The 60,948-nt window shown below is 39.1% G+C and overlaps 6 protein-coding genes across 13 annotated transcripts; 2 read left to right on the top strand and 4 right to left on the bottom strand.

Moving 5' to 3' along the window:
• The first annotated feature begins 497 nt into the window (after window positions 1–497).
• Window positions 498–22,551, top strand: LOC145213562 (serine/threonine-protein kinase D1-like). Its single transcript, XM_080081890.1, has 20 exons — window positions 498–879; window positions 1,001–1,142; window positions 1,209–1,340; window positions 1,498–1,634; window positions 1,732–1,842; window positions 1,956–2,040; window positions 2,106–2,180; window positions 3,011–3,119; window positions 3,617–3,737; window positions 4,385–4,462; window positions 6,468–6,589; window positions 7,589–7,686; window positions 8,342–8,406; window positions 9,391–9,558; window positions 10,443–10,604; window positions 12,737–12,835; window positions 13,318–13,425; window positions 15,662–15,821; window positions 16,215–16,300; window positions 21,999–22,551. Exons 1-20 carry the CDS (start codon window positions 649–651, stop codon window positions 22,143–22,145), a joined length of 2,436 nt encoding a protein of 811 aa, XP_079938016.1. The 5' UTR covers window positions 498–648; the 3' UTR covers window positions 22,146–22,551.
• A 734-nt stretch (window positions 22,552–23,285) lies between these two features.
• On the top strand, window positions 23,286–25,684 carry LOC145213567 (DNA replication complex GINS protein PSF1-like). Its single transcript, XM_080081900.1, has 6 exons — window positions 23,286–23,431; window positions 24,620–24,684; window positions 24,777–24,878; window positions 24,999–25,089; window positions 25,147–25,227; window positions 25,353–25,684. Exons 1-6 carry the CDS (start codon window positions 23,357–23,359, stop codon window positions 25,524–25,526), a joined length of 588 nt encoding a protein of 195 aa, XP_079938026.1. The 5' UTR covers window positions 23,286–23,356; the 3' UTR covers window positions 25,527–25,684.
• On the bottom strand, window positions 25,616–33,562 carry LOC145213564 (HHIP-like protein 2). 2 transcript variants are annotated; one of them, XM_080081893.1, is made up of 13 exons: window positions 33,420–33,505; window positions 33,071–33,227; window positions 32,776–33,010; window positions 32,283–32,370; window positions 31,180–31,287; window positions 30,605–30,731; window positions 30,009–30,181; window positions 29,494–29,672; window positions 28,906–29,049; window positions 28,112–28,241; window positions 27,686–27,825; window positions 27,185–27,358; window positions 25,616–26,196 (listed from the first exon to the last, which is right to left on the bottom strand). In XM_080081893.1, the coding sequence occupies exons 1-13, from the start codon at window positions 33,503–33,505 to the stop codon at window positions 25,874–25,876; spliced, it is 2,064 nt and encodes a 687-aa protein (XP_079938019.1). In that variant the 3' UTR covers window positions 25,616–25,873. The 2 variants fall into 2 exon arrangements, with proteins under 2 accessions (XP_079938019.1, XP_079938020.1); XM_080081894.1 differs by lacking the exon at window positions 25,616–26,196 and adding an exon at window positions 26,534–26,658 and having other exon boundaries at window positions 33,420–33,562.
• Window positions 33,539–36,172, bottom strand: LOC145213563 (uncharacterized). The gene has a single exon (XM_080081892.1). The coding sequence runs from the start codon at window positions 35,908–35,910 to the stop codon at window positions 33,769–33,771; it is 2,142 nt and encodes a 713-aa protein (XP_079938018.1). The 5' UTR covers window positions 35,911–36,172; the 3' UTR covers window positions 33,539–33,768.
• Window positions 36,173–36,750: 578 nt separating this feature from the next.
• On the bottom strand, window positions 36,751–41,797 carry LOC145214159 (uncharacterized). Its single transcript, XM_080082632.1, has 7 exons — window positions 41,593–41,797; window positions 39,925–39,990; window positions 39,423–39,514; window positions 38,838–38,903; window positions 38,368–38,497; window positions 38,181–38,293; window positions 36,751–38,115 (listed from the first exon to the last, which is right to left on the bottom strand). The coding sequence occupies exons 1-7, from the start codon at window positions 41,744–41,746 to the stop codon at window positions 36,943–36,945; spliced, it is 1,794 nt and encodes a 597-aa protein (XP_079938758.1). The 5' UTR covers window positions 41,747–41,797; the 3' UTR covers window positions 36,751–36,942.
• A 6,005-nt stretch (window positions 41,798–47,802) lies between these two features.
• On the bottom strand, window positions 47,803–55,704 carry LOC145212256 (uncharacterized). Of its 7 annotated transcripts, none has more exons than XR_013856663.1 (3): window positions 55,124–55,704; window positions 48,206–54,632; window positions 47,803–48,143 (listed from the first exon to the last, which is right to left on the bottom strand). XR_013856663.1 is itself a non-coding variant. In XM_080080313.1 (3 exons), the coding sequence occupies exon 3, from the start codon at window positions 54,620–54,622 to the stop codon at window positions 48,746–48,748; it is 5,877 nt and encodes a 1,958-aa protein (XP_079936439.1). In that variant the 5' UTR covers window positions 54,623–54,632; window positions 55,124–55,192; window positions 55,255–55,704; the 3' UTR covers window positions 48,194–48,745. The 7 variants fall into 7 exon arrangements, 3 of the variants coding, with proteins under 3 accessions (XP_079936439.1, XP_079936438.1, XP_079936440.1); XR_013856664.1 differs by having other exon boundaries at window positions 48,433–54,632; XR_013856662.1 differs by lacking the exon at window positions 47,803–48,143 and having other exon boundaries at window positions 48,194–48,267; window positions 48,433–54,632.
• Window positions 55,705–60,948: the final 5,244 nt, after the last annotated feature.

The following is a 60,948-nucleotide window of genomic DNA, read 5'->3' as shown; positions in this document are numbered from 1 at the left end:
AGTGGTGTTTAAAGAGTTACCACAGCAATTGTAAAACAAGGTTTAACGGTTTGTTGCAGACAACTGTGCCTTCTTTCAATGCTCTCATTTATTCACAGTCGACTTCAGCCATTGTTTACATTAAGGGGTTAAGTCACCATATAATTCAGCTTCCTTTGTGTGCAATGACACAATGCGGTGATATAGGCTTATGTCGATCTCTTTGCGGTGTAGTTAAATTGCATAGGATTGTTTCAATTTGGCTTTTTGCATAGCTGATGCAAGTTGCGTGTTGAAGGCACATATTTTAAAATGTATATTTGTGTGTTTACATTTAATACTCATACCCCTGCTATTTTACATTTTGCACAGTTTAAAATTAATGCCAAAGTTTCAATTCTGTGTTGTGTTGTTTGCATGGATTGGTTAGATACCTTGTGACATTTACTCAGAATTTGCCTGGAGGCTATTCAAGGCATTAAAAGGTGTGTTGCAGTAGACATAAGAGGTTCAATGTATTTTGTAAGAATGCTAAAGATTTGCAGCCTTGCCTTTGTCATGGATAGTCTGCTGCAAGGAATGAATAGTTTTACCAATGTGATACAGTAATGAGTTGTGTCCAATGTATACAGAAACATAGACATAGCTGATTTTTTCACTTCACTGAACATGAAAGGCCGTTATGGCTCATTGGGATCTCACTCCCAAGGTGGTTCTTCATCGCCACTCATTCCATCCAGGACCAGCCTCAATAGCGAAAGTGATACAATACCTGATCCAATACTGGATGTACAATTCCACTTCCAAATTGGCTTTCACCGGGAACAGGTGGTTGTAAGTCGAAGTGAACTTACACTGTCATCTGTCAAAGATCTTGCTTGTCAAGTACTTGTAAGCCAGGTAAGAAAACATACCACACAGATTTTACTTTTTATTGCATATTCAAGGGTGAATACTTAATTTTAAAACATTATGAATTGTTATGGATTTATGTATATATATATGAATCTATTTTTTTCAGTTTCCACAAGCACAAATATGCATGACTCTCTCCGAAAAAATATTTCTGTTTATTCACGATTTAAATTCACCAAATATTTTGAATGTTGTTCGTGATGCTGATGATATCAAAAACGGGTGTATTATTGAGGTGGTTTTGTCATGTAAGTAGCACCAAGTAGACCTATTTAAAATGCTTGAAGTTGTTATAATATGTTACCACATTTTAGCGGATTACGGTGATGAAAACCTTAAAATTCGCCCCCATGCACTTTTTGTACATTCCTACCATTCACCTGCGTTTTGTGATCACTGCGGAGAAATGCTTTGGGGCATTGTAAGACAAGGACTTCGCTGTGAAGGTATCTTTAAAACTATTTAATTGCTGGTCTTTGGGTAGTGTTGTTTGTTTTACTGCCTTTTATGACCCTAATGTTCTTGTTATGTGGGGGATTTTGCCTGCCTGTAAATTGCCTTTGACCCAGTTTAACAGGCTTTATTCCCTGTGTTTTTATTTAGGCTGTGGCCAAAACTACCACAAACGATGTGCTTACCGAATACCAAACGATTGTACATTGGCCAGGAAGAGAAAGGCTTCAGCGTCAACATCTTTACAAACAAGCAATGGCCCTATCACCAGTCAAAATTCAATTGGAGTAAGCATTATCACTTCATTTTGGCTTGACATCTGATAGGGAACTTTTTTCCCTAAAGTATTGTTATGTGTTTTAAACGACCTTTCATTTTTTGCAGTCAATACACTCCACAACCTCCTCAAACAATAAAAGATCTGAGAGAACCTACTCATGTCGCCCAATATGGAAAGAAACTTTTCAAAAAATCAAAGTGCCCCACAGTTTTCAGGTTTGTGTTTTGACCAAGTGTTGATTATTTCATCCACTGTGTCATAGATTTAGGGCATCAGATACCCCAGATATATGTATTACTCATGCTAAACATACTGGATTGTTCTTTAGGTACACACATATACCAGGCCAACACAATGCATGCAATGTAAGCGTTTGCTCAGAGGCATATTCAAACAAGGCTTGCAGTGCAAGGGTAAACAATTTTGTGGCTGTCAAAACGTACAATTTGTCTCATGTCCTATGTTTTGCTGCACACAGATTGCAAGTTTAATTGTCACAAACGATGCAAACAAGATGTGCCCCTTACTTGCCCAGGAGAAGACTGTGGAAAAAGTATGTTAAATATTTTTGTGTACTGTTACAATTTCATCCTTTAACACGTAACATTTTGACATAACATTTGCCCTAGTGCTTTGGATTAACCTTTTATTGAATGTTACATAACATGCTGTTTTACATCAGTTGTTTTTGAGGTTAACTGTTTTACGGTTGTTCCATGATATTTACAACAAATTATTTGGCAAACAGATAAGTAAATGTTGTCAAAAAATTTCTGAAATGTGGTCGTGGCCTTTTTGTGTGTGAAAAGTTTGTAAATCATTTACAAACTGTGTGAGCTTTCATACATTTGCTTTTGTAAAATTTTGAACACAATATCTATTTTGAGAAAAGTCATTTTGTGGCAAACTACATTCCTTAACTACTGCAGATATTAATCAGCAGCACAAAAAACCTCAAAAAAACAAAATTCCACAATATATTCTATGCGACTTTTCTTTGAAGGCTTTGTGCCCTTTTAGATCATGTTGTAGGAAGCCACTTTATGCATCAAACCTGTTCAAAGGATGTTTGTTTTTAGTGCCAACCTTATGCAAACATTGTGCTGTGATATATTACCTTGTGATTACCAATATCCTGTTAACTGCTGACAAGAAGTTGCATTACATACAAACTGATTAACATAAAAAAAAGTTAATGGAACAAAATGTATAAATTGTCTTTGACCACAGTTTTTGAAAAATCCTCGATTTTTTGTTACGTCTCTTACAGTCCAGTTTTAGGTCATACAGTTCACATAAAGTTTGTCATGTGCATCATGTCCTGGTGTCCTTATAATCGTGTTGGTAAAATCCTGAATGTTATTTATTATACTTTAATTACAGGCTCTCAAGATGATTCAGCATCTGAATCAGGGATGGAAATTCCTAATGAAGATGAAGAAGACCCATTTACTCCAAATGAAGTGGAACCTACTGATATGGAAATTGATAAGTAAGCTTAACTTGATATTGATGAGCCAATTTGCAATTATGTAAAAATGAATCAGCCTTTAATTGTTCAAATTTTTACGTTTACATTTTTTTATACCCTTTATTAGACCTCTAAAAAATTGTTTGTTTTTGGTGAAAATGGATTATCTTAAATTTGCTTTTATCACATTGTCGGTTAAGTGTGAGCTATCAATCATACCCTTGACATTAATGAGCTATATCGCATGTCAGTGCTGTAGTGCCATTATTGCATCAAATTCGCGGAATTAATGGTAGCTTGCCCTCACGACCAACCAATTAACAAGCCACCTCATTTAGTCAGTTAAAAACCCAATGTGCCCTAACTTCCTTTTTATCAAAATCAGCCATAATCTACAGAAAGACTTTCAATTTTGTCATAGTTTCAACTGTTCTAACCATCACAAAGTGTACTGTATGTTGTTGCCTGGTTGTAGTGTTGTCTTTGACTTGTTTTTGACCATTGGCCCCTTTTTTCAGCCCTGACATTCCAAACATTCCACTAATGAGGGTTGTGCAGTCAGTAAAGCACACGAAAAAGCGCTCAACCACTGTCATGAAGGATGGATGGCTGTGGCATTTTACAAATCGAGATTCCATGGTAACCTGCATACTGTTTGTTGAATTTTTTCAATAATGATGAATATAACAGCCCAAATATACATGAAAATGGACATTCTTTGTTATTTGAACATTTTGGCAAATGCTCATGCCATCATCAGTGATATCTTTGATTAATAAAACATGTTGATTTTTACATCTATTTGGGCTGTTATATTTATCATCAAAATTATGAACAGATCTGTGTGTAGTGTTCCAATGTAAAACTTGTGCACACAATTTGGCAGCATTTGTTGGTAATGTTTCATTGTCCTGTTGTCAGCATCAAACAACAGGTGACAGATTTTCCCAATGATAACACTAGGTTGACTTTGTGGTCACTTAGTGAGTTAAATAAATTTGCTTACCTTGTGCATACATGTGGAAAACAGGTTGATTTTTGGGTCACTGTATATGCTGGGTGTTAGTGATATATATATTTATATGCTACTGTATATGCTTCTAAATTTATATGCTACCACAAACTACTGTATATTTATTTGCTATTTATATGCTACATTTGTCCCTTGTCTCTGCCATTATATATGTCTAAATATATATGTTAAGATGATACTAGAAAACCCTTGACATTTTGCAAATTCTGTTTTTATGAACAGATATTAAATTATCGTTGGTGTTTTACCACAGAAAAAGAGGCACTTCTGGAGACTTGACACCAAATCTATAACCATGTACAGGGGAGAAACTGGTGCCAATTATTACAAGGTATTTCTGTGCATATAAACTCACTATGTTTAAATTTGCAGTTTTCCAGGTCTGTCAGTTTACATGTTTGAACTCAGAACAGCAAAAATGTAATGTATGTTGCTGTGTTTGTCACTGCATAAAAATGTGTTTTTGAGGCCTGTGGTGTAATGCTTTGTTTTAAAATGTTTTAAGAAATTAAAAAATGTAAGACCTAAAGGTGATATGTTACACTGTGTCAAAAAATAATAAGTTGCTGAGACCCAAACACACTTTTGCTCAACCTTTCACTATCTTAACAAAGGGCAAGGTCTGCTGCTAGCTTTTCTGCAGTTATGTTGCACGATTTGCATCCAGTACTGATTTCAGTGGAAACAGGATATAACAGAGCTCCTCTTTCACCTCAGGCCCAGTGCCTGTACAGTTACATACCATGCATTGTTCATTACAACAACATTGTTATCATGCCTGTGTTAGACATAATAGACTTTACAGTCTGCTAAAATACCCAATACAAACTGTTGTTGGATAACCAAGTTCCATAATTTTGCATTTGGATAATTGTGATGCGTAATTTTGCAAAACTAGATAAAGTTTGGCCTATTGTTGGGGGAAATGGGAAATTGACTTCTGTTTAGTAACTCAAGCCTTTGGTTTGCTCAAATATCCATTCAGCTTTATGGATAGACAGTCCTTTGATAATGACAAAAAGACCAGTATAAAATAATAAAGTTAGGATAGAGGCCTATTGAAGACTGTATACCACTTCAATAGGCCTGGCGTACTACGAAAAGTTATAAAGTGTTTGAGGAACACTGCTTTAGTGTAAGCTGTTCAGGAAAAAAAATTAGGGTCTTGTGATTGTACATTATGTGTTTAACCTCAGTTACTTAATTAGTGCAATGATGCAAAGATGTCTAAAACATTTTGACATGCCAACCATTGGGTTAACATTGTAGTGTTGCTTGTATACCAATAGAACATTGAGACTATGGAACGTGACCAGGTATGTAGCTTTATGTTCAATTCTGCTCAAATATCTCCTAATCGGCAACATACGCAATTATTACTGATTATTAAATGTAGTTGCTTGGTGTGAAACATGGTTTGTGGGCCTGCTTACTTACATGTTGAAGTGTATTTTTGTTGATAAAACCTGTGTGTTTTCAAACTTTCTTGTATTTGGACTTAATCTGCTTAAAATGCTAAACCATCTGCATAAAAATCCTTGAACTTTACTAAAGTCAAATTCCTTAAGAATGGCTGAACTCAAAATTGCTTTAAAAAACAAATTTTTCATGTTAGAATCATTAGAACTTTGTTTTGTTATTGGTGAGCTTGATGGTGGACAATTTTCACAAGGACTATAGTGTAATTATTTAGTTTTAAAGAAAAAAATGTTTGTCCAGCTGTGAGGTTCTGCCCAAAGCCTAGGAAGCACTATTTATTATATTTTCAACCTATAAACAAGTTTTGTTAATGTGTAAAAAAATGTCTGTGTGCACACGCTTTTGTCTTTAATTGTTGATTCTGTTGCAGTTCGAAATCAATATTTTGTTTCTTCTATACCTAGTTTTATGAAGACCTCAGTTGGCAATCCAAATGTTTGTAACTAATGCCAGCCAGGTTAAATTTACAAACTAACATGCAACATTGTTGTTGGGTTTATATTTTGGAATGCACAATTCCCTTTTATAAGTTTAAATATTTAAACAAAACAGCAACTTTTGAGTTTTTACTAATACACTTTCTATTTCTGAAGCAAAAATGCTATAATTGTACAAAATCTTTCTTTTTTGTACAAATTTTACACTTGTAAAACAGTCAAACCTGTGTGAAATAAACATACATAACTGTAAAGTGGTTGAATCTCTCCAGCTCATTTGGTGCTTTCAAACCATTTACATATTGAATTAATGTATAATAAAGTTCAACTCTCCACTTTAATTTTCTTAACTTAATGTTTCATAATGTAATCCGGATTGTCAGTTAGAATGTAAAAGTCTATGTTGTTATTTTTGTGTAGGAAATTCCACTGAGTGAAATTCTGACAATTGTTCATATGCATGCTGATGCTCAAATGCCAACACATTTCAAGATTTTGACCTCAGGGTTGGAATTCGTGGTCTGTGATGATGCAGATACAGAGTAAGTTTCTATGTAATTAATAAGTGTGAAAATGCATTTCCTAGGCTTCTTACTGGGCGGGGCATGTCAAAAGTATATGCCAGTGATTTTTAACCTTTAAAAACTTTCCCGGTAATAGCATCAAACGACTTAAAATAGTTTTTAAATTCATTGAAGTGTAGGAAAGATGAACCAATGAAACACATCATAAGTTCTATGTACAGTGTCTATTTTTAATGTGCAACTAGATGTAGGCTTTGACAATAAGCGATTTTCCTAAGACAGTTCAATAATAACATAAATCATTCTGAACTACTAGTGCTCCCGTCTGAAAATTCCAGTTTCAAATTTTCTACAAAACTGTAAGTTTTTAGCATATTTTAATTATTACATTTTTGTCTCTTACTGTCAGTAAAAGTGATGGTGTTTTGTCCATTGAATTTTTTGTCCAATTAGCTTCTTGTGTCCTGTAAGAACTTTGGTTTAGAACAGTTTAGAGTTATGTTTTGTTAGCCAGCGATATAAAAATGTATGCATTAATATGGAGTAGAACACAAAGTCTGTGACTTGACCATGAAGACACCACATACCACTTTCATTATTTCACTCAATAGAGCTTAAACACAAATCAGCTTATGCTGGAATGTCTGCATGCTCATGAAAGGATTTAATAACTTGATGTTAAGTCCCATAAGAGGCTGTTATTAAAATACCAAGTCCTTTAACTGGATGTGATGTTCAACCCCTATTGTCTGGTTGTCAAGTAACTAGCAATTTATATGTGATGAATGGTGGCTTTACTTTTTTCAGGCATAATCATATTAAGATTATAAAATGTGTATAAGCAATAAACAACTTTATTAAGGTGCTTATGGCATACACATAGCAAAGTGTGTAGGTGATAAAACACACAGCACTGTTGAATAGGAGGCCATTGCAAAAAATATGTAAACTCATATAGTTCAGTATCATATTACAAGTTCATGGCACACATTTGACCTTGAACTGGCTACTTTTCAGCCCAAGCAACATCAAGGAATGGCATGACATGATATTCCATGCGCTCACTCCTGTGGAGGTACAAACACAACAAGCACATGGTACTGGAATCAAACGAAGTAAGTTTCCTACACATACATATATTTAAGGGTTATTGAACCTGTGAGGGCAACTGATAACCAACTTTACAAGGTCAATGAAGTCTTGGTGTTATTTTCTTGTGCATACCTTATAAGCAATGTTGCCATACCGTTCATATTTTTAAGAAATGTCCTTGTTTTTTACTTGAGTCCCTATTTTGTTTATTTTCAACAATTACAAGTCAAAACCCTGCTACAAGTAAAAGTAAACCTAGACTGAAGCTGTCTTGAAACAAAATACTTTCTATGAACAAGGAGTTGCTGGAAAAGATTGTTTTTAGCAAAAAATGTGGCATGTGATATTTCATTGCTCGCATGAGATTTGTTCAAAAACGTTTGTTAAATTTGCATAAAAATGTAAATCTTTAGTTGTCCTTATTTTGGGGTCCATGTCAAATTGCAACCTCTTTTAGCATTTGTTGATTTGCATTAGGTCGGCCTTAACTTTTTTTTCACAAAAATTCTGAGAATTTCAATTACTTGGTACTAAAATTTGTGTCTTCTCAAAACGTCAAATTCTATTAAAACTGACTTTAAGAGCAGTTTTTAGGAATTCCGAGCACCGCCCACACTCAGTCACACATGAGCGATTGCTTTCTAGCCCTTGACGAGCGATTTGTGTTTTGCTTTGCAGAGGTCTCCGTGATGATTTCACTCACGCGTGATGCCGAGGACGGCCAGGCGACCGACATAAGCCAGGTGAGCACTTATTCGCCCGGAACGCTTGTTCCTCGATAGGCTGGCATATGGCGACCCCGCCCTATAACCACTGTACGTGGTAACCGTTAAGGTTCACCTTGATACCACGAAAGCGTGTTTAGGAAAAGTATATTGTATAAGGTGTTGGCGTCAATCATCGTATATTTTTTGCGTTTTTATGATTTCAACCGTATGACGGATCTTATACAAGTATTCATGCCTTAATAGCGTGAAAATAGGGTGCGGTATCTCGGTGCATGCACGGTATTTGGTTTATATTCATAACGCAAAAATTATCAAGCGGCCTTGACAGAGAACGACTTTTCTAATCTTCATAATACATACAGAAACACCGTAGACACATAACACACGTTTTTGGGTAACCAAAGCCGCGAAATTTGACCTAAGTTCGATTTTGCTTTATCGACCGCTGTCAATTCCTCTATGATGTATCATTGTTGGCGCCTGTTGTTAAGCCGCAATCAAGATTGGTAGCAAAAGCAGCTCAATGGCATAGCAGCTGGCAAAGATTATAGCTTTGCGTTTTTGCATTGTATGGGTTAAACCCGTTCGCGCATTTTAATCAAGTGTAATATTTATGCACGGCGGGTGTTTTTTACCGCTCAATTTGATATCGAACAATTTGAATTAAAACATACATGTATTGATACGCATGCAAATGCTGATACAAGTATGCACTCAGCTTTATAACCAGTTGCATTTATCATAATCACGCATTGTGATGGACACTAAAGATGGCCTTTTGGCAAAGTATTCCTGTTCTTTATAAGATGACCAACTGATTTTAACTGGGAAATAAACGTTTCCCAATTTGTTATGTATATATGTATAATGTATATATGAAAGGTGGAAATCATTGCAAGAATGGTAATAGAACAGGGAATTATTCTCAGAATCAATTTACCCGGATTTATAATCATTTGTGGACATACTTACTTTGTTAATCACATAATAAATTTACAGATTTACCAAGTGTTTCCAGACGAAGTTCTGGGTTCCGGGCAGTTCGGTATTGTGTACGGCGGAAAACACCGTAAAAAGGGTTTCGACGTCGCCATTAAAGTTGTCGAAAAGATGCGATTCCAGCATAAAGAGGAAAGCCAACTGCGACACGAAGTTCAAATTCTCGAGGTCGGTAGTATTTGCTCTACTAGTGCCAACTGGCATGGTGCGTTAGACGTGTTGAGTCTGGACTGTCGGGGAGCGTCGTTAGCCTAGTGATTAACTCACAGTGCGTCTCTATGCAAAGGATTTCCGCCGCTTGCGGCTACTGGGCCTCGACGGCCGTGAAACGTACCGCGAAACCGCGCATTCTTGCGATTGCCCTTATCAAATCTGAGCCGTCGTTTTCTCACGCCTAATTGATCCGTAAAGTGTATTGTGACACGCCAGACCGGGTTGGGTAAAAACTCAAATGCGCAATCAATGCGCGTATCTATTTGTACGGTAACATTATTTTTTAAAGTTGAATTTTGATTTTATTGATCGTTATTTTTGAGTTGTTTGTTTGTTTCTTATTACTAGATGGTATTTGCGCCAAGTTGTATTGACACTAGGGATGGGTCGAGCCGAGCCAGAACCCGAGTACTCGGTACCGAGCATCGCTGTTTTTGATGCTCGGTGCTCGGCCGAGCAGTTGCACAAACTGACCCGAGCGTTAAATTTGCATATTCATACCCTGCTAACATATGTAACTAGTGTTCTAAAGGCATGTCTATGGACAAAAACGAATGATTTTTCAAATGTATTAGATGGTGGAAAACGCGCACTTCATGGGCATGTACAGCTTAATAAAACACCGCCGGTGACGTAAGAGACCTTATAGAGCTAAAACGTAGAAAGGGGATTTTTTTATGACGTCATAATGCACCGAGCGTGCTCGGCCGAGCACCGAGCATCAAAGTGAGATGCTCGGTACTCGACCAATCAGAACATTTGCAGTTTTGGCCCATCCCTAATTGACACGTCCGTGATAGTTTGCATTTTGCTAATAAAAAAAAGTTTACGTGATGCAGTGCTTGGACCAGCCCGGCATCGTCAAGCTGTACAACATGTTCGAGACTCCCGAGCAAGTGTTCGTTGTCATGGAGAAGTTGCGTGGCGACATGCTTGAGATGATTCTGTCCAGTGAAAACGGACGACTGCCAGAAAGAATCACCAAGTTTCTGATCACACAAGTAAGTCTATCGTGGGTTCGAATCCCACGTCGACTGGTTTTTGTAAAATATTTACGTGTTTTTGGTATTCTTTTCCAACTAGCAAAACATATAACCCAACCAATTGCAATATAAATACTGAATAATTACTGAAAAAATGCAATCACTTTAAAAATCGTTTTTATTATTTCTTTATCAATATCAACCTAAACCACAAAGTCAAAATCCGTAAATATGTAATGTCTCAAAAAATAGTAAAAAAGGCACAATAGAGCAGAAAAGGTAATAAATTGGTGCTAAAAAAGACTATCACTAATATATATAGCTATATATATGTGTGTGTGGCATACATTACAACATGTGCATTTAAAAGCACAACTTTAAAAGGGAGAGTAATTTTAAACACTCGTGGCGGAATGCTGTTTACAAAGGTATCACTAGCGCAGTTGTACTGCTTGGTATGCAGCTTATTATGGGTCCCCTTCCCTGAAGGGGACACATATTGTTTTTGTCCGTATTTTTTTCTTTTTTCTGTCTAACGCTGGTTTGTAACGCTCGTTTGGTAAAGAAAGAGTGCTTCAAATTTATTCAAATTTGGTCATATGTTAGTTATTAATCTAACCTTGATCCTCCAGAAGTTTGACCCCGAATTACCCAGCAGCTCACCCACAGGCCCCCGAAACGTAAAATTTTTAACGCTGGTTTGTAACGCTCGTTTGGTAAAGAAAGAGTGCTTCAAATTTATTCAAATTCGGACATATGTTAGTTATTAATCCAACCTTGATCCTCCAGAAGTTTGACCCCGAATTACCCAGTGGTTCACCCACAGGCCCCCGAAACGTAAAATTTTTAACGCTGGTTTGTAACGCTCGTTTGGTGAAGAAAAAGTGCTTCAAATTTATTCAAATTTGTACATATGTTAGTTATTAATCCAAACTTGATCCTCCTGAAGTTTAACCCCGAATTACCCAGCGGCTTACCCACAGGCCTCCGAAACGTAAAATTTTTAACGCTGGGTTTTATCGCTGGTGCGGTAAAGAAGAAGTGCTTCAAATTTATTCAAATTTGGACATATATTAGTTATCGATCTGAACTTGATCCTCTAGAAGTTTGACCCCGAATAACCCAGCAGTTCACCCACAGGCCCCCGAAACGTAAATGTGTCTAACGCTCGTTTGGTCAAGAAAGACACTGTAGGCAGAAGTACCAAGAGAGTAACTCACCGGTTTACGATAGCGGGAGGGCTCAGCTTGACGTCGGACAGACGTTTTACGAGACGTCGTTTCGGTGATTAGAAATCAGCTGTTTTGCACAGCAATGCTATGTCGTTTTATTAAGTTATCACTCACATTTTTAGTTTTGGCGAAGGTTTTACACCTATGACATGATATAAACCTAATAAGCGTGCTTCGGTTTTGTATATGTCAAGCAAAACTTTGTTAATCAAAGTAAAGATGAAAAAAATAAACTTGACTTTTTTGCAAAATAAATGTTTTTTTAAATGCTCGTTGTCAGGTTGGCCGCCGCATGATCACGGGTTACTTAAGGTCAACTAGTAGGTATTACAAACACAGTTCAGAACTTTCTTTCGTCATAACGTAGCGTTTTTTTTGACAATCAATTTAGGAATCAATACTCAAGGCATGTATAAATTAGGCTTAACGGTATTGTTGAACTTCAAGGACGGCGTGCTATTGAAAACGGTGTCAAAAGGTCAAACAGTCGTTTGGCGTGTGCACCCTGAGAGGTTACTACAGGTCAATGGTACTCGTTTTGCGAAACAAAGTTAAATGAAAAACAATTTGTTATGACAATATCTGGGTCAAAGCAAGAGATTAAATTAAAGTATTTGTTACGTTTTTTTTAATGTTTTTGTAATTACATAGTGCAAAAAGAATACGAACAAATTTTTTTTACTGTTGGGTTGATGCTTTCTAAAGATTTGTCCTTAACAATCTAAAAATCACCGCAACATTTGTTTACTGTAAATCCGCACAAACACGCGTGTGGGGACCCATTAGTTTTTGTTTACAAAAACAATCATATGTGTAGATCAAATGATGTGTATAGTAAATTGGTAAATATCGTATAGAATATCTAAAATGGAAGTATATCAGAAAGCCACTCTTCTAGTTGTCGTATTACTTTCTCAGATTCTCGTCGCACTTCGCTATCTCCATCGGCAAAACATCGTGCATTGTGACTTAAAACCTGAGAACGTTCTGCTTTCCAGCAACGACCCATTCCCACAGGTAAACCATACCATGTGCAATATATGCATTCAAATTTTTTTTAAAACTGCTGTAGATGACGTCAGCGACCGTATAACGTAGGTAACGCTCAGTCACGACATCCGGTTTCGATAATAAACCTCAGACTATTAAACCAATCCCCTAAGAATTAAAGTGAAATGCAAGTTAAAAAAACCTCCCATTTGCTTTTGCAATTTTAACCGGTTATTGGCTACTATTATGAAAACTTTGACAAGTCTGAAGTCGTCCACCGTTTTATTCAGACATATGTATTTCACCAAGTAATAGGCATCGTCAGTATCTTTTTCAAATATAATGTTCTACATGAAAATTATAAATTATATCATACATGAAATTTTAATTTGACTAGTTTATTAGCTTAAGCAGAGTTAATGGACCACATGTATAGTGAAATTAATGTTTTGTTTTTTTAGCGAGAAAAAAATGTGTGTGTATGGAAATAAGTTGCTTTTTTCTTGCAGCTAAAACTGTGTGATTTTGGATTTGCAAGAATTATCGGACAAAAGTCTTTCCGCCGTTCTGTGGTGGGAACGCCTGCTTATCTTGCGCCGGAAGTGCTGAAAAAAGAGGTTTGTTGTTGCTTAGCAAGCCAACTGAGAAATGTTATTCGACCGTGTGACCACTGAGGGGTAAAGAGTCGAACGCTACAAGGGTTTGTGCCCTGAAAAATTCGAGTAGTCAGATTTTCTTCCCAGCCGCGGCATTGTAATATACCGCATGAGAAAATGAATTGGGTTTAAAGGTCTTCAGGGGTACATGCATTTTGTCTACAGTACATCATATTGGTTTAGCCAACATGCATCGCTTTACACCAGTGGTTCTCAAACTGTGGTACGCGTACCACTAGTGGTACATCGGAACTTTTTAGTAGGTACGCGAGTAGCTTTCTGCGAAACCAAATTTAAGTCAAATCTAAAATTGTAACTCAACTGACCCAACCGATCAGCCCTGGTTTGGGCGAAATTCGTATTTTTTACATTCTTTTGCTAGCGCTAGCCAGATTAAGAAAATGGGCTTATTTCTTGGCATATCTATTAAAGCAGGATTTAGGACATTATGTGGTACGCAGCGATACAAAAAATTGTCAGGTGGTACGCGACCCGGAAAGGATTGAGAAACACTGCTTAACACATTTTAACAACCACATATGTCGCCTTCGGCCATGTACAAGATGTGAGTCAATAACTTGAATTACTATCACTTGATATGCCAATTGAAGCAATGCAACGTATTTCTTTACATCAGCACCCTTTGACCCAACGACCGTTCAGAATCCCTCCGTAATAAATTTTACAACGTATTATGAACGTAACCTATCAGTTTGACGTAAGTGGCCCCTGTTAAACTCTAGCATTATCATACATCTGCCGTTGCTTCTACTCAGAGGCTGAAGCCTAAGACCATCAGTATAAGCCACAATGACTAAAGTAGTCTTCCGCTTAACGCATCGTGGTAATGCGATCAAACATGCTCGGCGTGTCGCGACGTTATGTAACAGTTGATAATTGGCCCGATTTGACCTCTTGATAATACGTTGTGCCTCGTGTGCAGTTTACATCCGTCAGCAAAAATCCCAAACACTTTGGTCCTTTTCGTTTTATGTCTTGGTCAGTTCGCATGTGTTCTATGCATTTTAGCGCGGAACACTACCGTAAAATAACATCTTTTGGCGTGATGTGTCACTTTCAATCGGTATGCATTTAGCAGAAACTGACCGGGAGTGATGATCCACACTGCTAATTAACAAGCAAATGGGTTCACAACGTACCTGTGACATTCTAACCCCGTGTAAAGGAATTTGGCGTCGCTTTTTTCCTATTGTTTTGAAATAAGCAAGAAGCAAAAACCCATACAAAAAGGGCCCAGTGAATACATCACAGTATATTAGTGGGTTTTGGGCTTGATTTTGTATAACTGTGCGTTATTCCTTTTCTCGCTGTCTTCGTCACTCAAGGGACCTTCTGATATTTCTATCTATTTTTTTTCCAATTAAAATTTAACAGAAAGTCAGGAATCGGTTCTGATGTGATTTTGTCATGCGCTGTCGATACTACAGTGAAGCCCATTTTTTGATTTTTTTTGATAAAATAATTCTGCGCATCCTCACTAAATTCTTGCTGCCTGACAACAGCTTTCAGGTGAATGGCTGTGCTTTAGCCCCTCCTGAATTTTAAACAGGTCTTTGTAACGTGTACTGGCCCATGTAAAACGTGGCTGTGCTGTCGGAATTCTTAGAAACGAGCGTGAATTCATGTTGATAGCTAATTAGATGGCTTAGCTACACACAGAATTGCGCACGAAACAGGTGGCTGAATGTGCACACGTGATTGTTCGTAACGAACTGCGGTGAATCAGATTACAGCAGAAAATTTGATCAAATTGGGAAAGTCGTGGTGTGTCGAAATAAAAAAAAGTTGTTTTGTTTCTTTCTTATGTAGAGTGCCACTCTGTTTTTTGAAATTAACACCGCGCAGAGTACAACTTAACACGAGGCGGTTTCTTGCAATCTGTACAGCAAAATCGACCTTGGTAGCAATACTAAGGCTCAATCCAGGGCCGTTGAAATTTGTCTTGGATTGTAGTGTCTTGACAATATTAAAATATCCGTAATGTGCACACAGTTTGACAAATGGCAGGAGAGATTTGACACTGTAATCACAACAGTAAAAAACGAAAGAGAACAGAGTAAAACCCTTCATACCATCATCTGTCAAGTACTCTAGTACGACAACCTGTGTGTATTTTGCGCGATTTGATGTAAATGATGTATATTCTATATCAATAAATCTTGGCTTTATATTGTAGTGCTACAACCGATCGTTAGACATGTGGTCGGTGGGGGTGATCGTGTACGTCAGCCTGTCGGGCACTTTTCCCTTCAACGAAGACGAGGACATCAACCAGCAAATACAAAACGCTGCATTCATGTACCCAGCCAATCCATGGAGGGACTTGGGACGCGAATGTAAGTACACAAATAAATACAACTGTTTTATTTCGTACTGGTGCATTTTCTCTAACGCACTAAACGTGACATTCAAACATCACATGAACCCAATTCTGTACAAAAAACTACACTTCAGTATTGTGAATATTTTAAAAATTCTGTAAAGGATGGGTGTTATAAAAACGTAACTTTACTTAAAGCCTTGTTAATTATCCTCTATATAAAAGCATTTATCAGTTTCTACTTTAAATTTACCCACCATGGGTGCCATCCCTTAGGAACCTTTATCAATAGCACAACACCTACTTCCCCTAGTAAAGAACCCCAGGTGTATACCATGTAAATGGGGTGCTTGAGCAAGCATAAGTGTATTCTGGTAATGATCAACCATGCGGTTTGTCTGTTGCGCAGCTATCGATTTGATCAGCACTTTGTTGCAAGTGAAGAAGGGAAAGAGACCGAGTGTCGACAAGACGCTGTTCCATCCGTGGCTCCAGGTTTGTGCTTTAAGTGGAATTTGAATTCCTATTGGTAGGGTAAACGAAAAAACTACATATTCGTACAGTCAACATCAGCAACCATAAGCCAAGGGAGAGTATTAGTGCAACAGCATTGTATTGACTATGGGTACTTTTTGTAAATTCAAAAGTTTTTTTTGCAAAGAACAATTATTATGTGCACCAGTGGCGGCTCGTGCCTAAAATTTGTGGGGGTGCTGCCCCTACAAATTTTAGCCTTTACTGAACATATATAAGTTGGCAATATATTTAAAAGCTAATACAAATCTTAATTAGCAACTCCATTGTGACGTAATTTTTGTTACGCAATAATGTACACGAGTGTAAAGAGCAGACGGCATCATTTGTGTATTTTGTTTACTTGCACAGCGACGGGCCAAACACAATAACGTTCAGTAATAATGTGAAAAACAAAAACACACGTGGCACAGCTTCGAAACGAAGCGGTTGTAAATACGGTTAAACACAACAGGAATATAGAAAAAAAGTAATAGAAAAAATAGATATAAATGAGTATTTCAGTTCGACAACAAAAATTGTCATGTTTTATTTAAGTAAATTTAGTCACAGTCAGCGTTTTTCACATATTTTTTGACACTTCACAGATTATTGTCACACAAAAAAAAACTAGCCATACAGCTTTTTATTGGTATCATAACTAACAAATTTAACAACCGCATTACATTGGTTTCAGAACTTATTCATTTAAACATCTTTCTTGAATTTTTGTGTACAGACTATTAATTGTATTTTAGTTTCTTAACTGCTATAATTGCTGCTTGCTGGCAAATAGCTTATAATTCCTTTTTTAAGTGCAAAACGCCTTCAAGCTTTAAAATTTGCAACACTCTCACTTAAATTTAAACCATATTATTAAATCTTGTGCTTCCTTTTTCCAACCAAAATGAATCATGAAGTTATAGTTTGGACATGTTAATTGATAGCTTCTTCCTTAATCCCAAATAATAACTAAGAAACTGTTTTTCTATTTAGTACTAGCACTGCAAGTGCAAGTCTTTTGGAAATATTGGTGTTCCTCAGAAAAATTGGCATCTTTTTTAGTGTTAAAAAGAAATGTTTTGCCTTTGAAGGAATCATGGAAACAGCAAAAAGGATTTTTCATCCTAGTAATTTAACTTGTCAAAACATCATCTCAAGACTAATTATTTTCAAAGTAATCATGAACATCAGATCTACAGAAACATTTTCATTTGAGTAACTAGCTTTTCTTTGTCAACAATAGGATGCGCTTGGTGTCACTACTATCTTGTCTGTAGAATGTTCATTCTTAAGAAACACTTCCTGTGAAGCAATTTAGCAGCTACTGTTTAGACAAACAGTACACTGTTTGTATACTGTATGTATACATGTCCATTATATCAATACACATGATTGCACTTGGTTGCAAATACTGTCCACATGGTGTGTTAAGAAATCCACACTTTAAATTGTCTTCACTCTTTTTTTGTCTTCATTTCAAAATTCCTGTTGCTTCTGCAGTTGTTTGTTCTGCATTTGATATTGCCTGAATTTCAGTGAGGCATTTAACTTCACAGTCACAAATTTAATTTTTCTTTGGTAGCATTAAGAACTAAAACTGAGTATTTCTTGTTGTTGCTTATTATGGGTCCCCTTCCCTGAAGGGGACACATATTGTTTTTGTCTATATTTTTTTTTTCTTTTTTTCTTTTTTTCTTTTTTCTTTTTTCTTTTTTTCTTTCTAACGCAGATTTGTTCCCACGTTTTGGTCAAGAAAGAATGGTTCAAACTTTTTCAAATTTACACATATTACAGATATTGGTCTAAAGATGGTCCATGTGAATTTTGACCCCGTTTGAACCCTCGGTTCACCCACAGCCCCCCAAAACGTGAAATTTTTAGCGCGGATTTGTTCCCACGTTTTGGTCAAGAAAGAATGGTTCAAACTTTTTCAAATTGACACACATAATAGGTATTGGTCTAAAGATGGTCCATGTGAATTTTGACCCCGTTTGATCCCTCGGTTCACCCACAGCACCCCAAAACGTGAAATTTTTAGCACAGCTATTGTTCCCACGTTTTGGTCAAGAAAGAATGGTTCAAACTTTTTCAATTTTATACACATTACAGATATTGGTCTAAAGATGGTCCATGTGAATTTTGACCCCGTATGACCCAGAGATTCACCCGCAGGCCCCCGAAACGTAAATGTGTCTAACGCTCGTTTGGTCAAGAAAGACACTGTAGGCAGAAGTACCAAGAGAGTAACTCACTGGTTTACGATAGCGGGAGGGCTCAGCTTGACGTCGGACAGACGTTTTACGATACATCGTTTCAGTGATTAGAAATCAGCTGTTTTGCACAGCAATGCTATGTCGTTTTATTAAGTTATCACTCACATTTTTAGTTTTGGCGAAGGTTTTACACCTATGACGTGATTTAAGCCTAATAACCGTGCTTCGGTTTTGTATATGTCAAGAAAAACTTTGTTAATAAAAGTTAAGATGAAAAAATTAACTTGACTTTTTTGCCAAATAAATGTTTTTTTAAATGCTCGCTGTCAGGTTGGCCGCCGCATGATCACGGGTTACTTAAGGTCAACTAGTCGGTATTACAAACACAGCTCAGAACTTTCTTCATAACGTAGCGTTTTTTTAACAATCAATTTAGGAGTCAATACTCAAGGCATGTATAAATTAGGCTTAACAGTATTGTTGCACACGAATGACGGCGTGCTATTGAAAACGGTGTCAAAAGGTCAAACAGTCGTTTGGCGTGTGCACCCTGAGAGGTTACTACAGGTCAATGGTACTCATTTTGCGAAACAAAGTTAAATGAAAAACAATTTGTTATGTATACACTTGTAGCAAATTGCTTTTTAATTTAAAGTGTCTGTAACACAACTGTTACAGCTTTCTAAAAAAAATTGCCCGACCTTGGAGGACTATATCTGGGTTAAAGCAAGAGATTAGATTTAAGTCTTTGTTACGTTTTTTTAATGTTTTTGTAATTACATGAATAGTGCAAAAAGAATACGAACAATTTTTTTTATTGTTGGGTTAATGCTTTCTAAAAATTTGTCCTTAAGAATGTAAAAATCACCGGAACATTTGTTTACCGTAAATCCGCACAAACATGCGTGTGGGGACCCATTAGTTTTTGTTTACAAAAACAATCATATGTGTAGATCAAATGATGTGTATAGTAAATTGGTAAATATCGTATAGAATATATAAAATGGAAGTATATCAGAAAGCCACTCTTCTAGTTCCTGCATGACATTGGAGTAGCAGATGCTTTGTCCCATACTTTCATAAATCTTTTTAATTCAGTTATTTATTATGAAGGTTAATTGTGACTTTTAAAGGTGTTAGATGACCTTTTTTCTTTTTCAAGGTGTTAGATACACTTATTTAATTCAATGATAACTGTAAAAACTGAAACCCACTTACAGTCATCTTAAAAAGTCACGACTAACAGTCAAACAATAAATTTAATGATAGCAAAATAATTATTTTACTGCACTCACTGTCGAACTTAAAAACACAGTACACGGGTTTGGCTTTGGAGCTCACTGACGCGAAGCAGACAACACAACTATAGCGCTACGTTACGGGAGGGGCTGCGCGAGCCACAGCCCCCTCTCGCCTATTTCGCCCGGCATGTAGCTTTTCCAAGTGCGCATGCGCACAACTGAAAACGTCATGAAACGTCACGAAACTGGAGCTGCAGCTCCGCCATAGATAACTTATTATTATTATGGGTCCCCTTCCCTGAAGGGGACACATATTGTTTTTGTCCGTATTTTTTTTTCTTTTTTCTGTCTAACGCTGGCTTGTTAGACGCGTTTGGTTAAGAAAGAGTGCTTCAAATTTATTCAAATTTGCACAGATGTTAGTTATTAGCCCGAATTTGATCCTCCTGAAGTTTGACCCCGATTGACCCAGCGGTTCACCCACAGGCCCCCAAAATGCAAAATTTTTAAAACATGGTTTGTTATATGCGTTTGGTCAAGAAAGAGTGCTTCAAATTTGTTTAAATTTTGTCAGATGTTAGTTATTAACCAAAATTTGATCCTCCTGAAGTTTGACCCTGAATGACCCAGGGGTTCACCCACAGGCCCCCGAAACGTGAAATTTTTAACGCTGGTTTGTAACGCTCGTTTGGTAAACAAAGAGTGCTTCAGATTTATTTAAATTTGTACATATGTTAGTTATTAATCCAAACTTGATCCTCCAGAAGTTTGACCCCGAATTACCCAGCGGTTCACCCACAGGCCCCCGAAACGTAAATGTGTCTAACGCTCGTTTGGTCAAGAAAGACACTGTAGGCAGAAGTCCCAAGAGAGTAACTCACTGGTTTACGATAGCAGGAGGGCTCAGCTTGACGTCGGACAGACGTTTTACGAGACGTCGTTTTGGTGATCAGAAATCAGCTGTTTTGCACAGCAATGCTATTTCGTTTTATTAAGTTATCACATTTTCAGTTTTGGCAAAGGTTTCACACCTATGACGTGATTTAAACCTAATAAGCGTGCGTCGGTTTCGTATATGTCAAGCAAAACTTGTTAATCAAAATAAAGTTGAAAAAATAAACTTGACATTTTTGCAAGATAAATGTTTTTTTTTAAATGCTCGTTGTCAGGTCGGCCGCCGCATGACCACGGGTTACTTAAGGTCAACTAGTAGGTATTACTAACACAGTTCAGAACTTTCTTTCGTCATAACGTAGCGTTTTTTTGGCAATAAATTTAGGAATCAACACTCAAGGCATGTATAAATTAGGTCAAACGGTGTTGTTGAACAGTAAGGACGGCGTGCTATTGAAAACGGTGTCAATAGGTCAAACAGTCGTTGCACCCTGAGAGGTTACTACAGGTCAATGGTTTTGCGAAACAAAGTTAAATGAAAAACGAATTGTTATGTGTACACTTGTAGCAAATTGCTTTTTAATTTAAAGTGTCTGTAACACAACTGTTACAGCTTTCTAGAAAAATATGTGTTTAAAACCCGAACTTGGACGACAATATCTGGGTCAAAGCAAGAGATTAAATTAAAGTATTTGTTTCGTTCTTTTTAATGTTTTTGTAATTAAATGACAATAATAGTGCAAAAAGAATGCGAACAAAAAATGTTTATTGTTGGGTTAATGCTTTCTAAAAAAATTTCCTTAAAAATCTAAAAATCACCGCAACATTTGTTTACCGTAAATCCGCACAAACACGTGTGTGGGGACCCATTAGTTTTTGTTTACAAAAACAATCATATGTGTAGATCAAATGATGTGTATAGTAAATTGGTAAATATCGTATAGAATATATAAAATGGAAGTATATCAGAAAGCCACCCTTCTAGTTATTATTATTATTATTTAAAATTTTTTTTTTTTAAAAGAATACAAAGTTTTTATTAATTTTATTTTAATAAAATGCCGATTAATGCCATAAAAGTTTTTCGTAGTATACACTAATCAAACATAAAAACTATATGTAAAGATTGTTTTCTAAAACAACTTGGAATAGGAATGTCAAGTAAATATACTGGGGGTGCTGCAGCTCCGCAGCCCCCTCGCACGAGCCGCCCCTGATGTCTTAGATAATGTTTAAGTTCTCTCGCCTGGTTTGGGCCCTTACTAGCTCTTTTCCCAATTGCCAATCTGCCTTAAGCATCAAATACAACTCCCTATGTTTGCTGTACAGGACTTTCAAACGTGGCTGGATCTGCGGCAACTGGAAGGCTCTGTCGGAACCCGCTACCTGACTCACGAAAGTGACGACGAACGATGGGAGAACTATCGGCGGGAGCACGAGGCCTCGATTGCCGCAAGTCAAACTTCCGCTCGCTGACCGCGGACGCTGCTACAGATGCTGCTGCTACTGTTGCTGCTGGCGCAAATCGTATTTGCTGCAAGAGGCAGGAACCAGTGCTGCAAAACAAACATTGTGGGTGTTAACGTGCGTGCTCATGGTTTCACTGTTCTGTAACTGCGTGTTTTGGGCCAATGCGGGCGAAGATAGGGGTGGAAAACAATGGTTGTTGCTCCTCCTACGTATGGTTACTGTCTTCGCCCTCATCTTATGTATCAAATATATTGCTGCCATGCAGTAACTCTGCCCCTTTCTATCGCTTTTCTGTCACATTTTCGCTCTTAACGGCCCTTGTGCAATGTACTAAATCGTGAACTAACCAACCTTCCGGCGTGCCTTTTTCTCGGTTTCATTCGGGTGGCGAATAAACCATGTAGAAAAGCTCCGCCCGAAATGATCATTTTTCTTTCGAAGACATTGAACCTGATTGAGCAATACACAAAAGGATATGGTTAGAATCCCATGAAAAACGGGAATGATAGCTTAGGTCCAGGACCAGTGCCGGATTAACCATTAGGCAAAGTAGGCACGTGCCTACAGGCCAGTCAAAAATCCAGGCCACTTTAAAATCAGTAGAATGATTTGGCAACACTGATAATTGTAATTTTTTAGTTGGCAATCCTGATTTTCGGGCCACTAATAAATTGTGCCTACAGGCCAGCAGACCCTTAACCCAGCACTGTCCAGGACTAAAAATATTTACTTCAGCAAACGAGTATTACTTGACAGAAAAGTTTACGTTTATTGTCGAAATGCGAACAGGTAGCGCAAAGTCTAAAGCAGTGGTTCCCAATCGTTTCGACGAATTCCTTCCATAAAAATTCGAAACATTTTCAATCCTTCCCAACATACTAAATAGTAGATGCTAAATTACACATACAAAAAACGCAACATACAAACAATTGCTTATAAACTGGAGGTATTGGCCTTCTTTGAATCCAAAAATAGTAACCTACATATACCAAAAGGCAACATACAAACAAGTGCTTAGATTAGAAACTGGAGGTATTACTACCTACCTATATCGTAATAATGTTTTTATGGCCATTGTTTTCTACTGCTCCGGATTTTTATAATTTGGCGGGCTTTTTGCTTTTGTCAAGGCAAAAGGACAACAGTCAACAATTCGTAGTTTATTGCCTGATTCCTTTGCGTTTTGCTTTAGATAATTAGGTTGTAAAAATAAAAAAATGTTTGGCGAAAAGGCATTGGAACTAATTCGAGAATTCAACAGAAACAAGGATGGCAACCTGGGCCCTTATAACGTAAGTTATTAATATGTTTTTACAAAATTTGTAATACAAACTAATTCACTAAAGCGTAACAAGTAAAAATCTTTGCAAATTTTGGTAATTTAATTGACATCTAATGTGTTTTAACACAAAGGCAATTGTGTATTTTGGTTGGTATTTATATGTTTATAATATTGTCATGTACCATTTCGATTTCAGCATAAGGTGTTTCCATTTTGCCAAACCAATAAATAGCTTAGATTATAAAAGGTTAATACCAAGGCAATAAGTAGGAGTGAGTGGATCAATTGGTCAATGTGTTGTGAACTTGTGATACAAGAAGGCAGCAGTGAAATAAAATTTTATAATCCTGTTTTAAACAGCACTAAGTTTTAAAGTATTGTTTATTTTGCAATATTGTAATTTTAAAAACAGTGATACAAATGAGTAAAATGACTCATTTTTGTGACTAATGCAGGCAATGTTTAGTGCCACCAATAAACTCTGTTATTTCATGCCAATTTGGGTACATCTATGCTTGTAGGGCTTGGTGCATTATTATCTCCACTTTATGCATAGTTGTAATACTTGGTTCCCTGTTAAAATCACTTGGTGCACCTTAATATCGCTTGGTGCACCTTAATATCGCTTGGTGCACCTCAATATCGCTTGGTGCACCTCAATATTGTTTTGTGCACCTTTATATTGCCACATGCACATTTATATCATTTAGTGCAACCTAATATTACTTGGTGCTCCTAACCATCACTTAATACACATTTGTATCACTTGGTGTACCCTTATATCGCCTGATGCATCTTTATGCCGCATGACACACATTTATATCACTCTGAGGTAAAGGTGTGCCTAGCATAATACAGGTGCACCAGGCAATATAACGTTAACCGACTGCTATAAAGGTGAACCAAGCAATATAAACATGTACCGACCATCGGAAAGATACACCAAAAGATATAAAGGTTCACCAAGCGATATCAAATTGATATCAAGGTGCATCAAGCGATCCAAGCAGTCTACACGATCTGTATACTTTAAGTGAATTATGCCATTTTAATTCGGAGTAGTATGTGATGCTGTGTTTGACGCACTATCTTGCTGTCAATGTGTGGTTTAGTAGTTGGTACACAATGTTGTACAACTTTTGTGCCTTTTTGAGTGATATCTGGGTTAACTTACCAGGTTTGTTTTTGTGTATTTTAGGAAGATGGTGTCAGACAGGTGCTGGAAGAAATGCAAGTTCTTTATGAAGCAAATCAAAATGATGTGTAAGTAAAATGGTCCTAGTTTTGTGTGAAAGTTATCTATGTTGTTATTTGCTTAGCAGCAACCTTTTTCCTACATTTAGTTAATATTTTAGAGCACAACTGGTCCAAGATACTTCTGATCAAACATCCTTAACTGCTGTACAAATTCGACATGACAGCCTGCAAAGAAATAAACGATGTATCCTTGCATATTTGTAAGAAATAATCTTTGTTAGTTATATAGTTTTTAGACATTTTTTTTGGTAGTCTTTTTACTTTTATTCATCTTTTGTTTTGTGTTTAAATTTACTGTACACTTTTGGCCTCTCAACAAGGTATAACAGACTGGCAAAGATCAGGTCTTTGCGATGGGAATTTGGAAGTGTGCTTCCACCTGACATTAAAAACAACATGTCAGAAAAAGAGGTAACTACTTATTCTATTTTCAATGTCAAGCAGTTTTCCATTCCATTTTGCATACAGGTTCAGTGGTTTACAAGGTACAACCGTTCTCTTGCAAATTATATGAGATCTCTTGGTCCAGGTGGATTGGATTTGACACAAGTAAGACTTTGTAAATTTTGTTTTTGAGTCAACATGTTTGTGCCATGACACCATACTTTTTATTTGTATACTGTTCGTTTTACCAAAGTTGCTAATTTTCACTGTCTTATTAATGTCTGTTGTAGGATCTTCAGCCACCACAAAATGTGTATATTGAGGTCCGTTGTGTGGAGGACCGAGGGGAACTTGAATTAAATGATGGTTCAAAAGTTTTGTTGAAAAAGAACTCACTTCACTACCTTCCACGTTCACAGTGTGAACATTTGATTCGTCAAGGAGTTTTAAAGCACATCACATGACAAAGCTTTTAATAACAGTGTTTTTTTATGTCTCAGGCTATTCTTTTTTTGCCAGTCTTGGCTGGGCAAAACTATTTGTATAAAAATGCTAAGAGCATTTTCGTTTTTGTATTAACAAATGAAACTTACAGTTACAGAATTGTAATATGGCAACAATACTGCATTGGTGGAATCAAGGTAGTGCAAACATTTATATTTGAATTGAGGAAGAAAGACAAACACTAAAAGGCAAGAATATGAATTCACGTGCAGTTTAAATTGTTTCAATTGCAACAGCAGGATATAGCAGCAAAGTTAAAACAGAAAATAATGAACCATGATTGGGAAACGAAAGGATAGCGGGATCACTAAAGACAAACGACGGATGCATCCTCAGCATGGGAACAATCGTGGTTGTCCCACCCGCGATGTGGGCACTCAAGCAGACTCTTTTCATTTCCAGTACACCTTAGGTTGTCTAAATGAATCGGGCCGAATCCGCGGCCATACGCAGCTCGACCTTTTGCAGCTACAGCCATACGATATCCTAGAGCTCTGCAAACCACTTCGGCTTCTTTTCGTCCCCACAGGTCGTCGCATATTGTGCCCCAAGGCCCGTTATCCCAACGTATCTCCACCCTTCCGGTGTTCCTCTGGATGGCGCCAACGAGTCGATAGGCAAGTGTTGTTTCTAAATAACGTAAGGCAAGAACATAAATGACTGGCAACAACGCACACTGCAACATGCAAACAACTCCTGCAAACAGCCAATTCGCAAATAGGTTGAAATTGTATTTGCAAAACGCAGGTAATGCACCACGCAAGTCAGCAGGCTCACACTGCAACATGCAAACAGCCAATTCGCAAAAAGGTTGAAACTGTATTTGCAAAACGCAGGTAATGCATTACCCAAGTCAGCAGGCTCAGTAAAACATGCGTCAATATACTAAGCATCATGCACATGCTGGATTTGTGAAAACGCCAGGCCTGGTCTATGTCATAGACACCAGTAACAACATGCGGCTCACCGGAAAAAAAGTGAACTAAGATTGTGGGTGAAGTTAGTAGAATGACCAACAGAGGAAATATGTACAAAGCACCACCCAGTGAAACCGAGGTGCTAGAGTGGCGGAACTTCCGGGCTTAGTTGATTCTGACGACAAGATTGCTTAGTTGAATTGACTTTGGAATTATGTGGGAAACAAATTAATATAGAATCTGAATTGCATGAAATTAATACAGCATGCCATATAGTTGAATGCCGTTTATTGAGTTTGACAATTGACCCATTGCTGACACTCTCAAAAGAAATCTGACAAAAATTGCACCTCCACTGAGACATGCCATTGTGATCTGTCGAATGCTGTGTATAACATACGGCCCAGCCGATTGTCTTTTGAAATGCACATTTACCAACGTATATACAAATTCGATGATCTGATTTACGTGTTTTGACCATGTATAGGTCATTGAACATTTTCTATATGATTCAATAGCACTGTTGCTACCTTTGAGCATAAACGAGCGGCAGTATGCCAATTAAACAACCACCCTATAATCCCACCGCCGTGAACAAAACGTGCAGCCCTATGCCATTACGTAAGATATGGTGCCACAGCACATTGCCCCGTAGTAACCTTTTGGGAAGCGTTACTTGGAGTCGTTTCTGTCGCACGAACCTGTTATTGGAGTGAATGGGTTCGTCTGGGTGCCCGGACTCAAAGTGGAAGCGATAACCGACTGCGTTTGACACTCCAAAGGGTTTCCTCCTCGCGATGGGTCCACTAATTTGTATATGCGACCCCCAAAGTTGCCCTCCTCAGCATAGTTCGTTGCTAAGATGTAGAGTTCACCTACAGAAAAAAAATAGCCGTCAGTATTTCTTCTTCTGTATGTAAAACGATGTTGTCATTGTTGCGACCTAAGTGCCTCACAGGCGTTACACACATTTTAAAATCTTGATTGATGGTTTAATTCTTGTAGGAAGTTTGGATTATGTCTTACAACTCTTAGTCAATAATATTCAGCAACTACGGTTTCCTTACCCAAACAAGAAAAGTATCATAGTTTCTATTGTACACAAGAACGATGTAAGAATGTCTATAGTGGCAAAACAGTTGCCATGCACCAAACTTACAAAAATTGTAGTCCGCCAAACGTGCTTTCATTACAAAACTCACCCTTCTCGTCTTCCGTGAACGAGGTGATGTACCTTACGTGGCGACCAGAGAGACCGCCATTGACGCAAACATTCTCGTCACCTACGCATATCCTTCCTCTTATCCACGAACCGTTATCTTCTTTGAGGTAAAAAAGTTTTCTACGAAAAAAGGAAAAGGTATTAAGTACTGCAAGAGGTATTGACGTTCTTTCTATTTTGCGTAGATTTTGTAAGACAGTCGTGCTTTTAGAGCTATGGCATCTTGGAAAACCGTCAAGTATTCACGCGTCAATAATATGCCTGTAATTTCCGCACGAACAGCACAAAAAAATCAGTTGGAAAGTTTAAACCACAAAGCACAGCGGTCTATATGTGCGCAGCTACATCATGTAAATGAATTGTTTCGCTATGTTTTGGAAACATGCAAGTATTTATTTTAACGTACCCGTTCGCCCAATCGGCAAATATATAAAGGCCGTTGAGGTTAGGTGAGTCACACCCGCGATATACATAACCTCCGGTGATGGATTTTCCCTCGTTGTGACCGTACACGGCAATAGGAGGTTCGTGGTTTCCTGCGCCACAAAACAGAGAGTTTGACATTTGCCAAAGAAACTTACATGATCTGACAAGGCAAAATTAAGTCAAAAAGGACGTCTTATATATTTACATAGCCTATGTAAGTTATGAAAACTAACACTAAAGTGACTGTGGAATGAGGAAAATGCGTAAAGAAGTTTTCTATTTGAATAAGGAACGATAATGCCGATAGGCGAAGTATGTATTCTTTTTGTCCAGAACTAAATGATTTTGATTTGCTGCTTTCAATTTTGTTTGTCTAGAAGTTCCTCCTGCTAACGCTTTAGCAAGAAATTGTCGGCAACAACTAGGGTAAATGCTAATTTTTCTGGCTTAGTGGCTTTTGGGTCATTTAGTTTCAATGCAGTTGTGCAAAGTTTTTTCTCAGTGTTTTTCTTTGTTTTGGTTTTTTTTACATTATAAATGAAAAATATGTTTTACAATGTATTAAACTGGACTACTTTAGTTGTCAAGATTAATGATTGCTCAGTGAAAAATAATATAAGAATTGGATTCGATATTCTAGATTCGCATCAATTAATCTAGAATACCCAATTATTCTGCTTTGAACATCCCTAGCAACAACACCTTGCTTTAAACTAAGTTATATGGGCTAATGGCCATTCTCATATGTAGGCTTACTCAACCACATGTACTCACTGATATTAGAACAGATACCAGATCGAAAGCAGGCGTTGCCTTCATAGCCGTTCCACCCGTAATTCCGTCCATTCTCGATAATGTCGATTTCTTCGTACTTATCTTGGCCCACGTCACCACAAAAGATTCGCCCGGCACCTTGTCCTGGTTGCATAAGTAAATCAACGGCATTGCGGCGTAGAAGTTTATTAATATGCATGAACTTCAATTACATTTACAATGGACAACAAAGACAGTAATGAATTAGGCCTAATAAAAAATTAAGATTGTCCTGCTTGATGCATTCAACGGTATATGATTTAAGCAACATGAATAATAAATTGTGCAGACAGCGGTTTTTAAACGATTTATCTAATGAACCTTAGAAAGCATTTTACTTAAATTTATTTTTTCACAATGACATGGACTTGGTCGTGTTTCTGCAAATACTCATTCTTGCTTCAGTCACCAACCACCATAGTTCGTACTTTGACTCGCTATTGACAAACTTATGGCTGGGGTGAACTTGTTTACAACATTGACAGCCTGTCCTCAAATTTCGCGTTTCAACAACACTACTCAAACATATCTACAATGTCATGCACTTACCAGTTACACGGTCGCCCCTGTCCACCGAACAGCGCCATGGATTTCGCAGTCCGTAAGCGTACACCTCGGGCTTTGCACCGGGTCTAAATATAAACGGGTTATCTGGCGGAATCCCGTAAGCTTGGCCATCTGGTCGATTGTCCACATCCACGCGAAGGGCCTTTCCAAGCAGCGAACCTCTGCATTTTGAAATTCCAATGGTTAGGGTTGAGATTTTGTTAAAACTTCTAAGGTTTGAACAGGAGGTTGTTCAAATCACGGAATTTTCTGGCGTGTTTTACCATTCGATTTTTGCCGTCCGTAGCCTTATGCAGGCTGCACAAAGAGTCCGTTATAAAGTCTACTGGTCAAAGCAAACAGGAAAATAAAGTTATGTTGTATAGTCACCTAAATATACGTTATGTTTTAACTTAGGAAAGTACGTAATAGTTCGTTCTACTTCGAAAAAAGAAATCGAACTTTTGTAATGTAATTTGAACAGCAAGTTTTATTACCACTGACCAAAAAGATCTCACATATTTTTGGCGTTTCCCCAAGGGTCTCCAGCCTTTCCGCCATCGCCAGTAAAAATGTACAGTAGGCCGTCCTTAAAAAGTATTTTTCCGCCGTTGTGATTGGTCGCGGGTTGTGGGATGTCAATCACGACACGCTCGGTTGATCTCAAAGCTTTGTTCATATTTCTGCTCACCTGCACGCAACGTAAAAAAATGTGAAAAATGATTTTTTTGGTTTTTTGAACCTTTTACGAATCAGAAATATCTCGTTTTGTCCTAGTGATTTGAATCGAGGATATGTAGGACTAAAACAGTATTTCTCAACCACGTTAGGTCTTTGACTGTTTTTGCCTCACAATAGGCATAAGCATTCGCAAAAAAATAAAATATAAAAGTGCGGTGTTTTATTTTTACGGTGTGAATTTGTCCCGGACGAAAATATCACGGATTTATTTGAATCCAGAAACTTTGCATTGTATTTCAGCTCTGCGCATAGGCCTAATATTGATAGGAATAAACAGCAGACACCCATAATCAAGAAAAGTGAACAATAAACTTTTTTCATGGTTAAAATATGCGTGGCATGTATAATCCTAGTTAGTGTCATAGACACCTACCTTAAATTCACTAACACGTGACACATGTTGGCCCTTGAATCTCGTTGAATAAAGAATGTAGAAGAGACCATTGAATCTGTAGTTAGGGTGAAACACGAGATCCAGCAGTCCTCGTTCGTCGTATGCCCTGAAGTTAAATGAATAATCGTGTTACATAGCCTACATGACACTTAACAAAATGTCAACGCCATTTGACGCGTGCATACGATTCAATGTTGCCTATGGTTAGCGGCTATTTTGAACACCACATTTCTCTCGTTTGTCTAGTTTAAAAAGTGAACTAAGGGCGTTTTGCAACAGTGTTAAACACACCAACCAAAATTTTACATGGATTTGAGCGTAACTATTTTTCTGCGGTCGATAAAAGTCAATGCAGCTTGATATGACAAGTTTATTGTTTGTTTTTAGTAACTTCTGCGTGAAATGTCAAAATGCGTTTACCGGTATATAGCACATACTAGCGAATAATGTATTGAGCCATTCTTGTCGTTCAAGCAACGGCATGAAATGTGACATCGTGTTGCTAAGTGCTGCTGTACATTAAGAAGACAAAGTTGCGACAAAAATTGCTCTACCTTTTACTGGAGTATGTCACATTCTGAATGTCAAGGAAAGGAGGTTCAAGCCGAGTAAAATCTGGCAGAAAAACCCAAATCACTCCTCGCTGTTCGGCAACGAATAATCTAGAAACAATTTGAATAATTTGATATTAATTGCTGAGGTGCATGTGGATATTGGAAAAGCAATGTAAATCGCAGGCACTTAGTTTTAATTAAATCTTGTAGCGTTGAAGGTCTAATGAATGCCAATTGGGTATGTAAAGAGCCAATTTGGTAGCGTGCTATCACATAACTTGATCATTAATAGTTAGTTGTACCATCGCACAACGCAACCACATCGAAATAGCACCAGGCTCCTCTAAGCACGCAATCTACTGTTCAAACCGTGCATGAATTTTGTTGTAATACAATGCGATTGAATGTAATTCTGAGGCTTCAAATGCAACTAATTCCAGTTTGCCTTTAAAACCAAACGTATGGATCTGTTCTTTTCCTTCATATTGTTCAGGGTGCTACTTACCAACATATGATACTGCTTGTTAAACAGCATTTTAAGAAGTTTAATTAGTATCTGAATCTGGTATTATCATCATGGCGTTGCTAAGAAATAGTTTCGCATTATTACGCACAAAGCTATTGGGGGAAATTGCGTAGCACCACAAAATTTGGGAAAGGTAATACGTAGGTTTTCCCAATACTTAATGAACGAGAAAAACGCTCACCCAAGTATACACACGACCAGTATATCCACGCGAACATCATGTTACGCAGCCTGCACACTTTACATGGGAAAATTCTGGAAAAACATGATTTGACTCACGCACTAACACGAGTTTGCACATGAGCGGACACGACCACACGCCGCATTGGTTCAGCAAAGCCCAAAACAACCTGATTTCTGAGAGTGTCTGGTCAGTCACGTAGCCGCACGCTAATTACAAGTCTACCCAAAGAGCGAATGTAAACCCCTCCCACACCAGCAACCGGTAATTACAAACATATGACTCATTCATAAACTGACAATTTCGAGGATTTTTTATGTTTACAACAAGTGTTTGACAGAACCGGTGATTATGGCACAAGGCAATTAATATCGACCAGTAATTATGGCCGCCGACCTGTGTGTCCCGTCGTTGGCATGGGCGGCTGCAGTGGGTGTGTAAATGTTGTTCACCACTTCTTTCACACAAAGCTGCATGCAGTTTCCTGTGAAGAAATTCATGTGATTTCCTACATTAATTTTCTGTTGGACAGTTGACGGCATTTGCCCAAAAATAGCAAAACGTGTAATGACAGATCAAGCAAACATTGTCATTTTGGACATACTTCAACTTTTTAACACAATGGTTAAAATAAGAATTAATATGAGTTTTACTGGCATGCATATGGCCTTAAATCTATTCTCAAGTATGATATATCAAATGCAATAAACTTGGGTTATGATTTCGCTTTTTACTATGTTTAAAATTCCAAACCATTGTAACATAAAGTTACTTCGTAGGAGGAAACTGCTCATTTAGATCAACTAAATTACAGTAGCCATAACAATCCTTTAGGAAAGTTTGCAAACCTAAAATCCTTTAAATTATTTAACAAGCTGCAATAAATTACCTTGATCAGAGATTTTGACAGTGCCCACACTCTCACTTTTTGTTTTGTTTAATATGCTCGGAAAGCAATAGTCTTTATCTGGAATAGGCAGTGGCAAAGGGACTGAAAGGTCCGGTACCAATCTGTGGCAAAGTGTCAAAAATTGAAACAAGTACCAAGGACAAAGTGAAGGAAAAGCATTGGGGTTTTCACTTGCTTCTGCATTGTAAAGATGAGCTGCATATGGTGAGCATTCCTAAAGCACAATTATGACAGTTCAGTGGGTTGAAAAGATATAGAGATGGCCTAAACGTACCTGACATAGTATGTCTTTAATGAAGGGACCGCACACTTCTTGATCTCTCCTAGAAAGGGTGTCCATTTTTTGGATATACTTGGTCAGGATTTCCCTATCATCTCCACAGCATCCAATGTTTTGGTAGTCTGTGCATAGCAGGAAATCTGTACTAGGCCTGCAAAAATATATTTAATCGTACTTGTTCAATTGCTGTAGTGCTAGACAAAATAAAATTTGTAATTGGGTTCTGTTTTTAAAAATGCAAGATTGCAAAAAAGTTATTACACACCGACTATTGACACAATAAGCAATTGTAAACAAGGGGCAAATTTGACCAAGATTGAAAATTTAGTAATTTTTTACATACCTGAATGGTGGTCTGTAATCCAAGCATTGTGGATGGGATGCCGTGAAGCCAAAAGACAACAAAACACAGAAGACTATTTGCAGCATGTTTTAGTTTACTGCATATAATTCTATACCCTGCTAAACAAAGAAAAAAGTATTGGCACCAACTTCATCACAGTGACACACATGCATACCAAACAGAACCATTTTCATTTACAAAACGAAATATACAATTTGTATCAAAAACAGGTTTTAGAACAACTTACATATTGCAACACTCACTACACATAAATATTCTATCAGAATGCCAAAATATGTACATGTGATTTTTTTATAAATACAAAAACTAAATTAATAATAAAGTAAAATTATTCTAAATAGTCAGATGGATTTGCAATGTATCTTTGTGTGGCCAATCTTGTTGACATCTCATCAGAACTTCTTATTTCACTGATATCTGATGTTTTGATGTCTGCAAGGTCTGATGTCCTTATATCGCTGACATCCGAAATGTGGAATGAGCTTTCTGAACTGCGCTTAAACTTTCTTCTAATTCTTTCATAAGAAGATGAATGGGACATGCTAGGAGGGTGGGGATTTCGAGACCTGGATGGAGGCTCAGAGGCAAGAGATCGGATCACAGGAGAATCTGAAGGCCGAGGAACTGGTAAGATGGGTGTCATCATTGCTGTGGCAACTGAAGAAGATGTGTCTGTATGTTTAGACTCTCCTTCATCTGTAAGCTCATGTCTTGGTAGGGAGTATTTCCATGAACCAGGACTATCTATGTTTCCGCTACTTTTCGGTGATACTTCAACTGATTCTTCCTCATGTTCATGTGTTGGCTCCACTTTGAGGTAAGTGGCACCAAGCGTCGGGCTCACGGACACATCAGAAGCTGTTGGTTGTGGCGAAACATCTAAGGACAAGCGCTGTGGTGAATTGGGTGCACCAAAATCCACTGATAATTCAACTCCTGTATTCTGGGGAGATGACTCTAGGTTGGTGAGTGCAGATGTTGATCTTTCATATGAAACTTGATCATCATCGAAGTCATCCGAATACTTGTATTTTTCACTGTGTTCTTGTATGTGATCATCGTCATTGTAAGATGATGTAGCTGTGGGTAACCTAATTTCAATACTTTGTCTGCTGAGAGCTCTTGGTGAGCTTGGGTCTCGGACTGTAACAACATCTTCTGTGCTTGTTTGTCTTAAGTCATCTACTGACAAGTGTTCACTTGCAAATTCTTCTGAAATTGATTTTTCTGGTGGGAACATTTCTAGCGATGTTTTTGGTTCAATATGGTGTGTTTGCTCAGTAAATTTTGTCTGCTTTCTTGCAGTCCCTTTTTTGAGAAAATGCTTGTTTTTTACTGTATGCTTTGGTTTTGTTTCATGTAATTTTACTGGTTTGTCTTGTTTTTGACTCATTTCCATCCTCAATCGTAAAGACTTTGTCAGGCCATACTGTAATGGATACTGCAAAGGTTTATTATTACCATTTTTCAGTACACCCTTCTGTTGTTTCCCACTCTGATTTAAAGCTTTTGACTTTGTTTTGATATGCCCTGCAGACTGTGGTCTTTGAGGTGAGCTTTTTTGTGCTTGCTCTTGGGTGACTTCCATGGATGAAGGGTAAACTACAGGGGCTGAAGTGGGACGGTCAAATCCAAGTTGCAAAACCTCCTTCACAAGTGCCTCCAGGACAGGATATTGTTGAAGTGTGTTACCATCAGTTTGAGTTCCTTCACACTTCTGGTCACCCGTTATGTTTACTGACAAAAACTTTTTGTCCACCTTTCTTGTTGGAGAGTGGTCTTTCTTCTCAACTTTCTTTTCACTTGATTTTGCAGAAGATGACATGGAAGACTTTGTATTTTTACCATTATTTTCCTTCTCTGAAATTGCTGGGTCACTGCTTGCAACATAAAACAACGGCGGAGGGCAGACAACATTGTCTACAGGCATTGTGTCAGATTTCTTGTGGTTTTCAATATGAACCAGGGGTGGCTGCTTTTCAGAAACTGCAAGTGTAGAAAGATGAGGCAAAATAGAATGACCAAGACTGGTCAGTTTGTATGTTATGTCAACATAACCTACTGTGGCATGCATAAAGTTGGTAAGTGTCACTGAACCTGTTGCACCATGACATGATGTTTGGTGGATTCCATTTGTTTGTAAATCACCAATAACTTCTTTGATTGTTTGTTTAAGAGAAAATGCACTGGACCCAATGCACTTCTTTTCAGACGATTTATCTAAGACAATGAGATATATCTCTGTTGAAGTGAGCTGTTGATACAGTTGGGTGGGACTCATTTTGAAAAGACATGACTTCCCTTTTTGAAAATGGTAGCAATTGTTTTGCCTTTCAGTTTTACCATTTAAATGGATTAGGATGGTTGGAAAATCCAAGAATGCAATTGCCAAGTAAGGCGTTTCGCACTTGACCCGCTTTTTCAGTGTTAAACTGTCAGCTGCAACATCAAAACAAAATACGGACTCCATTCCCAAACTACAGTCTCTAATTTCTGTTTTTTTCTGGTTACAACAAAATGCAGCTTGCACTAAACAAAAAAAATTGGGAAAAAGGTCAACAGCACTGGCAATCCCAACTCAAATGCAATACTTCATCTTAAACATAAGTACCTGTTACAGTAACGCCTAATTTACACTATTTTTACCAAACAAGACATCTCGGAACCTTCGCAAAACTTGTTTATTTACATTTGCATTTTGCAACTGAGTTGATGTTTTAAATCCAGCTGCTCTGACGTCATTCGCGCTGCAAAAAAATGACATTTAATTTAATGATTTCTATGCAACAAATAAAACAGCTGAAATATTTTTTCTAAAGTTCTTAATTTATTCTACAATTATTTTTACAAATATTTTACTAAAATATAATTTATTTTAATCGACGTTTAAAAACTCGGTTACAAAATAACAGCAAACGTCCTTTCGTTGTCTTTCCCAATTCCATCAAAACAAAAACGTTGTTGCAGCATTTTCACTCAAACCGTTTTTTATTTGAACAATGCATATTTTAGCGATGCGAATGTTCGTGAAAACGGTTTTCACCAGCCCAAGGCCAAGACTTATGTTACCGGCAATTTAAATAAAGTCAAGTGTCAACCTTGCCGGGGGGTGCAATTTTAACATCAACAAGCATTATTTTACGCAGCATATCCTAAAATCGTGCTGATCTTTAAGCTGATAACAAACCGAGCCTGTATTTCTCTGCAACCCTCAAAAATCGAGTTCTCGAAAGTTTTGACAAAGTCATTGCCGATTTGCCCACGGCCATGAAATTACCAAATTGTTTTTAGATTTTGTGTAATTCCCACGTTCACAGCACGTTTACTGCGCACATCTGTTGGATAATGTTAACGATAAACTTGTTAAATAGAGCGAACAAAACATGACAATAGACGGCTTTGTAACAAAAAATGAACGTTGCGTTTAGGTGTTAAAGCGTATAACTTTGCAATTAGGGCAAAACTGTACACAAAAACGGCAAAAACATATACGGGCACATAATTAATTTGTCGAATCTCCCTTCTGGAATGGCAAAAGCCTTAAGCCGGTGTCTTTGTCGATCGTGCAACGCTGCATGAGCTCCATATATGTCAAGTTCTCGTTTGTGTTCGGGTCGAAAAAGCCTTTCGTATCATCTGAGGGATCTTCAAGCACACCATGGAGTCGTCGGTCAAACAGACCACGCTCAAAGGCGACATCTACCGGTAGTCGATGGTTGGCGTGGGGGTCGATAATTCCGCCAGTTGCTATTTGTGCTTCCAAAAGTCGAATGCCATGACTTTCTACCACTAGGTTGCGCTGCATAGCTTCGAAAAGTGACAACGGTTCGTCGCTCAGTTTGGTCTTATAACCCAGGACGGCCTTTTCAGCGCGAATCAAAAGTGCTTCAAATTGGCGATCAATCAAATTCTCCTGGGTTGCCTCGGAAACAGTCATTTTGCCCCCAGTTTGAGGGTTGATAATACTTCCAGTCGCCGCTTGTGCCTCCAGGAGACTGACAGCTGTTCCACGCCGGATAATACCCTTCTTGCAAGCATCAAAAAGTGACATTACATCGCCGTTATCTAGTATAAGTCCAGCAATCGGTTCCTCGCCCTTCAGAAACTGACTAAGTTCGCGAGCTACTTCCGTTTCCTCAACCTCTCCGTACTCAAGTTTTTTCATAGTGTCCTCTGTAACCAGTCCGGTTTTGAACAGATCCAAGAGCTTGACCACTTTCCTCCATCCCGACGTGAACACAATTTCTTCACGTTTCTTTGCTGGTGTCGCCGCTGGTGTGTCGAGATCGGGGTAAAGATATTCATCTGGCGATTGGACGGCGGTCACTTCTTCCACAACCTCCTCTTTAACGTTGTCCTCTTCAACTACTCGTCTTTCTGGATCCGGCTGCTTTACATTGTCCATTTCTTGGCTAGGGCTGGCAATACTTTCCAAGTAGCTCCCAGCATCAGAAGTGGTATCCTTCGGTTTTGACGTCTGCGAATCATCTGTGTGGTCTTTTAGCAGGTTTAAGTCTGTCACCGCGTCTTCGGAAACTGACGACGCTATGGAAGCTTGATCGTCTCCGCTTTTCAGTTTCTCCTCGTAAGCCTTTTGATCACGCCGATCTAGTACACCTTTACTCGTTGCGTTATGATCAGGGCCATCCATTATGTCACTTTTCACCTCTTTCGGCTAAAACAATAGTTGTAAACATAAATACACTTATCACGTATAGTTAACTCAGCAGCTTTGCATACCTTTCTAGAAACAGTAACGGCCACTTTGTATGGCGCAGCGTTGCTTAGTATTGCCAGGGCATCCTCATACTTCATAGAGTCGAAGAACACGGTGACGCTGTCGATGACGTCACCTGCGAGGTGTAAAGGTCATCAAACCCAAATCCAAATTTTCATCAGACCAACATCTATCACATTCAAAAGTTACCTCGTTTCAGTTTGCTTCCAGCTGGACCGGTTTCGCGTACGTCAGATACGATCACGTCACCGTCTTCGTCGGGCATAATGTTAAAGCCGTTGGTAGGCGGGTCTTTTTGGTCGAGCAAAACTGTAAATATCTGTCAAAAACGGAAATTAAAATTTTACAGTATTTGGTAATTGCATTTACCAACAATGCTAACGTACATCAATTTTGTTTTTAAAATGAACAGTTTTAAGTGGTGAACAATTATTATCTGCTTTCCATGGCTGGCGAGCATACGGTACTGACACCATAAAGAGATAAATACTTGGCACAGGAGTTAATTTTATCTGACAGTTATATTTGATGATTGATTTATGTAAGGAGTTATTGTAGTTGTTTTCGAAGCGTGACATATTGAAGGAGTTTTGGAATTTTTTAACGCGATATCGTGTTTGTGAGATGAATGTGAAAGTATATTTCTTTCATCAACAAACCTCTTCGCTGCCATCGCGCGGATCTTCTTCAGTTTCAACTGTTTCTGGAACATGACTTTTTCCATTCTACAACATGAACGCATTGTAAAAGCATACAGTGCACACTGTTTCGACCTATAAGGTCTCATCAGTGCTTTTACATTGATACTGTGACACTGAGCCGACTTCACTGTGGTTCCCAAGCAGTTGCTTGGCCATTGTGAGCCAGTTTCATCTGTGCTGTATGCCCAGTTGTGGCATCGCACAGACTAGGTGATGCATGGGGTTGTACCCTGTGCTCCCAACAAACTGGAGTGCCGTTGAATGGCTACACTAGCCAATGCGGCCGATCTCTCGTCACCAGCTGCACTGATGAGACCTTATAAGTCGAAACAGTGTGCACTGTCTGCAGCTTATGAACGCATTGTTTACCTCATTTCAATGCAACGCAACAAATATGATTACAATCAATACGCCAAATAACAGTTGGATATTTTTGTCGTACGCACAGAAACGTAACGAGCGTATTAGGGACCTTTAAACCAATAAAACCAAAAAGTGTTATCCAACAGCTGAAGAACAGGGCATCACAACAATACAACTCACAAGTGTGGGATGTTGTGTTCCGCCGTCTGTGACCACCTCCTTCAAAGTGTGGGTGTTATTGTCGGGTTCAGGCTGGGGTACAGCCCCGTAACCTGAACAAAGGGTACAGAAAATGTCAAAGCAGATTGCTCGGATTTTGGAGACTCCCGAACGCTTTTTAAACGTCGGCTTGCACAGTGTAGTACATAAAGTGGTTCGCGTTTAGATTTCTAAATTTAGTGGTACATATAGGCGCTTTTTAAGACAAAAAAAAGAATACTTGTTTTGTGAACACACCCTTGCAAAGAAAGGGAACAAACCGCAATAAATTGTATGAAAGCCAAGATCGTACGAATTAAACTCCTGGTCACATTCCTCTTTCTTTTAGCAAGTGTTAAAATATTGACAGCGATTGTCCGGTATATGAGACTGAACAAGTTATACTACCAACAGAATCTTGTATGCGAACACTTAATATATATTGGGAGGGTCAGATGGGTTTAGAAAACAGAATGTTGATTACCTTGCGAATGCGGCTGGTTCAGGAGAGGATTGTCAAATCCGCCAAGTTCAGGGTCAGGTTTACTCTCTACAACACAAACATGACCGGGTTATTGGCAAGGTTTTAAACGCTCACGCAGGAGGCACCAAAACCCCTGGGATCGACGCAGCTGACTTGTTGATTGTGGCGGATGTGTAAAAACTAAATATAAACATATGATCATCCAAACTGTTGAGGATTGTATCTTGTACTGTGTACCAAGTTTGCTATAGCAAATAGCGTAAAAGCGTGAACTATTACTAAATATGGCCCATACAAGTTGCATTAGTTACGGACGTGGCAGAAAAGCGGATTTTGACTTAGACATTGGGGAGCCAAAATATCTAACAGATGCCTGTTGGAGCTAATTTCATATTAACTTAAATTTGAGATTACATTTCAACAGCTTCTAACGATAAACTGCAGATTTAAAGCTAACCAAGACTGTAGTTGTAGTGTTTTGTTGGTAAGCAAAACGGGCAACGAGAGTTTGTGGTCGGTCATGGTTAGTTAGACCTCAACCTTAAGGGATCGTCGAAACAACCGGTTTGTGCCTATGGGCGTTGGCGTTACGCACGTCTTGAGCACTTTTGACGATGGGTGAAGCTTCTAGTTGACATTTGCGTACCCTTTAAACTTCACACATGGAGCAGAACAGAGTATTATGACACATACAAAAACGGTGCTTGTTTTTAACATTTGTCGACGGACGTTGCTAAATCATATATATTTATTTTTTCTTTAAACGGTATCCATTCTATTTGAATAAGATATCGATGATGCTGAAAGGTGAAACATAAGTTATATGTCTCAATTTCATAAGGATGACTAAACGTGTTCATAAATTTGAATCATTAACGGTAAAATTATATTTCGAAGCTCATGTTTTACAGATGCCGGTCTACAAGATACAAGCAATATATGAACTTGTTTATCCGAATAAGCATGGATGTAGCGCTCTGGTTTAATGGGAACGGATATCAGGCAATCACAGTAGATCAATTCATGCGACCAACCGCTTTTCTCTAATTGGTTCCGTTACAAAGGATTTAGGAAACAGCATGAACTAACTGCCTAAAAAGCCAATAGACATCCATTCAAAGTAGGCGTGGCTTTGCCCTTGCACTTTAAAGTTTACAGATAATATCAATCCCTATTCTTGCGGAAAAAGTATCTTTTAACCCGTATGTAGGCATAACCTAAAAACTGACACCGCACAAACTTCAATAAAAATATATTCAATCACAAATTGGCATGTTACAAAAGGTCCGAGCTGCTTATGTTTTCTGTAATTCAAGAATCGTGAATATTAGCAAAAAGTGGGAAAATAGAAAGAGTAACGACATACCTAAAAAGCGTAATTGTAGTGACACAATCTCATAACGGCAAACTTGAAATATTACATACAAACTCAACAAAAGAAAAAATGACAGGCCTAAATAGAAGAGTGTAAAACCCTGCCTCGATCATTTTCGATACATACTTGAACTCAGATGAACCCGGTATAAAACTAATGCAAACTCTTTAAGCGGTAAGACGTATCAATTAAAGTAATAAATAGTCTACATGATAGTTTAACCAATGGAACATAAAAAACATAATAACACATTGTTCACACAATGCTAGGGCGTTGAAACAACGGGTACTTACGTTTGCAGCAGTAATAGTAGATTAAAAAGAAGATCACGGCTACTGCAATTACAACACCCAGGGTTCCGAATACGCTTGCTACAACAGCAGTGGTGATAGACTGGGCGTCGGCAGCGCCTACCAAAAACAGCAGAAGACCAATAAACGTCAACATCTTCCAACTTCAAGTGCGAATGAGCCACACTCCCCGCACCAACGCACCAAATTGTGATTCAAGAGACGATCCTGTCGCTCACTTGCTCGGCCTCGAGAAAGAGCTGGGCGCTGGCGCATTCCTTTCACGCACGACGTCATAATGGCCTTTTGTACGGTTGAGTGCTCACGAGGCGAGAATGAAGCAGGGGCGCCAAGATAGCACTGCGTATGTGGGCACACTGGCAAGATGTTTTGCCGGAATTTGTTGTTGTTTGTCTCTGTTCAGTTTCATCAGGGCGTAACGCAGTACAAGTTGTAATATCCCCCGAAACAAAAATCAATTTTATGAAACACCCCCCTTTTTTAATTCCGTTTCGGTTTTAATTTAGGTCTTTATTTTGACAAATATTTTTACCAAATGGCACTGTCCAACATTCTTCACTTGTTAGTTTTTTGTGTTTTTAGGGACTTCTTTCGAGTCGTGTGCGGAAAACAAACAATCTGACCACTTTAAAGAACGTAAACTGTAAAAGCCTGGCATTGTGTTTAGGAACTACGGTTGACATTTCTTGAATATCGTACCAACTTCAAAAGCTTCATTTCAAGTCAAGACCAAACATTGTTACCTTGGGCAACTATTGTGATTCACCTTTATTGTGCGGTTACAACTTACAATGTTTGCGAAAGCTTTCAGGCCAACTTCTACAACGATTTCACGATAAGAATGCATGCTGGAAATTTAAAAACATCCCAAGAATCATAAATCTACTTTAAGCATATAGGCTATAGCGCAAGCCGATTAAGTTGATATCAAAACGTTTTAAGTTTTCCAAATCAAACTCTGTAGCCAACATTCACTTCGCATCTTATCCCATTACACTGGCCAACACAATTTTTGGTGTCTTTAATGTTAAAACTGATATTGACTAATTTTGGGGTGCAGATTTCAAAAATCATTACGGTTTTCTTCAATCAGATCAACTTTTTAAGTTATTTACAAAATCAAAATTTATGACCATATTGATTCAATGACATTAAAATCATGCTTTTATGTGTTTGTTAAAGCTTTGTTACATTATACACATCAATTTCCTACAGTGCAGTCAGTTTCATAGCATGAATATGTGTTCTATGCTAATGCTCTGCCTAAAAATGGTTGGTGCAGGCTAGTGGTAACTTTAAACTATACGTGTTTTATGGAGTGATTTTCAGACTCGTAAAGCAAGGGGGTAAAACTAAAATTAATAGTGGCTAGGTCATCTATAAGGTGTTGCATGAATTAACAAGATGTTTTATGCTACCTTACTGGTGAATATCCATACAACACAACTAAAAAGAAAAAAAAAAAACGATTTGTATCAAATGTGCATATCTTGCACACTTCGATGTGACTTTAGGGGTTTAGGGCAAGCAATGGGCTCCACTTACCTAATGTTGACTGGAATATTGCAGTAATGAACAAAAACAGTAGAAAGGGACTGAAATTATTAGAAAAGAGTACATAACTAAGTTATTAAGCGATCTGAAAAATTCGGTACGAAAATAAGTATAAAGCTACACTTCCCTTAAAACGTAAGGGATATAAATGATGAGAATTAAGCTGAAAGGTTCCAACAGGATATCAGTAAAATGAGACGTGTCTAAATAATGTGGTCCTGGCTAACTGCTGTTGGTCAATTAAACGGGACGATATTGCTGCCAGTCATTTCTGAAAGTTACAGAAGTAAATGTGTAGGCCTATACCCGATATACCTAAAAACTTACAAATTTGAAACATTTTTTTGTTTTATATGTTGAATTTTGTTGGTTAGGAGAATTGTAGACTTTGTTTTAAGTTGTTTTTATTCGTATTTTATCAGGTATTTCAAACTGTTTCTTGTAGGACTGTTCTTAAACGAATGATTGTTTAAATCTGATAATTATTTCAAAAACTATCAAGTGCTTTTATTATCTAATTATAAATATTTTTTAAGAGAGTAAAACTTAATGTAGTTGCAAAGCTAATTTTATCAAACAATTATAAGCGACATTTGTGATGACACAAACATATGCACTGCATACGTGTTTGTAACTTAGCACACTGATTACCCAAAGCGCATTAGACGACAAAATGACAATTTATACCATGTATTACAAGTCAGTAAATTTTAAAATGTGAGCAATGAACAAGGAGCAAAATTTGGTGGTAGTTGCGAGAGTATACATGTGTTAAACAAAACAATATTAGTTTTAAAGCATAAACAAAGCATACAAAAGACCACGAGTTGATGTAAATTTAGCACAAAAAATGCATTTGTTCAAACTGAAGAGTTACCTCCTAGCCTTCCTCTGCTTAAAAGGCAAAAGCCTTAACCCTGTGCCGGTTGCAAATGTACACCTCTGCATAAGTTGCAAGTAGGTTAAGTTCTCGTTTGTATTCGGGTCGTAGAAGCCTTTTGTGTCATCTGAGGGATCTTCAAGAACACCATGGAGTCGTCGGTCTAACAAACCTCGCTCAAAGGCGACATCTACCGGCAGTCGATGGTTGGCGTGGGGATCGATAATTCCGCCAGTTGCTATTTGTGCCTCAAGAAGTCGAACTCCGCGGCTTTCTGCCACCAAACCCCGTTGCATGGCTTCAAAAAGCGAAAACGGCTTATCACTAAACTGCGTTCTGAATCCCAAAACCGCTCGTTCGGCACGAATTAGAACTGATTCGAACGGTCCACCGATTAAATTGCACCGTGTGGCTTCAGTTACATTCATCTTGTCACCGTTTTTGGGGTTAATAATGCTCCCGGTAGCAGCCTGTGCCTCCAAAAGACTCACAGCAGTACCACGTCGAATGATGCCTTTGTTGCTTGCTTCGAAAAGTGACATCACGTCGCCATTGTCCAGCAGAAGTCCGCCAATCGGCTCTTCGCCTTTCAGGTACTGAACAAGATCAATGGCTACTTTGTGTTCTTCCACTTCGCCGTTTTCTAGTTTCTTAACAGTGTCTTCTGATACGAGTCCAGATTTAAAAAGATCGAGAAGTTTGACCAGCTTTCCCCATGCCGATGTGAAGAAAATTTTATCGCGTTTCCTAAAATGCTTGACGACTTTACTCTCCTTATCTGGTTTAGCGGATCCACTCGGAACTTGGTGGGTGGATAAAGCGGCCAAGTCTTTAAATTCAACTTCCTTTACAATTTGAACAGTTTCTTGTTCCTTCTTGTTGTCCTCGTCTATAATTAAATTACTTTTCTGTTCGCTAACGACATTATTGGGTAATTCGCTGGATGATTGTAAGTATTCGCTCATCAACGGATCAGTTTGAACCTCAACCTCAGCTGTTACCACATCTCTATCATGTCGATGTTTTTGTTTGCTTGTGCTGACATATACCTCTGACAATCCCGAGCCGGTTTCTTGTTTAGACGACAAATTTGTTGCTTTTTGTTTAGCTTGGCAATTTTCACTCTCCTCTTGCACAAAAGCTCTGTTTGTGGGTAAGGTGTCCCTTAAGCTTTTCTCGTGGCTCGTTTTCGTAAAACTCTCGTGGTTTATTTGCAGTTGATCCCGCTCGTTAAGCAATTTTCCCGAGTTGCTCTTCTCTTTGTTGACCTCCGCCCAGCCGTATTTTAGCTGTACAGAAAATTTTATTGTTAAGATTTTCGCTGTGTCAAGGTAGGCTATCAAAAACGAGTAATGGCAAATAAATCCTGGTTTCAAAATGAGAAAAGCGCGTCAAAATATCAATTTGTGAACAAGATTTGAACGACTAAATGTTTATAAGATTTTCTGAAACAAAAGAGTTTTGTTTCTGTTGCTGGTTATAGGCCTGCAATTAAAGTAAATTAGGACTTAAAAATGTCGTCACCGTTTCGCACAAACGAGGTAATAACTGTTCTTACATTTTTGGAAGTTCAAATGTTTTTAACATTTTCGACCGTACTTTTTCGAGTACGACGTTCTGAAACCAAAGTTATTTAAGACTTCCAAAGTGCAAATTAGGTAATGCTGTCATGTCAATGCTACTCATCACAACAGGTTAAATCTCTTTTCATTTTAAAATGCTTGTTTTGCTTACCACTTGGGATTTGTTGTGTATAAAATCCACCTCATTGCAAGAGTCTGTTTTGACGTTCAGGTTTAAGGTAGGATTTGCAGAGTGCTTAAGGTTGGTAAAATCGCTGCTGGGAAGCGGCAACGCTGAGGATATCTGTTGCCCTTGTTTTTGTTCATATTGCACATGTTCTTTCTTAAGCACTTTTTGTGCTGCATCTTTAGGTTGATCTGTCTTGTAGTGATAATAATGATGGATTTCCTTTGACTGCGAACAAGTTCAGATCATCAGTTACTTGTAAAAATGATATTTTTATGGTTGGTATTGTTTTATTTTTCAGATGATATATCAAAAAAGGCGGAAATACTTGGTTGTTTTTGTTTTATAAAGTATTTCAACAATTTGGACTCAGCTGCTACGCCTAATAAGTGATCTAGTATCAAATTGCTCATTGGACATAAGACCAAAGCACGAAAATTCCACTGCGGGGACCGAGAGTGATTATAGGATTGTTATTAAAGTGGGACCAAGTTGTGGGACATTTTGTAGTGCAATAAGATTCATTAGGTTTTTATGGTACCTCACTGGTGTTTTTCATTTCAATAACCAATAGGTCATCTTTTGAATAGTTGTTGACAAAGGTATGGCTTTGATTTATAGAAGATTCGTGAGTTTTCGAAACACGTTGCTTGTTTGGAGCGTTTTCTTGTTGTAATTTCGAATTTACAATGTCTTCGGAAAGTGAAGTCGCAGTCGCCATTAATGTTTCCTCCCCAGTTTTGAATTTCTTTAGCTTAAAAAATGTTTTGTTAATAAGCTGCAGACAGTGCACACTGTTTCGACCTATAAGGTCTCATCATGTTTTGTTAATGTTTTGCAAAATAGGTAACGTTGCTCAGTTACAACCTACAGTTTTTGTGTATCTGGAAATGTTGCAAATCGAAGTTGTTTAGATTACGTTTGTGCAAATTATCATGAAAACGTTTTCGTACAGGTTAAAATAGTGACAAAAAAAACTGCAAATGATGACAATACAGACTTCTTTAAAGTTCCCTGGTTTGCCCTAAAACTTTCCGCAGAAACTCAAAACAAACCGCATAAATATTTTAATTTGACAAACACCGAATTCTTGTCGAAGCACAAAAACTCGCGACCTCTTATGGTTGTTTGCACGCCGCATTGGGGAAACATGTCTCCGACAAACTTTTGCCAGGGTTTAGACCAGTGGTTGCCAACCTTTTTGTAGTCATGGACCTCTTTTATAAATTTTATATGTCCGCGGACTATACGTTATACTTTTGGCAGAATTTTAATCAACCTTTACAGTCCTTAAATCTCAAGAAAGTTCTGTACTGTACCAGTCAGTGCAACAAAAAAATAAATTTTCTGGTGTACATACGAAACAAAGCACTACAAGTTTTATTGTTAATGTGTGTTGTGATGTCACAATTAAGATGATAATCACACAAAAAGCAACTTTTCTTGATCCAAAGGTTTGATAAACAGTTAGCACGAGTATGCAGGATTGCAAAAACGGTTTGAAAACTTACAAATATTGTACTGTTGGTTGATGGTATTAAGAATGTTTGCCTCCACGGATCCCCTAACCCCAGGTTGAGAACAACTAGTTTAGACTGAGCAAGTCAGTTTTTAAACACAAGCGCAAAGGAGTTGTAAACTGATTTTTACCAAATTTAACTGTTTTAGGTAATATTTTCAATAGTAGTTTATCGAGTACAACATACTGTACCTAAAGTGGATGCAAGTAAAGTTGTCATGTCAATGCTTTCTACTCATCAAAACAGTTTAAAATCATTTTCGGCGTTTAAAACGCAAATTTTGCTTACCGCTTGGGGTTTGTTGGGTACAAAAACCTCCTCATCACTCGAGTCTTTTTCACTGCCAAGATTAAAGGTAGGATTTGCAGAGTGCTTAAGGTTGGTTAAATCGCTGCTGGGAAGCGGCGGCGCTGATGGTGTCTGTTGCCGTTTTCTTTGTATTTGTTCATATTGCACATGTTCTTTCTCAAGCACTTTTTGTGCTGAATCTTTAGTGTAACGTCCCGTGAACGCGCCCCGGTTATAGCGCGGAACGTCACACGAGGAGAGAATTGAAACGCGATTCCTAATAGCCTCCAACAACCAGTCCACACAGATAGATGTTTTGCTGATCTTATTAGGCGAATTCTTTGAATGTAGGACGATGAAAACGAATAGGAAACGTATAGGAAACGTTAGGAAACGTATCGGAATCGGTTTCTGCACAAAGCATGACATTAACACACTGCGCTTTAAATGCAGAAATATAGCACAAATCTTACCAACTGTTGTGGTAACCGGAGAGAGTAAATAGCACGGGTATTCAACTCGCATCAATTACTGGTACACACCTAAACATTCAATTACATATATCACCACACTGCGCCTTTATGACGTCACACACAGTTCTTACCAAGCTATGTTGGGTGACAGTTCAGAATAAGTCACGCTTCACGTGAAGATAAAACAGAAATACTGCGTAAACAAAATGCAACTTAAGCACCTTGTCTAAACCCAATTACACGTACAGTACAAATATTACAAAGCGAATGACATATCAAGTCATTGCGGTTAAGTTCGCATTCATTACAATAATTCACATTTTGGGGTCATTAAACACATATGTACAAAGTGACTCACCAATAATCGTCAACACGACAATAAATAGCCTTTTCTAATTCAACCGACGCAGCACCGTGCTCCACGGAAGTCAGCAACAAAAAGAACTGAACCACGTTGCGTTATCACACAAAACTGGCAGCCGATTATTACGTCACACAACGCCATAGATTACAACACAAGTTGTACTGAGGAAATGCGGGAATCAATAGAAATCTGCAATTACTGGCAAATAAGATGTAACATACCCCCCCACAATGTACGAATCCAAGGAGTACATTTACAACACAACACACAAACATCGGCAGTAATTGCGAACACAATAAACACACAACTAATCACGCATCGCGTCGTCGCGGCATAGCAAGCACAATTTTGCAATTGGGCGTCTGAGTGCTCCAGTGTGAGTCTTGACGATCACCTGACGCACTACTCCCTTCCGATCAGGAAGCACATCGGTCACGCGACCCAGAAGCCATTTGCTCCTAGGCTGATTATCATCCGCTACAAGCACAATGTCGCCGACCGTGAAATTAGAATGTCCATTTGCCCACTTCGATCTGGGCATTAGCGTCGGCAGGTACTCGCGCGACCATCGCCGCCAAAATTGGTCGGCCAAGTATTGTACTTGGCGCCAACGGTTACGATGGAAACAGTCCTTCCCCGTAAACAGTCCAGGGGACATATTCGGCGCTGCACGTTGCAGCAGTAGGTGATTTGGTGTAAGGGGCTCCTCATCCTTCGAATCGAACGTCACCGGAACCAAGGGACGAGAGTTCAGGATGGCCTCGACCTCCACCATCAGCGTCATCAATTTCTCATCGGACAATGTCTGCTCCGAAAGCAGAGCGTTGAGAATTTTGCGCACAGAGCGTATCATTCGCTCCCAAACCCCACCCATGTGGCTGGCAGTGGGAGGATTGAAGCTCCACGCAATATCACGTTGTTGCAGATATTTGTAGATCTGCCTTTGATTCCACCTGTTCAGCTCTTCGCGCAGGATGCGCTCAGCTCCAACGAAGTTTGTGCCGTTGTCGCTGTAGATCTGGTCTGGTCGTCCTCGACGACCGATGAAACGTCGGAGAGCTCCGATAAAGGAGTCCGTAGACAGTGAATGCGCTATCTCGATGTGCGCGGCCCTGGTGGAGAAACAGCTAAAGATGCACCCGTACCTCTTTACCTCACTTCGTCCTTGCTTCACAAGGAAAGGTCCAAAGTAGTCGACACCGACCACTGAGAACGGCGGCTTATTGGCCTGCAGTCTCGCAGCAGGAAGGTCTGCCATCATCTGTTTGCCCAGAGAGCCATTTCTTCGTCGACAGGAAACACACTTGCCGAGAACACGACGAACCGCTACCCCTCCTTTGATGATCCAGTAGCGTTGCCTGAGAGACGACCATGTGTGTCCCATTCCAGAATGGCCAACCTCGTCATGCTGCTGCATAATCACCAGGTCTGTAAATCGATGGTCGTATGGAAGAATCATCGGATGCTTCACATCAAACTCGACACATGCACGCTCGAGCCTTCCACCAACTCTCATAACTCCATTGACAAGAATTGGGTTAAGCTTTCCAAGAGCCCTCTTTTTCTTTGGAAAACGAATGTCTTCTCCTTTGGCCTTCAACATCGCAGCGATAACGTTCGGAAAACTTCGTTTTTGTACATACTTAACGATCTCCAGCTCGGCAGCCTTGAGTTCAACAACGGTCAGTTGCCCAGTAGGTACTTTATACTTGGCAGGAAACCTCCTTGACATCAACATCGATTTGAGTCTGAGAAACCAGCTTACAGCCCTTTTCAGCCGATTGAGTGATGAGTATCTGGCAATGAGTCGATCCGTAGCGGATTCGCTGGCGACCAGACAAACGGTTTGAGTTTCTTTCTTTACCAAAAGAAATTCGATTGGTAATGACGACAAGTCTGGGCAGGAAGGCCATGTATCTTCTTGCTCCCAAAGAAACTGGGGTCCAGTAAGCCATCGGCTGGACCTGAGGAATTTATTCACACTGAGTCCACGAGACGCCTCGTCCGCTGGATTTACCTTGGTGCTGACGTGTCTCCATTGACTAGGCCGGGAAACATCCTCGATTTTGGCCAAGCGATTTGCAACAAACACTGGAAAGCGCTTATTGCAGTTGCGAATACTTTGAAGAACCGCAGTCGAATCCGTCCAGAACACGGATTGGCATTCGTCCAGTTGCAGCTCCTTTCTTACAAGTTGATCCAACTTCGCTGCAACAACGGCCGCCGTCAACTCCAAGCGGGGAATCGAACATGTCTTCAGGGGTGCAACGCGTGCCTTGCCTATTACAAACGAGCAGTGAATGCGTCCTCGCTCGTCTACCAGCCTCAGATAGGTCACCGCACCGTAAGCTGTAGATGACGCATCTGCAAAATGGTGCAATTCCGTTTTTCGCACCTTACCAAAATCGTGGGGCTTCACGCATCTTGGTAGAACGACGTCTCCTAACCGCGGTAGTTGCTGCAACCATTTTGCCCACGATTCGGAGTCTTCATCGGAAAGAACGTCATCCCATCCCAGCTGCTTTCTGCAGAGATCTCTTTGCATAGTCTTGGCCACCACGATCACAGGCGCTGCAAAGCCAAGAGGATCGTATAAGGAACTTACCACCGACAGGATTGTCCTTCTGGTGTAGGCTGTAGGCTGCTTTACATCGACATTGAAACCGAACTCGTCCGACGAAACGTTCCATCGAACACCAAGTACCCTCTCGCAGGAGGAACCATCCACGTCCAGCTCCTTCACCGATTTAGCCCGTTCCTCTTCATCAATGGACGCGAGAACTCGCTCGCTGTTGCTAAGCCACTTGGTTAGCCGAAATCCCTTCTTCTTAAGAAGTGCACAGATCCCTTTGACCAACTGAACTGCTTCTGCTTCAGTCGACACGGATTTTAAACAGTCGTCAACGTAAAAGTTATTTTCTACAGTCTCGACGACTTCATTAGGAAATTCGCTTCGCAAATCATCAGCGGCTTGTTTAAGACAAAAACTCGCACAGGAAGGTGAAGACGTTGCTCCAAACAAATGAACAAGCATCCTGTGCGCGGTGGGCCTTTTCGACACATCGCCATCAGGCCACCACAAGAACCGAAGTGCATCGCAATCTGTCGTCTTCACACGTATCTGATGAAACATGGCCTCCACGTCGGCCACGAGAGCTACCTTTTCCATCCGAAACCTTGAAAGAACTCCTACTAAGGAATTGGTCAGATCCGGACCCTGGAGTAGAGCATCATTCAACGACTGGTCGCGGTATTTGGCAGCACAGTCAAAAACTACCCGCACCTTTCCGGGCTTGTGTGGATTTGTAACAGGGTGATGCGGCAGGTACCATACTACCTCTGCTGACTGTTCCTCATCTGGAACTTCTTCGGCATAGCCTTTAGCTATGTAACCCTGCACCGTCTTGGTATACGCATCGCGTAGCACGGCGTCGCGTCTCATGCGACGTTCCAAAGAACCCAAACGATTTAGCGCCATGTCCCGGTTGCACCGAAGCGGTTGTGCGTTCGGGCGCCATGGCAACGGCAACTCGTAATGACCTTGCTTAAATTGCACACTGGTTTTCATTTTATCCAAGACGAACCTGTCTTCACGCGACATAGGCATCGCGTCGGGGTTGGTGTCTTGAAAGTCGGTCTTCCACATTCGCTCTAACTTCCCTTGCAGCGAATCATCGGCAACTTGAGTAAAGTTGACGGAAAACAAATCGGTTGACTTGCTAGAGACAGGTCCTGCCAATGCCCATCCAAGTGGAACTCTAAATGCAACAGGTTGCTTCGGTTTTCCCTTTCGTACCTCTTGCACGAGAAAGGCCTCCGGAACGTCCAGCCCGATGAGCAACAAAGCTTCACTGCAATCTACCTGTGGGAATGACAGGTCTCTGATATGTGGCAGCGCATCCAATTCCGCGTTTCTCGGAAACTTGTTGGCGGCAATAGGCAGACAATCAACAGCGAACACCTCGGGAAGTTCCACAGTTGTGGAGCCATCGAGCGAAGCAACAGATAAATTTACTCTTTTGCCCTTGCGCCTGCGACTGTCCCCGTTGATCGTTTTAAGCGTCACGTTGCTAGGTTCACCTTGCAGCCCAAGCTTATCTGCCAGTTTCTTGTCGCACAAGGTAATGCCCGAGCCAGTATCTAAAAGAGCGTATGTATTAACAGCCCTACCGTTAGCACGGACTTTGACCGCAACCATCATCAAGTTGACGCTCTGTCTACCAGAGGAAGCATGACAGTCCTTTCCAATCGCCGACACAACCGAACAAACTGTCCGTTCCAGCGCAGGTCCTTTGACAGGAGACTCGTCCTCTCTCTTCTCTGGCGGATGCAACAAGGTGTGATGGGCTTCATTGCAGTCCCTCACGGTACACGCTTTGGGGCTGTTGCACTTAGTGGCAAAGTGCCCAAATCTGAAACAATTATCACAGAGTCTACGGCGCCGGGTGACGCGCAGACGATCGCGGTAAGGAAGGGATTTAAATTCCTCGCACTTAGCAAGCACGTGGTTTCCCGAACAGCACTGGCACAACGGGGTAGTGGGAAAATGGGAAGGTCCGGCACGAACCTTCGGCCTAGATTCTTGTTCGCTTACAACGACATGACTGGAAGCCTTTACATGACTACTTTTACCTTTCGCCTTCTTAGCTTCGTTGCGATGCTCATCGAGCATGCGGCTGAACAACGAATTTGCAATCCGATCCTCAGTTTCCACAAAGTCGACAAGATGCTCAAACAAAGGTTCACGGCCAGTATCTCTGAGGATTTTCTCAACACGCCGTTTCCAAGCCTCCTGCATCTTAAACGGTAGACGATTCACAACAGCAATCAACGTAGGGTAATTATTCATCTCGGAATGCTCGTCAATGTCTGAAAGTGTAAGTAAACAATCGCGCAGCGACTGCGCAAACTCGCTTAAACCAGCAGCATCGTTCGGTCGCAATTCTGGACCGTTGACAACACACCTCACACATGCATGAGCGATTATGTGTGACTTGCCAAAGTGGTCGTACAGTAACTGTCTCGCTTGTTGGTACCCGTTTACCTTTAGTCTAAAGCAGTGTTCAATCAATTTACGGGCTTTGCCATCACAATGCTGCGCCAAATATGACAATTTGGCACCGTCGTCATCGACCTTGTCGTCGATACGAGAATCAAAATTGCGGACAAACTTCCAATAGTCCATTGGATTGCCGTCAAAAACGAGAACTTTAGGCTTTGGTCTGTTTATGTGCTTCACAAGCGATGCAATCTCATTGTCATGTACGCCAGTTGGCTTGACTGAACCATATATACAAGAATTATTTACAATTGGGTTTGTTGCGGTGAAAGAACCTTTCTCATCAACCGAAGATTTAAATTTAGGCGCATATTGGGACAGGGGATCTGACGGAGCAACATAGTCAACCACATACCGCTGGTCAGGAGGGCTTCTCTGCGACGTGACAGGCGGTGACGTGAACAACACGCGACGTTGATCCCCGATCGGCTCCTCCAGGGGAGGCGTGGTCGATTCACCAGAACCTTCCTTCACCGTCACGTACTCCGTGTTTCCTGACATCTCGTCCCAAACCTTCTCTTCAATCTCTGCGGCTTGTAGCTGATGCTGCAGTTCCAACATTTCTATTTTATCTCTTTGGCGCCGTTCTTCTTCAGCACGACGGATTTCTTCTTCGGCCCGTCGTCTGTCTTCTTCTGCGCGTAGTATTTCCGTTTGCCTGACCAGCTCCTGCTTCTGCGCAGTCTGTTGAATAGCAAGACGCGCGAGCTGTGTCGTTACTTTAACTCTAGTTCTACTGTTAGTCGAAGAACTCGAGCGCCTACTTCGTCCGCAGAACGAGTCGTTGTCCTTTGGACTCTTATCACCGCTTCCACTCGGACTAGCTATGTTAATAGGTAAAACATTGCTAGATAAAGAATTTACGTCACGAACCCAGTGAGAAACACGGTCATCGAATTCGGTCTTGTTTTTTCTCACGCTTGCTAGTTCTTCGGCAAGATCAGGATGCGCCTCGTAGGCAGCAACAGCATCGACAAAAAGATGTTCAAGCGCAACCAATACCGTCTCGAGCATCTGCTTGTTGTGGTGGTCCTTCATCAAGTACTCGGCGACTAGGTACTGTTCACTGAGACGTCGACGACAATCAGCGACCGCATCAGGAGTCGTGACGTTTGATTGACTCATCTTTGAACCGCTTAAATATTTAACAAACGGTTAAACTTGTCTTCAACACACAGTTGAAGCTTATTTCAAAAAGCAGTTGAAACTTGATTTCAACTGCAGATTGTGTTCAACACCCAGTTGAAACTTGATTTCAACTGTATTGTTCTGTTCAACTAACAGTTGAAACTTATTTTAAGAAGCAGTTGAAACTTGATTTCAACTGCAATTGTCTTCAACAAACAGTTGAAACTTTCATGTAACGTCCCGTGAACGCGCCCCGGTTATAGCGCGGAACGTCACACGAGGAGAGAATTGAAACGCGATTCCTAATAGCCTCCAACAACCAGTCCACACAGATAGATGTTTTGCTGATCTTATTAGGCGAATTCTTTGAATGTAGGACGATGAAAACGAATAGGAAACGTATAGGAAACGTTAGGAAACGTATCGGAATCGGTTTCTGCACAAAGCATGACATTAACACACTGCGCTTTAAATGCAGAAATATAGCACAAATCTTACCAACTGTTGTGGTAACCGGAGAGAGTAAATAGCACGGGTATTCAACTCGCATCAATTACTGGTACACACCTAAACATTCAATTACATATATCACCACACTGCGCCTTTATGACGTCACACACAGTTCTTACCAAGCTATGTTGGGTGACAGTTCAGAATAAGTCACGCTTCACGTGAAGATAAAACAGAAATACTGCGTAAACAAAATGCAACTTAAGCACCTTGTCTAAACCCAATTACACGTACAGTACAAATATTACAAAGCGAATGACATATCAAGTCATTGCGGTTAAGTTCGCATTCATTACAATAATTCACATTTTGGGGTCATTAAACACATATGTACAAAGTGACTCACCAATAATCGTCAACACGACAATAAATAGCCTTTTCTAATTCAACCGACGCAGCACCGTGCTCCACGGAAGTCAGCAACAAAAAGAACTGAACCACGTTGCGTTATCACACAAAACTGGCAGCCGATTATTACGTCACACAACGCCATAGATTACAACACAAGTTGTACTGAGGAAATGCGGGAATCAATAGAAATCTGCAATTACTGGCAAATAAGATGTAACATTTAGGTTGATCTATCTTGTAGTGATAATAATGATGGATTTCCTTTGGCTGCAAACAAGTACAGTTAGCATACTTTTACTTTAAATGATTTGACAAAAATACTCGGAATACTTGGTTTTTGGTTTTAAAACTTTTAAAAAAACATTATTTCAACAATTTGAACGCAGCTTTTACGCTTAAGTGATCTTGTATGAAATGGCACATTTAACATAAGCATAGATGTGCATTCTGATGAAAGAACGAAAATTTTACTGGGGGACCAAGAGTAAGTAGGATTGTTTTTAAAGTGTCGCCAAATTGTGGGGACTTTTGTAGTGCAAAAATATTCACTCAGTTTTTTTTACCTTGCTGGCGTTTTCCTTTTCAATAACCACTAGGTCATCTTTTGAATAATTGTCGTCAATGTCAGGGATTCGACTGCGCGACGATTCGTGAGTTTTCGAAACACTTTGGTTGTTTGGAGCGTTTTTTTGTTGTAATTTCGAATTTTTAGCGTCTTCGGAAAGTAAAGGTACAGTCGCCAGAGATGCTTCCTCCTCGGCATCAAAATTCTTTAACTTTAAAAAATGTTTGTTTTGTTTCATACAATGAGAACACAAAGAGCTGATTTAATACCTATGTACCTTTGCCGTGGTATAAAGTGTACAGCTGTATAAAGGGTGTTATGTTGATAAATGTAACGTTTTTTTATTTATAAATTCAATATGTCCACACTATTTTTGCGCAAAGTTTGCCCAAAACGTTTTAGGTTAAGATTTACATATAAACTGCAAACGATAAACCGGATTCTATAAGGTTTCCAGGCTTGACTCGGTACTTTCCGCAAACCGCTGCAAACTATAAGCATCCTTTAATTTTGCAAGTGTCGAATTCCTATCGGAGCAAACAAATTAGTGACCGATTACGGTCGTTTACCTGCTGCATTGAGGAAAACATGTCTGTGTGGAAACTTTTGCGAGTGGTTTGGACTGAGCAAGCCAACTGTCAAAAACAAACCCTGCTGCAGGAACGGGCACCAACAACACAAACATACTGCGGTAATGTGTGGATTTTGCCCGTCTGTTAAACTGTCATGTCAATGCCTTCATTTATTAAAACAGGTTATACCAATGTTGGCATTATAAAACGCAAAATTTGCTTACCGGTTGGGATTTGTTGTCCATAAAATTCTCCTCATTACTTGAATCTGTATCACCGTCATGGCTTAAATTGGGATTCAACTTTCCACTTGGTTTAGGTGCTGATTCCAACGCTGTTTTGTCTTCAAGCTTCAAGTTCGAAAAATCGTTGCTGGGAAGCGGCGATTCACAGGAAAGCTGCTGCCCCTTTCCTTGTATTTGTTCATTATGCTTGTGTTCTTTCTCAAGCACTTTTTGTGCTGAATCCTCAGGTTGATCTATCTGGTAGTGGTAATAATGATGAATTTCCTTTGCCTGCAAACACGTACAGTCGCAATGTGTTATTTTAAATTATTTATCAAAAAAGGCCGAAGTACTTGGTTGTTTTTTGTTTCATAAAATATTTCAACAATTTGGACGCAACTGCTACATTTAGGTAATCTTACATCAAATTGCACTTTTAACATAAGCAAAAATGTACATTCCGACCAAAGCACGAAAATTCCACTAAGGGCATCGAGATTGATTAGGATTGTTTTTGAAGTGTGACCAAGTTGTAAGAAATTTTGTAGTGCAAAAATATTTACTCAGTTTTTATTTCACCTTGCTAGTGTTTTCCTTTTCAATAACCACTAGGTCGTCTTTTGAATAGTTGTCGTCAATGTCAGGGATTTGACTACTAGATGATTCGTGAGATTTCGAATCACGTTGGTTGTTGGGAGATTTTTCTTGTTGTAATTTCGAATTTGCAGCGTTTCCCGAAAGTGTAGACACAGACGCCAGAGAAGCTTCCTCCCCAGCATCGAATTTCTTTAGCTTTAAAAAATTGTTGGTTTTGATCCATACAATGAGAACATAAATAGCCTATTTACGACCTAACACCTGTATGTTCCTTTGTATATAGTGTAGAGCTGTATATTGGGTGCTATGTTAATAAAATATAATGTTTTTTTTATAATTCCAATATGTCCACACTATTTTTGTTCATTAGTAAAAGATTAACATGTAAACTGCAAACGATAAAAATATTTACTCATTTTTTATTTTACCTTGCTAGCGTTTTTCTTTTCAAAATCCAATGCATCATCGTTTGAATAGTTGTCGGCAATGTCAGGGGTTTGACTGCGAGATGATTCGTGAGATTTCGAAACATGTTGGTTGTTTGGAATGTTTTCTTGTTGTAATTTCGAATTTGCAGCGTCTTCGGAAAGTAAAGATACAGTCGCCAGAGATGCTTCCTCCTCGGCATCAAAATTCTTTAACTTTAAAAAATGTTTGTTTTGTTTCATACAATGAGAACACAAAGAGCTGATTTAATACCTATGTACCTTTGCCGTGGTATAAAGTGTACAGCTGTATAAAGGGTGTTATGTTGATAAATGTAACGTTTTTTTATTTATAAATTCAATATGTCCACACTATTTTTGCGCAAAGTTTGCCCAAAACGTTTTAGGTTAAGATTTACATATAAACTGCAAACGATAAACCGGATTCTATAAGGTTTCCAGGCTTGACTCGGTACTTTCCGCAAACCGCTGCAAACTATAAGCATCCTTTAATTTTGCAAGTGTCGAATTCCTATCGGAGCAAACAAATTAGTGACCGATTACGGTCGTTTACCTGCTGCATTGAGGAAAACATGTCCGTGTGGAAACTTTTGCGAGTGGTTTGGACTGAGCAAGCCAACTGTCAAAAACAAACCCTGCTGCAGGAACGGGCACCAACAACACAAACATACTGCGGTAATGTGTGGATTTTGCCCGTCTGTTAAGCTGTCATGTCAATGCCTTCATTTATTAAAACAGGTTATACCAATGTTGGCATTATAAAACGCAAAATTTGCTTACCGGTTGGGATTTGTTGTCCATAAAATTCTCCTCATTACTTGAATCTGTATCACCGTCATGGCTTAAATTGGGATTCAACTTTCCACTTGGTTTAGGTGCTGATTCCAACGCTGTTTTGTCTTCAAGCTTCAAGTTCGAAAAATCGTTGCTGGGAAGCGGCGATTCACAGGAAAGCTGCTGCCCCTTTCCTTGTATTTGTTCATTATGCTTGTGTTCTTTCTCAAGCACTTTTTGTGCTGAATCCTCAGGTTGATCTATCTGGTAGTGGTAATAATGATGAATTTCCTTTGCCTGCAAACACGTACAGTCGCAATGTGTTATTTTAAATTATTTATCAAAAAAGGCCGAAGTACTTGGTTGTTTTTTGTTTCATAAAATATTTCAACAATTTGGACGCAACTGCTACATTTAGGTAATCTTACATCAAATTGCACTTTTAACATAAGCAAAAATGTACATTCCGACCAAAGCACGAAAATTCCACTAAGGGCATCGAGATTGATTAGGATTGTTTTTGAAGTGTGACCAAGTTGTAAGAAATTTTGTAGTGCAAAAATATTTACTCAGTTTTTATTTCACCTTGCTAGTGTTTTCCTTTTCAATAACCACTAGGTCGTCTTTTGAATAGTTGTCGTCAATGTCAGGGATTTGACTACTAGATGATTCGTGAGATTTCGAATCACGTTGGTTGTTGGGAGATTTTTCTTGTTGTAATTTCGAATTTGCAGCGTTTCCCGAAAGTGTAGACACAGACGCCAGAGAAGCTTCCTCCCCAGCATCGAATTTCTTTAGCTTTAAAAAATTGTTGGTTTTGATCCATACAATGAGAACATAAATAGCCTATTTACGACCTAACACCTGTATGTTCCTTTGTGTATAGTGTAGAGCTGTATATTGGGTGTTATGTTGATAAATTGTAATGTTTTTTTTATAATTCCAATATGTCCACAATATTTTTGTTCATTGGTAAAAGATTAACATGTAAACTGCAAACGATAAAAATATTTACTCATTTTTTATTTTACCTTGCTAGCGTTTTTCTTTTCAAAATCCAATGCATCATCGTTTGAATAGTTGTCGGCAATGTCAGGGGTTTGACTGCGAGATGATTCGTGAGATTTCGAAACATGTTGGTTGTTTGGAACGTTTTCCTGTTGTAATTTCGAATTTGCAGCGTCTTCGGAAAGTAAAGACACAGTCGCCAGAGATGCATCCTCTTCGGCATCAAAATTCTTTAACTTTAAAAAATGTTCGTTTTGTTTCATACAATGAGAACACAAAGAGCTGATTTACTACCTATGTACATTTGCCGTGGTATAAAGTGTACAGCTGTATAAAGGGTGTTATGTTGATAAATGTAATGTTTCTTTTTTTAAAATTTAATATGTCCACACGATTTTTGCGCAAAGTTTGCTCAAAACGTTTTAGGTTAAGACATATAAACTGCAAAACGATAAACTGGCTTCTATAATGTTTTCCAGGTTTGCCTCGGTACCCCGCAGAAACTTGAAACAAACTGCAAGCATACTTTAATTTTGCAAGTGTCGAATTCCTATCGGAGCAAACAAATTAGTGACCGATTACGGTCGTTTACCTGCTGCATTGAGGAAAACATGTCTGTGTGGAAACTTTTGCGAGTGGTTTGACTGAGCAAGCCAACTGTCAAAAACAAACCCTGCTGAAGGAGCGCACAACAACAACACAAACATACCGTGATGATATGTGGCTTTCTCCTGGCTGTAAAGCTATTATGTCAATGCCTTTATTTATCAAAACAGATTATAATGTATGTTGGCATTTTAAAACGCAAATTCTCCTTACCGCTTTGGGTTTGTTGTATATAAAATTCTCCTCATTACTTGAATCTGTATCACCGTCATGGCTTAAATTGGGATTCAACTTTCCACTTGGTTTAGGTGCTGATTCCAACGCTGTTTTGTCTTCAAGCTTCAAGTTCGAAAAATCGTTGCTGGGAAGCGGCGATTCACAGGAAAGCTGCTGCCCCTTTCCTTGTATTTGTTCATTATGCTTGTGTTCTTTCTCAAGCACTTTTTGTGCTGAATCCTCAGGTTGATCTATCTGGTAGTGGTAATAATGATGAATTTCCTTTGCCTGCAAACACGTACAGTCGCAATGTGTTATTTTAAATTATTTATCAAAAAAGGCCGAAGTACTTGGTTGTTTTTTGTTTCATAAAATATTTCAACAATTTGGACGCAACTGCTACATTTAGGTAATCTTACATCAAATTGCACTTTTAACATAAGCAAAAATGTAC

This window comes from Phallusia mammillata, chromosome 2, assembly GCF_965637545.1.
Source record: "Phallusia mammillata chromosome 2, kaPhaMamm4.hap1.1, whole genome shotgun sequence".
NCBI classification, from domain to species: domain Eukaryota; kingdom Metazoa; phylum Chordata; class Ascidiacea; order Phlebobranchia; family Ascidiidae; genus Phallusia; species Phallusia mammillata.
Note: the sequence above shows the minus strand (reverse complement) of the source record. Positions and strands in the feature narration are given on the sequence as shown.

Coding starts and splice junctions, on each gene's coding strand:
- LOC145213567 (XM_080081900.1), top strand. CDS start 23,357: ATGTTTGGCGAAAAGGCATTGGAACTAATTCGAGAATTCAACAGAAAC. Junction 24,685..24,776: donor GAAGCAAATCAAAATGATGT/GTAAGTAAAATG, acceptor TTAATATTTTAG/AGCACAACTGGTCCAAGATA. Junction 24,879..24,998: donor CGATGTATCCTTGCATATTT/GTAAGAAATAAT, acceptor CCTCTCAACAAG/GTATAACAGACTGGCAAAGA.
- LOC145213564 (XM_080081893.1), bottom strand. CDS start 33,505: ATGCTGCAAATAGTCTTCTGTGTTTTGTTGTCTTTTGGCTTCACGGCA. Junction 33,011..33,070: donor TTAAAGACATACTATGTCAG/GTACGTTTAGGC, acceptor ATTGTGCTTTAG/GAATGCTCACCATATGCAGC. Junction 26,197..27,184: donor CCCATTCACTCCAATAACAG/GTTCGTGCGACA, acceptor TACGTTATTTAG/AAACAACACTTGCCTATCGA.
- LOC145213562 (XM_080081890.1), top strand. CDS start 649: ATGAAAGGCCGTTATGGCTCATTGGGATCTCACTCCCAAGGTGGTTCT. Junction 8,407..9,390: donor AGGCGACCGACATAAGCCAG/GTGAGCACTTAT, acceptor ATAAATTTACAG/ATTTACCAAGTGTTTCCAGA. Junction 15,822..16,214: donor GAGGGACTTGGGACGCGAAT/GTAAGTACACAA, acceptor TCTGTTGCGCAG/CTATCGATTTGATCAGCACT.
- LOC145214159 (XM_080082632.1), bottom strand. CDS start 41,746: ATGTTGACGTTTATTGGTCTTCTGCTGTTTTTGGTAGGCGCTGCCGAC. Junction 39,991..41,592: donor CTACTATTACTGCTGCAAAC/GTAAGTACCCGT, acceptor TTTGTGTTGTAG/AGAGTAAACCTGACCCTGAA. Junction 38,498..38,837: donor CGCGCGATGGCAGCGAAGAG/GTTTGTTGATGA, acceptor CGTTTTTGACAG/ATATTTACAGTTTTGCTCGA.
- LOC145213563 (XM_080081892.1), bottom strand. CDS start 35,910: ATGGAGTCCGTATTTTGTTTTGATGTTGCAGCTGACAGTTTAACACTG.
- LOC145212256 (XM_080080313.1), bottom strand. CDS start 54,622: ATGAGTCAATCAAACGTCACGACTCCTGATGCGGTCGCTGATTGTCGT.